The sequence below is a fragment of the Camellia sinensis genome, chromosome 6 (assembly GCF_055761805.1).
Source record: "Camellia sinensis isolate YWXY chromosome 6, ASM5576180v1, whole genome shotgun sequence".
Taxonomy (NCBI): Eukaryota; Viridiplantae; Streptophyta; class Magnoliopsida; order Ericales; family Theaceae; genus Camellia; species Camellia sinensis.
Window position 1 is genome coordinate 190,268,873 of NC_138966.1, and position 72,089 is coordinate 190,340,961.

General features: G+C 38.8%; 1 protein-coding gene, 1 long non-coding RNA gene and 1 pseudogene across 7 annotated transcripts; 2 read left to right on the forward strand and 1 right to left on the reverse strand.

Annotated features, from left to right (window-relative positions):
• Nucleotides 1–536: 536 nt before the first annotated feature.
• Nucleotides 537–3,718, forward strand: LOC145793116 (uncharacterized). Of its 2 annotated transcripts, XR_014333701.1 has the most exons (3): nucleotides 537–729; nucleotides 854–979; nucleotides 3,291–3,718. It is a non-coding gene; the product is annotated as an uncharacterized LOC145793116 (long non-coding RNA). The 2 variants fall into 2 exon arrangements; XR_014333700.1 differs by lacking the exon at nucleotides 537–729 and having other exon boundaries at nucleotides 748–979.
• A 7,476-nt stretch (nucleotides 3,719–11,194) lies between these two features.
• LOC114272747 (uncharacterized) lies at nucleotides 11,195–18,266 on the forward strand. Of its 5 annotated transcripts, none has more exons than XM_082875688.1 (11): nucleotides 11,195–11,969; nucleotides 12,366–12,516; nucleotides 12,748–12,965; nucleotides 13,236–13,288; nucleotides 13,373–13,428; nucleotides 14,586–14,738; nucleotides 14,973–15,190; nucleotides 15,461–15,513; nucleotides 15,598–15,671; nucleotides 16,811–17,768; nucleotides 17,931–18,266. In XM_082875688.1, exons 2-11 carry the CDS (start codon nucleotides 12,422–12,424, stop codon nucleotides 18,168–18,170), a joined length of 2,118 nt encoding a protein of 705 aa, XP_082731814.1. In that variant the 5' UTR covers nucleotides 11,195–11,969; nucleotides 12,366–12,421; the 3' UTR covers nucleotides 18,171–18,266. The 5 variants fall into 5 exon arrangements, with proteins under 5 accessions (XP_082731814.1, XP_082731813.1, XP_082731817.1 ...); XM_082875687.1 differs by having other exon boundaries at nucleotides 11,260–12,153; XM_082875691.1 differs by having other exon boundaries at nucleotides 11,329–12,210; nucleotides 15,598–15,653.
• A 99-nt stretch (nucleotides 18,267–18,365) lies between these two features.
• Nucleotides 18,366–20,862, reverse strand: LOC145793929 (putative protein phosphatase 2C-like protein 44; annotated as a pseudogene).
• Between the last annotated feature and the right edge of the window lie 51,227 nt (nucleotides 20,863–72,089).

Consider the following 72,089-nt stretch of genomic DNA (forward strand, 5'->3'; position numbering starts at 1 on the left):
CTATTAGAAATAGCGTTTAATAATTTAAAACTGCTATTCCGAACAGCGTTTTATTAATTAAACTCGCGATTCACAATAGCACCTTAACTATTCATCAAATTTTAGCCTCCAAACAGTTAAAGCGCTATTTGTAATAGCGCTTTAACTTAGTTTAGGAATTCCGTCAAAAGTAGGTCTAATTTGGAAAATAGGAGGTAAAAGAGGCTTAGTTTGGGAAAAGTCTCGGTTCTCCCTCCCCCTTCTATGTAATAATGATAATAATAATAATAATAATAATAGACAAGAGATAGTAATTAAGAACTCATTTGAAAATTGACATTTTAGTTTTTTTTTTTATTAAAATATAAGATTAAAAAATACTATATTTGGAAAGAATCTTTCTATAAAAGAAAGTGAAAAAAAAAATGAAAGGAAAAAATATTTTTAACTTTTTAATAAGTTAAAATATTCTTAATTTTTAATATTTTTTAAAACTTTTTAATTAATATAACCCTTTCCAAACCAACCTTAAAAAGGGCAAAACACTATTAAAATAAATAAACAAATAAAAAACCAATAAAAAAGTACACTGCAATAACAACCATTTTCCCCTAAACCTCCCTAAAACCCTCTTCTTCCTCTCTCTGCTCCCACCACAGTCACGACTGTCACAAAGAGAGAGAGAGAGAGAGAGAATGGCAGTCTCTCGCCTCCTTCAAGCAAAATCAGGACTTCATTTGCAAAGAGTAGGTAAACCCCAATCTCACACAAAACAATCATTTGTTTCCGCACCACACCCAAATGTTGGTGTTGTTTTTGAAAAATCACCTCTTTTCGTGTTTCGAATTACAGTGGGTTTTGATTCTATTTGTAGGACTTGTCAGCCCAACAAGGTGGTTTTGCTCCACCTCTTCCAATAATGGCGATGCCCAGAAGTCATCGCAGTCCAAGAAACCGCCAAGGAACAGAAGACTCTCGCTGTTGAATCATTCGTGAAGGAGTGAGTTTCTTTTCAAAACCCTTGACTATAATCTCTATTGAATTTAGTTAGGGTTGTGTTTTTATCAATTGCTTCAAGTTTAAGGTTGTGTTTGGATCTTGGATTTGTGCAAGAATATAAGATTCAAACACAGCCTAAATGATAAGAAAATTGAATTTGCTAAAAAATAAGTAGTGGGTATTTTAATTTGAATCCATATAAAGGAATTTGTCATTTCTCTATTGATCACTTCTTGTAATATGCTCTTAAATACCTTGAATATATATATATATATATTTGTTTTTTGAAAAATGCGTTTTGTTTTCCAGGATCCAACTTAGATATATGTTTGACATGTATGTATATATTTTGTTAGCTCTACAAAGTGATGCAATCTTATCTGGAAGTAGGATTGTTTTGGCGCATGGAACGTGAACTAAAACTCGGTACCCATTATACTCTATGATATGGGCGGGGTTATGTTGACCACATAGTTAATTTAATACATTTTGAGGTACTTTTATTTCTTTCTAAAATTGACTATTAATTAGACAGTTATTGAAATACTTGAGTTATCTATTTACATTTAGAATTTTCTTTCTTATATTAGAATAAATCATGTAAAAATGGACAACTAAGTCTATTTCAGTGCTTTGTCCCTTTTGCAATCTACTCCTCCAAAACCATACATTGGCTTTTAGATTAATATGTTAGAATTATTTATTTTACCTCTTAAAATGTATAAAATTGGGAGAAGAAATAGGAAAAAAAAATTGGATTACAAATGTAGCATATTAGAATGGAATACCATTTTCTAAAAATGTGTATGATGCAGGTATTTCTGTATTTTAGGGCTAGACTGCAAGGAAAAAGTGGTGGCCTGGAAGATTTCAACTCTAGTTTCCTGTTATTGCAAGGGGGCCATTATGTATATATTTAATGAACTCTACAGATGAGAAGAAACTTTCTTAAAGTTGTCGCATAGAAACCATAATGGATACCAACTCCTGCAAAATAGGCAGTTTCTAAACAAGTAACAGGTTGGATTGTAGCTTAAGAATAGACTCATAACCAACAAAAAGTAAAAATCTTAAAAAATAGGAAACTCTCACCAAACTAGAATCTAAAGAACATAGAAACCTTAACTAAGAAGGATTTAAATATATATATATATATATATATAATGAAATAAATAACCCCAATTTGTAAGAACACTGGAATGCCACTATACAATAACTAATTACTTGTGTTTGGGATGGGATTTTGTCTTATTGTCACTCGCACATCAATGCATCTAAAACTCAAATCACTGTATAATTGTGGTTTTCAATTGCTCTGCTATTATGATCTAATTGGTTTGATTTAGTCAACATGGTTACTTCCATAGAGGAGCATTGTCAGTCAAAATATTGGATTCCTTGAGAAATGCCCCCAACACTTGTTGGATGAGTCCATTATAAGCATTTTTACACTTTTTCTTAAAAATATGGTTATTCCTTATTATGTGAAGACTTAATTGTGAAGTTGCTTAATGCTTTCCTTCCTCCTCTGCTCCCTCAATTCAACCCAACATAAAGAACAAAAACCACCTTCCATTCCCTAGGAATACTTCCTCTACCCCTCCCACTTTTCCACCTCTCCAATTTTATTTTATTTTTCTTGGTACAAGATACAGAATTAAACACTTGGCTGACACAACATCATGGCCATTTCTAATGATCTTGAAAATGAATGGAGACACAATGCAATATACACAATTTAAGCCAAGGTAAATATTTTTTTTTTATAAAGTTGATATAAGGTTAATGTCACTATGAATAAAACAAAATAAGTATGATATTTGTATCTCAACATTCTTGGCTTGTTCATGTCCTTTTTTACATTTTTCATTTTCTTGTTTTCACATTTTTTCCCCCTTTGGTAAGCTTTTTTTGTTTTATGTTCGTATCTATGTATCTTTGTTGTGTTGTGTGTCCATGCCTCATTTTATGTCTATGCTACCAAGCTTTAGTGATCTTTCACTTTGCAATTGATTAGAATTTAGCATAATTTTCCCATTTGCAAACTTTCACGAGAGGCACCATGAATGCCTCTTCTCTTGATATCTCAGCATTCAGCTGGTTCAACTGTTTAAAAGGTCAGTTGAGGTGTTTGTATACAAGTATTGACTATCTGCATGTCTGTGTGCTCTTGTGGGTGAGAAAAAGTGCCCAGATGGGTGTTTGCAACATTTCTCATAGTCTCATAGTTGCAACTGGAGTCATATCTGAAACCAATTGTTTTTAAGTATATGCTCTCTGAACCCTTTATATTGTACTTTTTGAATTTACAGATATATGGAAACACATCCAGGGACCTTCCCTAAAGCAACACAAGTCCAGAACAAAGTGGGAGGATCATGGTACACACTGAAAGACGTTCTCTCCAACCTAAAGGAAAAGATGTTGGGAAATCCTCAACTTCAGAATCATGCTACCAATGATGCATCAGATTCTACAGTTGATGCAACAGTTTTGGAGGTTATTACAACTCATAATAGTAAAAATCTTAGTGAATTTGAGTTTTATTTCATCAAAGATTGAATCTTTTGTCCATTTTTCGTCAAGCGATCTGAGAGTTGTTGTCAGTTGATTTTTGAGATTTGATGTTGTGTTCTATGTCGTAGTACTCTTTGTAATTCAGTTTTGTTTTCTTCTGTTTTAGATTTTGTCTTGAATATGATCTAGGACGATTGGAATCAATGCTTGTTCAGTTAGTACACTTTTGATAGTACCTTGGATTTTTGTATTTTAGGTGTATGCTATGCTTTTATGTTCATTTCACCTATCCACTGTGCCAAAGGTGTGGTTTTGCATCATTCAGTTAGATTCTTTCCATTGATTTTTCGAGAATACATGATAAATTTGTTTGCCAAAATTTTATAGATAAAGCTTGTCGAGCAATGAAGCGTTATAGATTATTTGGAGGATGCAGATCCTAGGAACATGGTTTTGCCTCTAAATTAATTATATTTAACTTGGTGAATTGAAGTTGAAGTGAATTAGTTACAGAACAGTTTGTTTTTTAGTACTTTTGCAGATAAGAATTTTGGCAATGATTGGACTTTTATAATGGAAATAAATAGAAAAGGAAAACATTTTGGTCTAAGAAGCACGAATTCAAACACGGGACACATACACGACACAATACAAACACATGAACACAATAATTTTTAAAAATAAAATAAAAGTAGGACACTAGTCGACATTCGTAATTTTCGTAAAAATAGGATTAGACACTGCTAGGGTACATATGAACGTATTAACTAACTACATTTTTATTTTATTCTTTTACTTTACTTACAAATGCATTTAAATCTATCTTTAAAAATTGGGAAATTATTTTCTACATTGTACATATTGGAAAAAGGTATGAACCAAAAGTCATAGTGTCTATTTTAGAAAGTTTTATTCATAAACAAATTGGATGTTTTGGACTTTAGAATTCCTAAAATAAAAAAAATAAAAAAAAAGGGAGTAGGGATTTATTAAAAAAACATGTCCAAGCCGAGGATGCTTTAGAACATAAAAGGATTGACGGGATTGAACAAACAATTCCCCAATTTAGCGACTAGTGCATATCATGCAGTTGTTTGGCTGGAACTATTTACCCATAAAAATATTTATCTTGTCTATCATGTCTTCTTTCTTTTTTCTTTTTCTTCTTTTTTTTTTCTTTTTTTCCAGTTTTTTTTTTTTTTTTTTTGTGCTAGATAAAAAAATTATTATACTAATGGATTATGAGCTTTTATTATTTGAATCAATTACTTGAAAAATTTATTAATTACTGCCAGCATTTTATGAGCTTTGAATTTCTGATATAAATTTAATCCGGCCATTTTCTTCTTTTTTTTAGACATATGTATCACTAATACCTGCTAATTTTTTACCGTAATCTTGTCTAACTTGTGAAATCCTTTCAAATTCAATAAAAAATTTACTAAAAAAAAATTGCCCCATTACATGTCAAATCTTATCAATTTCAAATAGTATAAAAGCTTTATTATTAGGAAAAATTACACAAAATAGTGAAAAAAAAAGTAAGAAAAATATTTACCATTTAGTGGGATGCTTTCTAAAATTACACAACAAATAATAAAGATGAAAATACTTACAAGGACGTGAAATTTAGAGTTACATTTACCATTTTATCCTCACCACTCGCACTACTTTTGCCTCATGCACGTGTTTTTATGCGTATGTGTTTCTCTCTTTCTCTACCTCGCACACACTTCACTCAACACACAATTGTATACCTACATCTCTCTCTACATTTTTTTTTTACTTTTTATTTTATTTTGATAAAACATATGTAGTTTTTTAAAATGTTAATCCAATTTTTATAGAATTAATACTATTAAAAAGATATCGGTGATACCTTTAAAACTAGACTTATATTAAATATATTTAATTAAAAAATTAAAATAAAATAATCGCTTTGTTTGGTTATGTTTTCAAAATATTTTTTTTAAAATAAAATTAATTTAACAAAAATAGTATTTAAAATTCTCAAAATTTTCTTTCATTCTTAATAGATGAATGAACCACATAATGAAAATTTCAAAGCATTCATTCTTTTTATATTATTTTTCTATTTATACAAAAGTAATTTTTAAAATTTTTAAAAATGATTTTTTTATAATGTCTACTTTTACCAAATTAAATTTTAGTAGTTTTTTTAGACAACTGACAACTAAACAGATACCTTTATTGTTTCCTTTTCACCAAAAAGGCAAAGACAATGGTTAATCCAATGGTTAAAATTTTGTGTACTTCAACCAGAGGTCATAGGGTTCTCCCTTCACCTTCCATGTATTAATAATAATAATAATAATAATAATAATAATAATAGTTTGAGAAGTGTTAAATTAGTATATTTTTTGACTTTTTATAAAAAAAAATATAAAATATGGGTTGGGTTTGAAGTAATGTAGTAGAGAGGTGATGCGACTTCAATAAGATGATTGTGACCTAAATAGGATAATATGCTAAAATAGTATGTGCTATTTTAGCACATGCCAAACAACCATTTAAGAACTCATTTGAAAATTGACATTTTGGTAAATTTTTTTATTAAAATCTAAGATTAAAAAAATAATATACTTGGAAAGAATCTTTCTATAAAAGAAAATGAAAAAAAAAAAAGAAAGAAGTAAAATGAAAGGAAAAAATCTTTGGCTGTATTTGGTTGTGCTCTCCAAATGTATTTCCACCCTCATATTTGCTCTCCAAAATGTGGCTATTCAATGTGATTATTTTACCTTTGACATAAGATGTTAGATTATTCTCTCCAACTTCTCCCTCAGTTGGTCTCAAGTGAACATAAAATAAATACACAAGACGTGAATATACTTTTTGTAGTAAATTGATTAAATTTAGTCATCCCATCGTCTCAAGTTTGTTCACCAACAGAGGATCATATTGACAAGGGAGATTTACCCTTTTTCGCGATAACAATTGGTCGGTTGTTCAAAAGCTTGTTCATGATTGTAAGTGAGAAAATCAACAGTTGGATAAGCCTGTTGTTGCTGTTGTTGGCGTAGTGGAGGGTTAGTGGTTTTGCCATGTTCTGGTCTTGTTCTTTTTGTTCTGGGCATGACTTCTGAAGGTAAGCAAAATGTATGGAAGGTTTCGGTTGCTGCTGTGAGGAAATGGTGTGCAAAAGGTCAGAAACAGGATAGCCAAATGAAGTCTCAGGTTGAGCAAAAAAAAAAATTTGTGAAAAGGTGGAGCCGATTGATCGGTCGGAAGACCCCCAGTTGATCAGTTCTTTGATGGATTCGGCTCCTGCTACTATTGTGAACCTCTACTGCTGTTGTGAAACTCTGAACTTAATCAAAGCTCTTCATCTCTTCTTGTTTTACATGGAAACTAATGTAAATATATTGATTGAATTTGTGAAATTAATTGTAGAATGTGGTGGACTGAATTTGGATTCGGGTGTTGTTATGAAGCTCTGTACAAAAAGAAAGCTCTTCCTCTCTTCTTGTTTTACACGATCAAGATTTGTAAATATATAGACTGAATTTTTGAAATTTATTGAGGTAGGTGGTGAACTGAATTTGTGAAAGTAATTGAGGTAGCTGGTGGAGGAGCTGGTTATATGTTTCAAGTTAGTGGTGGTTGTATTGACACTATTCAACGATGAAGATAAATGAAGATGGTGAAGAAGTTGCTGAAGGCATTGAAGTAATGAAAGTTGTTGGGTGTTTTGAAGTCAGGCTATGAGGCTATTATAGTCTCAATTTCACAACGTTCCAAAGAGCTTTACGCATCATTTTTTGTTTTTTTTTTTTTTTTTATCAGAAACTGAGGTTTGGCAGAAAGGGCCATGAGTGTGCAGGACAGGTTTGCAGGTACATAAGGTTTGGTTAAGAGTGTTCACGGGTTTGGTTCAGTCATCAGGTGAGGCACAATAATATAAACGATGAAGGTACATAGGGTTCACTGGTTTCCCATGAAGGTACATAGGTTTTCGGTTTCCCACACAATTGATGAAATTTAACAAATGAAAAAATTCCAATAATATTGAATTATGTGTGATAAATTGTGTAGATACGAATGAAATGATATTTTAATTTTTGTTTGACTATCAATGTATATAATACTTTCTAATTTTGTGGCCATTTGTTTGAAAAATAATAATATAATAACTAGCAAATGATTTGTGATAGTAATTATTAAAAATATAAAAATATTTTAACTAAAAAATATTGAAAAAAATATAATTCGAATCAAATATACAATCATGAGTTCGGTATCATCAGTAATTGAATATTTATTATGACCTTCAAATTATTTTGTTTATAAAATTTTGAATAAAAAAAATTTTAATTGAAATTTTTTATTAATAATCAATTTTTTGAATTGAATTTTAAAAAGAGTTTGGTTATGACTGTTATTTTTTTGTTAATCATTAATTTTTTTCAATTGAATTTTAAAAAGAGTTTGGTTAAGAGTGTTCCTTTTTGTTAACAATTAATTTTTTGAATTGAATTTTAAAAAGAGTTTGGTTATGACTGTTGATTAGAGATTTTAATAGAGTTTTTTTCACACCCCGACTTTTATTATCCAAATCCATTACCAAATCCTTTATAACAATTCCATCTAGTTGAGAATAACTAGAATAAATAATAACATTCTCTCACGATAACAATGATGATATAAATAAGACATGATACAATGCCCATAGGCTTACATTGAATAACCACAAATAAAATAAAGGGATTTACTCTTATACAATACATGGCACTCGGCCTACAAATAAAGGGCCCTGTGACCAACAGTTAAGAGACTTCAAATCATACACGATTCCTCCAGCCTTGTACCTGAAAAAGGTCATCAACACGTGAGATGAGCAATAAGCCCAATAGAGATCCCGAAGATCCTAACCAATCACAACATATAGATAAAAATGATCATGAATGCATCAGGACATACCGTATAAGTAGTGTGACATTTATTATACAAAATGTACTCATATAACTGTGTTTTTCTTGAAATGTTTCTCTTGACACAAGTCAATATAAAATGATTTCTTTTCTTTCTCATTCCCATCATTACTTCCAAAAGAAAATGTTTTAAAAACCTTATCTTTTTTGTAATAAAACTTCTCATTTCAACACAAAAAATCTCACTTAAACAACCATTCTCGAAATTCAACTCTGCATGCAAATCATAATCAATATCCAACCTCTCTACACACCATAAACATTCATGTCCCAACATATAAATACACTAGCGTATGCCCGTGCCTAAAGGTACGGTGTAGATAATATTAAGATTATAATATAATTGTAATTACAACACTATTTAAATTTAAAATTAAAATGTAATTATAAAAATATATTTAATAGAGAAATACAGTCTCAAAACTAAGTCACTCTCTCACTTTGTTTTTCTATTTCTCTCTTTAAATTGAAAAACAACCAACACCAATGAGAGGATGTCAAAACACTGTACAGAGAGAGTGAGGGAGAGAGAGCCGATGTCAAAACACCCACCCAAACCATTAAGATCTCAGTGTATAAGCTAAAGAGAAATACAATTTCAAAACTGACTCACTTTCTCACTCTGTTTTTCTATCGCTCTTCAAATTGAAGAACATCCAAGACCAATGAGAGGGTGTCAAAACACTGTATAGAGAGAGTGCCGATGTCAAAACACCCAAACCATTAAGATCTGTGCATCAGATCAGCTAAAGAGAAATAGTAAACTAAAAGGAAAGATGTTTTCGAAAATGGTAATAGTGGTTTTTTGCAGCAGTGATATAAAATATCCAGTGCAAGAGGAATCACTGAATTCTTGAAAACAACTCCAAAAAGACAGTCTAATTTTAATTCAAACTTGCTGGATTTATAATAGCGAGAGATTCATGCCATACTTCACATTTGACTATGAATTAGAATTTCTAATTGTTCTAACTTAGCAAGGTTGTTTAGGAGTTTGCTAAACTATTGAAAGGGAAAGAAAGTTTTTCATGCCATAGTCAGGACAATAAAGTTACAATACTGACTCTTTACTTTCTCAAATTTGACTCTATACAGTATGTACCAGAGTAAGACCAAGGATTGGGCCAGTAGATGAGGTGCTCCCTTGCCAGAGGTGATGGTTGGGTTCGAGTCTTACCTGTTGTGTGATGCAACTTCCTAGGATAATATTTACATTATGTAATGGTTATTATAGCATTTTCTGTCAAATTTTTAACAAAAATTATTTTTAAGATTCAATTAAAAAAAAACTTAAAATCTAAAAAATTAAATAAAAAGATGATTAAACATAAATGAGTATAGTATAATTTATCAAAATATTTTTTTGTTGTTTACTATTTAATTGGCAAAAATGGATGGTCATAATTCAATGGTCAAAAAAGGTTCCTTCCTCATTTATCCGATATCCTTCTATGTATTTTTTTCCACAATCCGTGTTCAATTTCCATGATCCATACTTCCCATACCAATTCCATTGAAAATTGGATCACCCATTGTTTTCAAAATAATATCATTATGGTGTAACTTACATTTTATTAATTTTAAATCAATTTCCATGATCCATACTTCCCATACCAATTCCATATTGTTTTCAAAATAATAACATCATTATTGTGTGACTTACATTTTATTAATTTTAAATTTATATTGTACACTAAAATTTTGAAATATTTTCCAGGTTAAAAATTTTGGATTTATACCATTTCCATTACCAAAAAATTATTACTAATTTAGAAGAGAATTATTCTTGAAAACAATATTCTGCACCAATTTGGCAAGCAGTAAGGTTGCCTTATCCAATATTTTTTTAAGGGTTAATTTTTTGTTGATTTTTTTGTTGGTGAATTTTTTTTTTAAATTATATAAAATATTTTTACATTTTAAAACATGACTACCAACCTAATAGTTTTTAAGAATATTGAAGTTAAACCTCCTTTATAAAACTTGGCAAAACAAAAAAAATTTCTTTATAAAAGTTTGTTAATATTTTATAAAAAGAGAATGAAGTATTGACATGTAACATTTACATAAAAAACCAAAATTCAAAATTTACACTTTTCTTTCCTCATTTTTGATAAATAACTTGGTTATAAAGACAAATGAACCCCAAAAACATACTTGAATAAAAATGAATATACCATCAAATTACATATTTTTATACTATTTTTCAAAAGAAAAACTTATTGTTTATTTTTTTGGTTATCAATCATAAGTTATTGATATCCGATTAATATGATTTTTAGTAGGCATAAAGTACACAATAAACCCTACAACATGAACAGTTTAAATTATAAAAATAAATTCATAACACACCACAAAATGAGGCACAACAGTCAGCGACCCCAATTCCTATTCGAAATTAACATTTGCATATCATAAATCAAAATGAAATGAAGATGCCATGTTCTAAGGTGAATCCGGATCCTCGGTCGCGCTCCTCTGCCGCCGTCCCTGTCGCCCTCCAAAACGACGTCGTTTTGGAGTTTTTTTTTTTTTTTTTTCACTTCGGTCTGTGTTTGGTTAAAACAGTGGCCCTAATAGCCCTAATTTCCTTTTTTGGATAAGTTTGTTTTTTTTTTTCTTTTTTTTTTTTTGCCTTGTTTTTTTTTTTTTTTCCCTTATATGGAAATTTAGGGCCATTAGGGCCACTAAATTTCGAGCAACGAAATAGCACCGTTTGAAGAAAACCAGAGGCCTCTTCTTCTTCTGCAGAACAGAAACCAGAGGGGAGGGGAGGGGAGGGGAAGAAGAGAGAGAGGAAGGGAGAAGAAGAAGGGTGGTGGGAGGGGAGCCGACGTGTATTTTTTTTTTTTCTTTTCTTCTTCTTCTTTCTCTTCAGTCTATGCTGAGGACTTTTCTTCTTCTTCTTTCGAACTCTCTCTCTCCTCTCCCACTACGCTCCACCTCCTCCACCCTCGCCATCACTTCCTCTACCGTCTGCGTCATCGTCGCCGGCCAACCCACCCAAACAATTCAATGCTACAAAAACTCCCACACCCTTCCCATCTCCCCCAACATCTTTTTTTTCAATTAAAAAAAAAAAAACAAAGACCGAAATTATTCTGGGTTTGAAATTATTCTGGGTTTGATGATGATGATGAAATTTGATTTTAGTTCTTGGGTTTGAAATTTTGGGTGGGTAAAAAAAAAGATGAAGCAGAGAAATTATTCTGGGTTTGATGATGATGATTATTCTGGGTTTGATGATGATGATTATTCTGATGATGAAATTAGTTCTTGGGTTTGTGGGTAAAAAAAAGATGAAGCAGAGAGGTTTCCTTGTGGGATATTGAAGAATAACAGTAGAGTTGTTTGTTGGGGAGAGAGTGAAATTGGAGATGAGATTCAGAGGGAGTTTGGTAATCTTACCATGTGGGGTGTCTCATGCTTGTGGATTGACACAGACTGGGATTTTGATCTTCAAAGGAAGCAATTCAAGTGGACAGCTTGATGTTCCTTCTCATTTACCATTCGAATTTGAAGGTATTGCAATGGGTTCAAATCATAGCTGTGCAATTCAGAGCAAAAATGGGTTGGTTCTGTGTTGGAGAGGAGGGTCAAGAGAAAGAAGAAGACGAAAAAAAAAAAAAAAAAAAAAAAAACCTCCAAACGACGTCGTTTTGGAGGGGACAGGCGAGTGCGACAGAAGATCCGGATTCGTTTTAAGGTTGTGAGACTGTGAGAATATATTTTGTATATATGGCATTGTATATATTAGGAATAGGTAAGAATAAGGCAAGGTTGTGGTGTAAGTAAACAGGAAACTTTGTATTTCCTTTTTCAATCATAGATTTAGGTATGTCCCATGGGTAACAATATTTGATAACATTTTGAGGAGCCCTGTACTCATTCATTGTACTTATTTTGCATATTAATCAGAGTCCAACTTTTGAAAGTCCTAGAGGCGGAAAAGTGTACTGCAGAAAGAACAAGGCATGGCCTTTGCACATGTAGTAGCTGCTGTTTTTTACATTGATCACATGGCGCCACTGGTGTTATTTGCTGAATGCCTTGGAGCCTCGCGTTTAATGTAAGCAGCAATTCCTTGTTTGCAGATGTTGATTGCCATCCCCCACCTCCTCACCTTTCTTACTGATTTTCTTCTTCTTTTTTCTTTTTTAATTCACGTTTGTGCTCATGCAGCCCACTTCGATATTGCATTGAATGGAGCTTTTTATTCCCTCATTTCCACAATTGTCACACCAGTTTTTCTTTGTAGATACCATTTTTTTGTATGATGTTAGATTTGCCCATGCTACAGGGATGCATGCTCGTGGTTCATAGATCTGTGGAAGGGAAAGCATGAGACTGGACAGTGGCTTGAAATTGAAGCAGCAGAAGCAATGTCCAACAGATCAGACTTCTCTGCCATGAATGCATCAGGCATTATGCTTTCTAGCATGGCCAACAAACAGAATGAATCACATGGTGACTTGGCTTCAGAGGACAATGGAAAAGCAGCCATTGATGCAAGTGCAGGTATGTACACCAAGTCATAAATGAGTGGTCCTACCAACAAAAGATGTTATCCTTTCTTTCTTCTGATCATATCACAGATTTCACTGGACTCCCCCTATTCCATTTACACCGTTCCTTCAAATTTCACACCGGTTTGGTAGATTTCAGGGCTTTAAAGGATTAAGCGATGAACATGAAGCTTGTACTCTGCTGCAGTAGATGCTGAATATATTAATTTTTAAATTTAATTTATTTTTTATGGTATTGAGTTACATTCAAAATTCTGGGCAGGCGACAAAACCGTGACTGATGCTAATGAGGAAAGAGCAATTGTTCTTTACAAGGTAACTCCACATCAAATCAAGTATTGTCTTCAAATGTTGGACTTATCATATATGCAATCATAATATGGTTTCTTGTACTGGCAGCCTGATTCGCATCCACCTGAGGCAAATGGTTCCATCGCACAGGAAGGAAATTCAAAGTATATTCTAGTGCTACAATGGGTGATAAAATTATCTGTGAAATTTCTTTTGTTACTCAAGGGTTTAAACATTAGGGTGGTTGTAATTTTTCTCTAATAATTCTAAATTGATTTTCATTGATATAGATGGTTATAATATACTTTGCCGGGTGCACTGATAAGTACGAACTAAATCTGGACATAACCAATGTCAAATGGTATCCAATAAGCACAATTTAATATAAATTGGAATGTCAAAATATTACGGCAAGGTTCCCATAATTATGCTTGTATTGCATCATTGGGCACCCATATACACAGAATAGATTCCTGCAGCCTCTATCTTTAAATTTGTCTCAAGTTTTCCTAATGTCACAAAACTGCTTTGGATTCAATACCATTTCATTTCTGCTTGACATGTAAAGTATACTTGTATTACTATCTTTTAGTTTGAATGCTGAAGAGGTAAATGCAACTCAATGATCTTTTTGTCCACAAGAAGGAACGTGGAAACTTTGATTACAGTGGTATGGGTGAAATGTGTCTTCAAGTGTGTTTCACAAAATCTCATTTGCTGCTGCACAGTTGTTGTGTTCAAGTGGCTAGATTCTGGAGTTTTGTTTTATTTATTTATTGTTTTTTTATGCCTGTCTGTTTCCAAGTGCAATCGCTGTGTGTGTCCCCATGGATATGGCGCCTAAGCTATTTGCCTGAATGCAGTGTAGTTACTAGAATATCTCTATGGATGATTCTATTCCATGTCACTTATTTGCTCTAGCCTAAGTATTGTCTTTGATAGTGGTTCAGTACCTTACACCTACCTATATAGTGGTGGGCCAGCCTAATGACATAAGTTGTATAAATATACACGCACACACACAAAAGTCTCATTATTGTGTGGGGAAACCTGATAATTCATTGATATTGGTTCTGCATTATTTGCTTTCTCATTCATACTCATATAAATTTGTGAATTGTCCAGATGTTTCTTTCTCAAGAATGAACCAATTTTATTTGAAATAAACATTTGCATATCACAAATCAAAATGAAATGAAGATGCCATGTTTTAAGGTTGTGAGACATGTTGTCATCTGCTTGTATGTCCAATGGGTAACAATATTTGAAAACATTTTGAGGAGCCCTGTACTCATTGTACTTATTTTGCATATTTAATCAGAGTCCAACTTTTGAAAGTCCTAGAGACACGGAAAAGTGTACTGCAGAAAGAACAAGGCATGGCCTTTGCACGTGCAGTAGCTGCTGGTTTTGACATTGATCACATGGCACCACTGGTGTCATTTGCTGAATGCTTTGGAGCCTCGCGTTTAATGTAAGCAGCAATTCCTTGATTGCAGATGTTGATTGCCATCCCCCACCTCCTCAACCCCTTTCTTACCGATTTTCTTCTTCTTTTTTCTTTTTTAATTCATGTTTGTGCTCATAGGGCCCACTTCGATATTGCATTGAATGGAGCTTTTTATTCCCTCTTTTCCACAATTGTCACACCAGTTTTTCTTTGTAGATACCATTTTTTTGTATGATGTTAGATTTGCCCATGCTACAGGGATGCATGCTCGAGGTTCGTAGATCTGTGGAAGGGAAAGCATGAGACTGGACAGTGGCTTGAAATTGAAGCAGCAGAAGCAATGTCCAACAGATCAGACTTCTCTGCCATGAATGCATCAGGCATTATGCTTTCTAGCATGGCCAACAAACAGAATGAATCACATGGTGACTTGGCTTCAGAGGACAATGGAAAAGCAGCCATTGATGCAAGTGCAGGTATGTACACCAAGTCATGAATGAGTGGTCTTACCAACAAAAGATGTTATCCTTTCTTTCTTCTGATCATATCACAGATTTCACTGGACTCCCCCTATTCCATTTACACCGTTCCTTCAAATTTCACACCGGTTTGGTAGATTTTAGGGCTTTAAAAGATTAAGCGATGAACATGAAGTTTGTACTCTGCTGCAGTAGATGCTGAATATATTAATTTTTAAATTTAATTTATTTTTTATGGTATTGAGTTACATTCAAAATTCTGGGCAGGCGACAAAACCGTGACTGATGCTAATGAGGAAAGAGCAATTGTTCTTTACAAGGTAACTCCACATCAAATCAAGTATTGTCTTCAAATGTTGGACTTATCATATATGCAATCATAATATGGTTTCTTGTACTGGCAGCCTGATTTGCATCCACCTGAGGCAAATGGTTCCATCGCACAGGAAGGAAATTCAAAGTATATTCTAGTGCTACGGTGGGTGATAAAATTATCTGTGAAATTTCTTTTGTTACTCAAGGGTTTAAACATTAGGGTGGTTGTAATTTTTCTCTAATAATTCTAAATTGATTTTCATTGATATAGATGGTTATAATATACTTTGCCGGGTGCACTGATAAGTACGAACTAAATCTGGACATAACCAATGTCAAATGGTATCCAATAAGCACAATTTAATATAAATTGGAATGTCAAAATAGCACGGCAAGGTTCCCATAATTATGCTTGTATTGCATCATTGGGCACCCATATACACAGAATAGATTCATGCAGCCTCTATCTTTAAATTTGTCTCAAGTTTTCCTAATGTCACAAAACTGCTTTGGATTCAATACCATTTCATTTCTGCTTGACATGTAAAGTATACTTGTATTACTATCTTTTAGTTTGAATGCTGAAGAGGTAAATGCAACTCAATGATCTTTTTGTCCACAAGAAGGAACGTGAAAACTTTGATTACAGTGGTATGGGTGAAATGTGTCTTCAAGTGTGTTTCACAAAATCTCATTTGCTGCTGCACAGTTGTTGTGTTCAAGTGGCTAGATTCTGGAGTTTTGTTTTATTTATTTATTGTTTTTTTATGCCTGTCTGTTTCCAAGTGCAATCGCTGTGTGTGTCCCCATGGATATGGCGCCTAAGCTATTTGCCTGAATGCAGTGTAGTTACTAGAATATCTCTATGGATGATTCTATTCCATGTCACTTATTTGCTCTAGCCTAAGTATTGTCTTTGATAGTGGTTCAGTACCTTACACCTACCTATATAGTGGTGGGCCAGCCTAATGACATAAGTTGTATAAATATACACGCTCACACACAAAAGTCTCATTATTGTGTGGGGAAACCTGATAATTCATTGATATTGGTTCTGCATTATTTGCTTTCTCATTCATACTCATATAAATTTGTGAAATGTCCAGATGTTTCTTTCTCAAGAATGAACCAATTTTATTCGAAATAAACATTTGCATATCATAAATCAAAATGAAATGAAGATGCCATGTTTTAAGGTTGTGAGACATGTTGTCATCTGCTTGTATGTCTAATGGGTAACAATATTTGAAAACATTTTGAGGAGCCCTGTACTCATTGTACTTATTTTGCATATTTAATCAGAGTCCAACTTTTGAAAGTCCTAGAGAGACGGAGAAGTGTACTGCAGAAAGAACAAGGCATGGCCTTTGCACGTGCAGTAGCTGCTGGTTTTGACATTGATCACATGGCACCACTGGTGTCATTTGCTGTTGTTGGGAGAGATTCAACTGAAGGACAAGACGGGAGGATTACTGAATTCCATAAAGCTAGTGGAAACGTGGCTCGGATGTTGAGGGCATCAAATGATGAAGGTTTAATTTCTAGAGGAGAGGGTCATTATGGTGATGGTATAGGATCAACTGATGACCAAATGGATATACAATTTACAGAAACAAATGGAAGAAAGGTTTTGTATAGGAACAATGCAAATGATGATTTTATGATTGTTGGACGAGAAAACCAATCACATTTTTTGAGTTCATCAGATCCGCTGGTTGTAAATGGATTCACGCGTGCCACCAATAATTTGGATGGGAGTTCACCACAAGATATGATTGATGAATCCTTCATAGTTCCATTCCAGTCAATGTCACTAGATCATGTTGGAACTAACGTTAGAACTGCTATTGACATGGATTCTGAGCTTCCTTCAACAATGCAGAGGTCAGAATATAGTTCTAATAGGACTGGAAACCAAATTAACTATGAGCCAGATGATTTGAGCTTCATGCCTGAATGCGGGACAGAAAAAATGACTACTGGATATGACCCTGCTTTGGACTATGAAATGCAGGCTCATGTTGAAGATGCTGCTTCACTGGATAACAGAAATAAGGAAGTTGAAGTAGATGTCAAGCAAGGGTCCAAGAAGTCAGACAAGGATCGGAAGTCAAAAGTTGAAGATGCTTTAGATAAGAAGACTGTGGGACCAATAAGAAAAGGGAAAACTTCAAAAATGCGTCCTTTGGAAGATGCACGAGCTCGTGCTGAAAAACTAAGAGCTTTCAAAGCTGATATCCAGAAAAAGAAGAAAAACAAGGTACGTTGCTTATTATACTTCAACACTCTACAACACAGTGAGAAGATGCCCTTTGGCTTTAGCTTCATGTTCTTATAGTTACAGTGCAATTTTTCTTTTGCCAGCTTAGCATGTTTGTCATTCCAATGGACTTCTTATATCTTCAAGTTGTTTCTTTTACAGGAAGAGGAATATCGCAAGCGACTGGAAACTTTGAAGATGGAGAGGGAAAAGAGAATTGCAGCAAGAACTGCTCAGTTGGCATCCTCACAGAAAACCCGAAAACAATTGCCAACAAAACTTGCGCTAAGCTCTGTCAAAGGAACAAACGACGACCAACACAAACCAGTAATTGATAAGACAGTTTTTATTGTACATTCAAATCCACTTTTCCTTTGCCAAAATTGTTTTATACTGCATTGAATCTTGTCTCATAGTTAACTAAGCATGTGAAACTATGAACTCTTGTAGTTATATTTAAGTAGCAAACAAAAATCAGACATTGAAATGGTTAGTGTACAGAGCATCTAAGAGTACATCACTAGATGTCTATCAGAAACCTAAACACGCGCTAATTTCTGCTAATTTCTTATGTAATTATTTGGTATTTTGAGAATTTCATGGTGATCGTATGGCAGCATGGATCTTCTAGAGTGATCATACAACACATCACTTTATGATAAAAAATTACTCTGGAGGATCCATACTTCGATGGCATGCCCACCCAATAACAAAGACTATTAAACTCCATGATCCAAAAAAAATAACGCCTGTGGATAATTTCTGCTTTTTTGCACTTCCAATCACTTTTATCCTAACCAAACTCATGTTTTTATCAAATACAGGCTTGAAGAAACTTATGCTTGCTGCTCCGAAATTATTGAATGATATATATATAACAGGATTGGTTATGTTGTTAAAATTTTGCATTTAAGGTGTTTTTTGGGGTGTACATAGAAAAATTCACCATAATTCTGAGACTCCATTAATCAAATCTTCTGATTCTCCAACCCATGTAAATAGTGTGTGTGTACACTCACATGTATGTATAGATTTTGAGAGAGAGAGAGAGTTACCTTGAGCTTGAGATGAAGACCCTTAAACCACATGATTATGCTGAAACTTGAGATATATATGTTTCACCAAATGAATAAATATGGTATTTGAGGATGATAGTAAGATTAAACATTTTGATTTTCAAATCAAAATATAGAGAGATTTTCTTGGGAAGAGATATACTCCCATATAGATCTTGGTTATATATACATTTTTGAAATGTTTTGAAGTCAATGAGGAGATTACAAACTCTGTATCAGAGTCTATTCTTTCTTCTCCAACCACAACTTCTGAGCTTTTAGATGTGCGCACTTTAGGCATGCATATGACACCTAATAAGCAGAATAAAATAAAATTCTATTTCATTCAATTTTCTTTTTCTTTTTTCTTTTTTTTTAAACGTAATATATAATTGATATAATTGGAGTGGGGGAGAGAGTTGCATGCCTGGAATGAATCTGAGAAACCAGTGTCTTTTGGTACCTTGTTGTTGCCTCCTACTGATCGGATGAGCTTCACCATCTCTGCACACAACAGCTCTGTATTCACCCATGTTGGCCATCACAAGCCTCTCCCCATTGATGACTATGGCAGATGCTGAGCCCACTTTCCATGTCTCCTCTGCTTTCTCTGCCTCCCTGATCTTCACTCTTGCGCCCAGATACGCCTTTGTCAGAGTTTCTTTGCTCTTCTTCCTCAACTTAGGCTGTCAAACATTTTTGCATATATGTGGATGAGCAATTCTACATATCCAAAATGGGATCTCATCTTATTGGACCTTTAAAAAATTAGGACCTTCTGTAACATTTTTTTTTTTTTTAATAAAAAATTTAATCTCCAAGCTTTTTCTTTAGCATATACTTGCCTCTTTGGGCTTCTATCAAACAGACGTGATTGCATGTACTTGGTGACTGCATCTCCAATTTTGGCATTGGAAACTTCAAAAAACGACAACTCAAGATCTTCAATTTGCTCTCTCTGCACCACAACTTTCAAGTGGGGCTCATCATTAGCGATCATCTACATAACCGTGTGACACTGGCACCATCCATGAAGGCCTCTTTCGAAACTCAGTCTCTCTTTTTCCATTACCTGACACATCTCCATTGAAAAATCTTCTCACTCGAAATGCCTGCCCAATTCATTAACAAAATTACCACACAAAATAGAAAGTAACAAAAGAAAATAAAAAAAATATATATCATCACATAATGAACAATGTTTTGGAGCCGTCCAATAAAAAATTAATTAACATTGTAGTGATCTGCAGTCTAGTTATATAAATTGTAAGTGGCTTCGAAAAACAATGAAGGAAACATCTAAAAAAAACAAGAAACAAGAAAAATAAACTTGGAAGAGCAAAAAACATCGAAGAATTTTCGTAAGAAAATTGGTTATTTTCGTGAGAAAAAAAAAATCCTGTATTTTTCTAAAGAACTTGAAAGCCAAGCTATCATGTCGACATGGATTGTACAAGAAATTTTGCTTCAATCACTCTCATACTTGACAAATTTAGGAAAAGTTTTGATTTTCTCTCTTTTTCTTCTGTAAATATTTGGTATTTTGAGAATTTCATGGTGATCGTATGGCAGCATGGATCTTCTAGAGTGATCATACAACAACACATGACTTTATGATGAAAAATTACTCTGGAGGATCCATACTTGATGGCATGCCCACTCAATACAAAGACTATTCAACTCCATGATCCAAAAAAATAAAAACTGTGGATAATTTTTGCTTTTTTGCACTTCCAATCACTTTTATCTTAACCAAACTCATGTTTTTATCAAATACAGGCTTGAAGAAACTCATGCTTGCTGCTCCTAAATTATTGAATAATATATATAACTGGATTGGTTATGTTGTTAAAATTTTGCTTTTAAGGTGCTTTTTGGGGTGTACCTAGAAAAATTCACCATAATTCTAAAACTCCATTAATCAAATCTTCTAATTCTCCAACCCATGTAAATAGTGTGTGTGTACACTCACATGTATATATAGATTTTGAGAGAGAGAGAGTTACCTTGAGCTTGAGATGAAGATCCTTAAACCACATGATTATGCTGAAACTTGAGATGTGTTTCACCAAATGAATATATATGGCATTTGAGGATGATAATAAGATTAAACGTTTTGATTTTCAAATCAAAATATAGAGAGATTTTCTTGGGAAGAGATATATACTCCCATATGGACCTTGGTATATATACGTTTTTGAGATTATTTTGTAGTCAATGAGGAGTTTAATGCTATTAGGAATTTTCAATGCACCTCCTATTTTTGGCCCAAAAAAAAGAAGAAGACTCTTATCTAAATTAATTGCTGCCAACATTTTATGAGTTTTGAATTTCTGATATAAATTTAATCTAGTCATTTTCTTCCTTTTGTTAGACATACATATCACCAATACCTGTTAATTTTTTATTGTAATCTTGTCTGACTTGTGAAATACTTTCAAATTCAACAAAAATTTCACTGGAAAAAAAAATAGCCACATAACATGTCAAATCTTATCAATTTCAAATATGAAAGCTTTATTATTAGGAAAATTACACAAAATAGTGAAAAAAAGAAAAAATATATTTACCATTTGGTGGGACGCTATCTAAAATTACACAACAAATGATAAGGGTGAAATTTAGAGTTACATTTACCATTTTGTCCTCACCACTCACACTACTCTCGCCTCATGCACACGTTTTTATATGTATACGTTTCTTTCTCTCTACCTTGCATACACTTCACACAACACACACTTGTATACCTACATCTCTCTCTACATTTTTTTTTTGTTTTACTTTTTATTTATTTTTTTGATAAAACATATATAGTTTTTTAAATGTTAATCCAATTTTTATAGAATTAATACTATTAAAAAGATATCGATGATAACTGTACAACTAGACTAATATTAAATATATTTAATAAAAAAATTAAAATGAAATAATCACTCTGTTTGGTTATGTTTTCAAAATATTTTTTTAAAAAAATAAAATTAATTTAACAGAAATAAACACTAGTATTTAAAATTCTCAAAATTTACTTTCATTCTTAATAGATGAATGAACCACATAATGAAAATTTCAAAGCATTCATCCTTTTTATATTATTTTCTTATTTATACAAAAGTAATTTTTAAAAATTTTAAAAATTATTTTTTATAATGTCTAGTTTTACCAAATTAAATTTTAGTAGTATTTTAGAAAACTAACAACTACACAGATATCTTGGTTGTTTCCTTTTCACCAAAAGGGCAAGACAATGGTTAATCCAATTAGGGGTGAGCATAGTTCGAATTGGATCAGGTTTGGATAAAATCATGACCAATCCGTTATCTTTGGTTGATGAAAAATTAGAATCAATCTAATCTATTTAAACCGTGGAACCAATCCGAACCAATTCATTTAAATACGGATTAGATCGGTTTAAGACCACAGATTTACATAATTAAATAACAAAAAAATATATATAACACTTTAATTTCATAAAAATATAAATATAGCACCATATTAGTTTCACAATAGCGACACGTCTTTTCATAATAGTAATATACTGTTCTAAAATTTAAATAACTATAAGAAAACTGGTTACACCATAAGTATTTAGACCATTACAAATTAATACTAAAAAGAAGAAAACAAAAGTATAATAAAAGAAAATATTATGCGAGTTTAGGTTTGGATTTTAGTTTTTTATGAAATAAGAGAAGATACTATGTAAAAGGGTGTATAATAAAAATATAGATAATTTGTATACGGTCTGGATCGGTTCCAATCCGGAACCGTGGGATTCAATCCGGAACCAATTCGTAAACTACGGATTTTTAATTTTTCAATTCGAAACCGAATGACGGATTCAAAAAATCAATCCAAATCTACTAAATTAGACTGGACTGGATTAGATTACGTTCACAAATTCTTTACTCAATCCTAAATCCAATGGGTAAAATTTTGTGTACTTCAACCGGAGGTCAAAAGGTTCTCCCGGGCCTTTTCCCAAACTAAGCCTCTGTTGCCTCATATTTCCCAAACTAGGCCTAATTTTGACAGAATTCCCAAACTAAGCTAAAGCGCTATTACAAATCGCGCTTTAACTGTTTGGAGGCCAAAATTTGATGAATAGTTAAGGTGCTATTTTGAATCGCAAGTTTAATTAATAAAACGCTGTTCGGAATAGCGATGTTAGCCTCAATTATAAAACACTATTATGAATAGCGCTTCATTTGCTATTTTTCCGACCTCAATTATAAAACGCTATTTTGAATAGCGCTTCATTTTCTGATTGGTTTAATAAAGAAAACGCTATTACAAATAGCGAGTTCACTTCTGAATAAAACGCTATTGCAAATAGCGATTTTAATTGTGAATAATGTGATTCATAAAATTTTATTGGCTTTTAAAGCCATTGTCATGTTAAATTTTTTTTTTCTTTTGTTTTTGTTTTTGTTTTGGTTTAGAAGGTGTAATTCAAAAATTTTACATAATATGAGAAAAACCTCTTTTCATATATTTATTTTACATACTATTTTTCATATATATAATTTTAAAATCATATTCATTTAGATATTATTAAGCCAATCAAGTTCATTTACAAAAGTCATGGTTTCACTGTTCACTATTGTAAGTATGGATTGAAACCACACTTTCACTGTTCATTTAAATTAGATTTAATTTTTTTTTGTAAATATTTTTTTTTCTGTTGTCATTGTTTCGGTGATAATGTAATTTATAAATTTTGTTTGGCTGTACTGAAGCCGTTCTCATATTAAATTTTTTATTTTTTCTTTTGTCTTTGTTTTGGTTTAGAAAATGTAATTCAAAAATTTTTTTGGTCTTTGCTAAAGCCGTTTTCATGTAAATTTTTGTTGTTTATTGTTTTGTGTTTTTTTGGGTTAGAAGGTGATAATGTAATTAATATTTTTTTTTTTTTTTGCTTTACTAAAGTCGTTTTTCATGTAAAATTTTTTTTTTCTTTTGTCTTTGTTTTGAGTTAGAAGGTGTTATTCAGAAATTTATTTTGGCTTTACGAAAGCTGTTTTCATTTAAATATACATATATATTAATCCTTTTGTCTTTGTTTTGGGTTAGAAGGTGAGAATGTAATTCAGAAAACCAGTTTAGTAAAACCGTTTTGTACCCGTTTTCATTAAAAAAAAATATTTTTTTGTTTCGTCTTTGTTATGGGTTAGAAGGTGATATGCATGTTCTACAGTCCGAAGCACACCCACACACTGTGCAGCTCGACGAGCAACAACGAAGGGTGAGACGCGAAGACCACCGTGGAGTAGGCCAAGAAGAAAAAGGCCACAGCGAGAGCTCCTAAAATAAATTTTGTCAACATTTTTGTAATAAATCTTAATACATAATATACAAAGTCACTAATTTACTAAATACTCATACAAGCATGAAAACAACATAACTGAAGTTGCAAATGTAATAGTTTTCAGTTACATAGGTAGTACAGACATAATTCTCCCACAAAAATACATTCTGGACACCATGAACTGAACACATATTACATACATCCTGGACATCCTGAACTGAACACACAATACATAAACATAATAGTTAGACAGACAAACACATAATTCATGACCTAATATTGCATATTAATAGCCGCAACATTTGACAGACACAATACATAAACATAAATATAAACATAAACATAACATAACAATTATACTTACTCTAACACAAACATTACATATTAATGCATGACCTAATATTGCCGAAGTGTAGACATTAACACCTAATTCGCGCTTAAATCGGCAGGTGGCTCAGAGTCTGAATAATCCGAAAGCTCAGCATCAGAGACAAGCTCAGGATCCTCCATGATACCGTTGATAGCCGCAACATTTGGTTCTGTTCTGTTCTGTTCTTCTGGGCATCCTTCTTAACTATGCATAGCTGCATATCGCGGGCTAACCTACGGCGCATTTGAGAAATCTCACGTTGTAGTCTTTCACATAGTCGATCAACATTATCAGGATCTTCCTTTTGGATCTCAATAGAACGTGCTTTTGACACATTCAGTCGATTTTCCCGACATAATCTTTCCATTTGCACGCGCTCTATAAATAGTGCAGGCCACTTCAGAAGTCTAGCATTTGCTAAACCATATCCTATTTGATTATCTGATGGATCCTCCACCAAACCACATGGATCTCGATAGTATTTGGGCATGACAAAATGTCGCTTCCCAAACCTATCATGATAAGCACAAGAGGCATCTAACAAAGGAAATGGTGTTTCATCTTCAGCATTGCCACTTCCCCTTCCCCCTCCTCGTCGTGAACTGTCACCCCTTTGCAAGTTCCTACCACCTCTGTGATTCCCACTCCCTCCCATGAACCATGTAGCCATGCTAATTTTTTAAAACAAATAAATGACAATTTCGTAGAGCGAAATGAGTTGTAAGGTTGTGTCTTCACCTTTAGCCGTTTATATAGTTGATTATGAACGGCTTTAGAAAGATGCCTCTGCATTACAATCCCACATATATGAACAAGGTATGAGTGTCACTAGACTGAAAAAACAGAGAAAAGCAAATACTGTATACGAAGTCACGTGACTTGACAACCCATCTGCATATACGGACAAAATAAAGGCATGCTGACTGTAAGGTAAATCAGTGAATTCACTGTTGCCATGTGACATTATGAATTGAGAATCCCACATATATCAATAAGAGATGAGTTGTCACAGTAATTAAAAAATCGAGAAAAACATCAACTTGACCAAAGCCTGTGCACCAAGTCACATGACTTGACAATCCATCTGCATATACGGACAAAATAAGGGCATGCTCACTGTAAGGTAAATCAGTGAATTCACTGTTGCCATGTGACTTTCTGAATTGAGAATCCCACATATATCAATAAGAGATGAGTTGTCACTGTGTATCAAATAATCGAGCAAAATATCGAGAAAACCAAAGCCTATGCACCAGGTCACATGACTTCGCAATGACAAGTCTCTCCACGATTTGACTACTCAATGTTTTAAAAAATGAAGCTTATGTAGGCAATGTTGTGTTTCACTTAGCTATGCATCATTCGTTGTTACGACCTACTATTTCTATCAACAGGAAAAGTATGACTATTTGAATTTCTATTGTCATTTGGAATTATTTTAAAATCAACTTTTGAATATTCGATTTGTAATATTTTGGGAAACATTTACAATCTCAACTTTTGAAATCAACTTTAAAAGAATGATGAATCTTGTGAGTGAAACGTGGGTTACGTAGGAGTACTTGGCCAACAATGTTTATGAATATCATGGTGCATTCAAATCTGTCCAGAAAAGTGGTCCATTCAAATCTGTCTCGAAAACTGGTATTACACAGGAATGTCGGAAGTGTTGTTCTCTTTGGGTATAAATCCGAAAATTAACAAATCAGCATCATTAGAACTGATAACAATTCTAGTTTCTATACTAAGAGAATCGTCAATTTCTTCAAAAATGTGCAGAAAACAATCTGTTTGGGTATAATTAATTCTAAATAGTGATTCATCCCAACCAAATCAAATAAAACCAATTGGGTTTTAAACTTAGTCCCCCAACTGGACCAACCACTTGGGTTTGAGCTTGTTTGTCCAGCCCCCGAAATTTAGTTTTCTGTCAACCCCCCATTCCTTACCAGAGTCATCATTTGTACTGGACTTACAAGAATTAGAAGGTGACTCTTTCTTCTTCCCTGATGGAGATTGGAATTCTTTACGTAGAGGATCCCTATTTAACGAGGCACAGTTAAGGCAAGCTTTTTACCGAGCTACCTGTTCTGTTTTATGCGTTATTGAAGGCGGTAGTTCGTTTGTCTGAACTTTATTAGTCCCCCAACTGGACCAACCACTTGGTTTTGAGCCTGTTTGTCCAGCCCCCGAAGTTTAGTTTTATGTCAACCCCCAATTCCTTACCAGAGTCATCATTTTACTGGACTTCCAGGAATTAGAATGTGACTCTTTCTTCTTTCCTGATAGATATTGAAATTATTTACGTAGAGTAAAATGCCTTTGACGAGGCCCAGTTACGGGAAGCTTTTCACCGACCTACCTCCTCTGTCTTATGTGTTATTGAAGGCGGTAGTTCGTTTCACCGAGTTTAATTTTCTGTCAACCCCCTATTCCTTACCAGAGTCATCATTTGTACTGGACTTACAAGAATTGGAAGGTGACTCTTTCTTCTTTCCTGATGGAGATTGAAATTCTTTACGTAGAGGATCCCTATTTAACGAGGCGCAGTTAAGGGAAGCTTTTCACCGAGCTACCTGTTCTGTTTTATGCGTTATTGAAGGCAGTAGTTCGTTTGTCTGAACTTTATTAGTCCCCCAACTGGACCAACCACTTGGTTTTGAGCCTGTTTGTCCAGCCCCCGAAGTTTAGTTTTATGTCAACCCCCCATTCCTTACCAGAGTCATCATTTTTATTGGACTTCCAGGAATTAGAATGCGACTCTTTCTTCTTTCCTGATAGATATTGAAATTATTTACATAGAGTAAAATGCCTTTGACGAGGCCCAGTTACGGGAAGCTTTTCACCGACCTACCTCCTTTGTTTTATGTGTTATTGAAGGCGGTAGTTCGTTTCACCGAGTTTAATTTTCTGTCAACCCCCCATTGCTTACCAGAGTCATCATTTGTATTGGACTTACAAGAATTGGAAGGTGACTCTTTCTTCTTTCCTGATGGAGATTGAAATTCTTTACGTAGAGGATCCCTATTTAATGAGGCGCAGTTAGGGGAAGCTTTTCACCGAGCTACCTGTTCTGTTTTATGTGTTTTAATTATTCACATAATTGATCCGCACATTAATCTATTCATTAATCCAGAACATTCATTAACTCATTGCAATTCAATAAAGAAAGTCATGAACTAATAACTGTAAATTACTATAAATGTAGTTATGTCATAAACTTCAGGTTCATAAAACAAATACTTGAAATAGATCCGTACGTAAGATGAACAACAACATTGCCTTACACTCCAGTAACGAACATACGACACAACGTACATACAAACATATATGAAAGATAACAGTGTTTGATTTCTTATTCCTCATCTGACATGTAGTAGTCAGAGAGATATTTTTCATTGTTGAAGACATTATTTCGCTCAATCACTGTCAAATCTCTGTTGTTTGCTTCTGCCATTTCGGTGGCTAATTGAAGCATGAAATATCGACATCTCCGCATCAACATTCTGTTGTTCTCCTTCTTAATTCTGCTAACTGCTTTTTCATAGTCACTCACATTTCGTCTAGCCATGGTCAATGAACGCCGATGAGGTACCGGTGCCCCAAAGTTACGTAGATCATTATACAATCCTTCTTGCTCCGTTACCCTGAACACCCATTCTGCTCGGATACCAGCATAATAATCCTTCAGACTCGAGTACTTTTCGCTCTTGTAGTCATAGGTAAATGGAGGTAGCAGCCACACTTTCGAATTTCTTTGCCGGCGTGAACTTTCTGCACCTCTTGAAGACATTGTTGATAAAATAAAAAATTTAATAATAATAGTAATTGTAGGTATATTACTATTGTTATGACTTCAACAAACATCATACTGGGGTATTTATAGACATCATAGTGGGGCTTAACTAGAGATGATCTGGTGACGATAATGCGTGCTAGGGCACTATGGACAAAGTTATACACGTGATAGTATTTTATGTTATTCATTTCATGTAATTTTGAGTACCCGTGACTTTGTGTACCTGTGATGTAGTCACGGACATGGTTGTCAGATAAAATCATAATTGTAGGCCAAAGAATCAGAATGCAATCCCTTCATATTCGAGCAGTGAGTTGTCAAATAAAACAAAATGCAGTGAGTTGTCACATCGCCACATGAAACTATTTTGTCATGCTTACTTTTGTAATACAGTAAGTAGTCACTTGGAATTGACGATTTCAATACGTGTAGGTGTTTTAAAAAAAAATTAATTGAAATCTGAAAATGAAACACCGACTTTAATTTTCTTTGTTTTAAAGTAATATTGTTCGTAAACAACTATGAAACAAAATGCAAGTAAATACATAACCGTCCAACTCACTTCGACCTACAAAACAATCGTTGTTTTTTTTTTCCAAAATAATAAAATGGTCACCTGATATGTAAACACGATTGGAACTTTGCAGCCTATATTTTATCTTATTTTCACTTAATGAACTTCACAGTCATCCCATTTTCATTGATATTACACAACCGTCCATCATGTTTTTTTCACCAACATAATAGCATTTTCTGCTTCTTTTCACAGTCGTTTTAATGTGACTTAGATGAATTCTGAAATGTGAAGAAAAAACAAAGCATGTAAGTTGCGCTGCAGAAAGTCACATGCATCACGTAATGTGAGGAAGCATGGCAAAGTCAGAAAGTCACATGCATTACTCCATCACTGCATAAAGTGACATGCATCACTGCATCACTGCATAAAGTCACATGCATCACCGTATCACTGCACCAAGTCAGATACATCACTGCATCACTGCACAAAGTCACATACCTACGTACTGTGCCCATTGGAATTATGCAATTCATACAAATTTTGAGGGGGTGTCAGAACAAAATAACAATAAATTAATAACCATTACAGTACACGTAAAAAGTAAAAAAATTTGCTAAAAAATAATAAATTAAGAAATACATAAAAGTAAAAAATATTGTAGAAAAAGTGGTTTGAACAATGGGTAGAAAAATATATTGTAGAAAAATATTGTAATGTGAGGAAAAAATACACTTATTTTGATCATCCCAAACAACCTCTTAATTTTCAACTTCCATTTGAAAGAAGGTAAAGTTACATTTTTACAGTAGCCAGGCTGACACCATCTGCGGCACAACAGCTGATGCTACAGGCCTTTGATTCGTTCATGACTTGACAAAAGTCGAGTCCTGCCAGCCGAATGCACTGTATAAGGTCAGTGGCATGCATGTGATCCAACAGGGAATGCTCATAAATTGGTTGAGACAAAATATTATAATAAATTAAAATATTTTAGTACTTAAAATTATAAGTATATTTCAATGCAATGTTGTAGTCAAAATTCAGGCTGTGTTCAGTTATATTTGTCAATTACATTTTTACCCAATTTTACGGCCGTGGTGTTTGTTTTGCATTTTTAAATTACAATTTCACATTTATTTTTTCAAAAAAATTTCAAGCAGAGAAATTTGACTAATTCAGACGTTTAGTCGGTTGATTAGCTTGCTTGTTTTTATTTTTCAGAAAATATTTTCCAGAAAATTCTACTTTCTTAATTTTCGTGTTTTTCTTTTATTGAATTTTTTTAATATGTTAAGCAATTTTTTTTACTTTTTAGACACACCTAACATAAATACACTTAAAAAGTAAAAAAATTCTAAACAAAATCTTTTAAAAATTCACTAAATACCAAAAATATAAAAAAAAAAAAATACAAGCATTCAGTACATTTTTTGTATTTTCATGTATTTATTAATTTCTTGAAATATTTTTTCACAAATTTGTTACTTTTTGTTTTCAAATAACAATAAATTATGCAATTCATAAAAGTCGAAGTGATAACTCCTATCAAGTTGATGCATAGTTGTTCAGGTCATCAAAGTTGACGTGACAACTCTGATGCATAGTTGTCATAGTTGTTTACAATAATTTCATACATACAGCTACCATGTGTATATATGGTATAAATATCGCATGATACCACAACAAAAGTTTTACAGCTATTTCGAGCGATATCATCATGAAATATACGGTGGTTGATCTATATTCAGCAATGGGTCGCTGTTGGGTTGCGGATGGAGATGAATTTCAATACCCATTAAATCCAAATTTGCGTTACTCATGTGGCACCGTCAATACCATGAGAGCTGAGTGGAAATTTCGCATAACTCGAGCAAACGTTCTCGTTGAGTTATGTCGTGAAGTTAATATTAAATTTCCTCGCCGGTTAGCCATGCGTATGCCAACTGACACTCCACAGTTGTTGCAAAGGGCATTGCATCGTATCCGCGACGAAGTTAATCGCATGACCCAACGTTTGCAAAGGTCCTCACTAATGAAGACCGCAAATGAGCGTGCCGAAGATGGGTTAATGGATGATGCACACAAGTATTACGCGTGGAGCATGGATGTTATGTATGAATCTGATATTGAGATGTCAAATGATGATGATAATGAATGAAATTGTTTGGATGAATGACCAAACCATTTATGTTGTAATGAATTTGTAATGCTTATCCACGACTTATCAATGATGGGAGATATTTCAATTGTTTTTAGGCTTGAAGAAACACATTTTTTAGGCATGAATAAACATATTTTTTATTTTATGTTTTTATGGGTTGTTTAAACATTTTGTTCAAACCAAACGCATTTGTAATTTATGTTTTTCTAAAAATAAACAAAAATCAGTTTTAAATTTTTTTGTAAACATAAACCAAAAACGTAAACGTTACCAAACGCTACCTAAGTAGTTTAGTTTTTATTTTATTTTATTTTATTTTCTGAATTTTTATTTCATTTTATTTCATTTTCTTTTCTTCTATTAATAAAAAATATATATGTTTTGTTTAGGTTATTTTATTCTATACTTTAGTCTCTTTTGTAATTTAGTTATTTTATAGTTTAGTTTAGTTTATTTATTTTATAGTTTAGTTAATTTAATTTAATGTCATTTTTATTCATTTATTTAATTATTTTCGTTTTTATCTTAAAAAAAAAAACAATTGGCGCTGTTAACTTAGATTGTTTAATTTTATTTTCTTTTCTTATTTATTTCATATTTGTAGTTCCACTGTGAGTTTGTAAATAAATAAATACCAATCAATTCGATGGTGTGAGGATGATGCGGTTTTGAATAATTTATGCATACATGCTATAACTGAAGAGTGTTAATATAATGGTTCCACATTTTTGGTTGTGTTGGTTGAACTATTTTGTGCAGATATGGCTTCATTATCCCGCCGAGCACCCAAACGACCTCGCAATGACAACATTGCATTAAGGGATATGCCAATCGATGCTTGGGCCACCAAACCAGTGGCATGTGATATGTCCTTTGATGTGGACTTCTTTCATCGCCATCAAACCACTGCGTGGAGTATTCAACAACTCGAAGACCGGGGCCTCCTGGGCATCTGCACTGTTACTGAGCCGGCATACCCGCGTATTGCGCGACTCTTCTATCAGCATATGTACGTCAGCGACAAGGTCCCCGGGAGCTCTTTGCTCCCTTGTTGACGGAGTGGAATTAGTGGTCACTCCAGCTTCAATTGCCGAGCTCCTCCACTGCTCCATGGGCCCTATCACTGCAGAACAGTTCCCGGTATTCACTCGGGAACTCACCATCTCGGAACTGGTGACTGAGTTTTATGAGGGGCGTCAGGAGGATGACAACCGTACGAGCATCCGACGGGCTAATTTACCACGTCGCATTCTCTTTCTCGATGTGGTCCTGAAAAAAAATGTCATTCCTATTGGCCACATGGAAGAGCAGCGAGGGGACTTCCTCCGTGCCTTACATCGATTTGACTTTGGGTTTTGGATTGACATCCGTACCTTGATCTACAATCAGATGTATCGAATCCTAAATGAAGTCAAATTACGCAATACCTGAGGCAATTCTACATGGGCCCTCCCTTTTGCCAACCTCATTACAGTGCTCATAAAAGCCCAAGAGACATACCCACTTCAGGCCAATGAGGCTCAGCTTCCGCTGCCCACATTTTATGGTAAAACCCACTGGCGCCAAACCACTGCTTGCCTGCCGCCTCTACTAGTCCTTCCTGAGAGCCCGACTAATCCTAATGATGCCCCAGTCGAGCCCACCGCCGCACCAGCGCCAGCACCACCGCCATTCCGTATGACGAGGGCGTAATATTAGGCTTTTTTGGATAATCAAGCCGCCCTTCAGCAATCTATGGTTGATCTCTAGACCGACTACCAGGCTTACCGGGATTATTCACGGGCGGCGTTTGATGGGTATCAGCAGTCAGTTTCCTCTCTGCACACTGACTTTTATGCATACCGAGATTCGAATGGGCAGCGATTTGATCAGTTTGATCAGCGGTTTGATCAGTTTGATAGGCAGTTCGATCAGCAAGGCACTAGGGTTCATGATGAGGCGTTCGAGACTCAAACACTGATGCATGCCCTATTTGAGCAGCATTTCCCACCACCACTGCCAGATCCACATAAGTGATTTATGTATATTTCATTTATTTTCTTTCTTTATTCATTTTGTTTGTTTTATTTTCTTTCCTTTCTCTTTTCTACTGTACCAGGGAAAAAAAAAATTGTTTGGGTGTCCTTGCCTCGCAGGATGTGCGCCCATGCTGTCTGGTAAGATCCTCTCTCTTATTTTACTATCTAATGTCTACTTGCTTATATTGAGGACAATGTTATATTCCAGTTGGGGGGTGAGGGTATTTGTAATAACCATTCATGTTTGTACTTGCTGCACTTGATTGCACCACTTCACTTAATGTTTACTTTGTGACAATATGGTAATGATATGAGCATATGTTAATTGTGAACATAGTGGGCTTGCATGAAAAGGGTTTATTGGGTAAATACTCACATGTGATGTTTGCACTAGGATAGTTGTTTGTGTTTGTGGTATTAGTACACTTGTCATGAGTATGCCTTAATTCACATGAACACACTATCATAGTAGTGACCTCTTTATTATAAACCCTGGTGTACATCATTGATAATGGTTGAGGTTGTAGAAAAGAATAAATGAGTAGCCAAGATTCTTGTTAAAAAAAAAAAAACTTGACTTGTTTGGGTTCGTAGCCTCTTTAACTTGAGTTATTAAGCCTGTAGGGGTGTCTTTACACCTAGTGCCCTAAAACCATTTGGTTTGGGAGTCATTGGCCCAATACTTGCTACATGGGTTAATTAGAAAGCTTAAGGGACCTAGACATTGCACAGTTAAGGAAAAATAAGGAGAATGACTAGTTCGGGTTCGTAGCCTTTTCAGCTCGAGTTATTAAGCCCGTTGGGGTGTCTCTACACCTAGTGCCCTGAAACCGTCTGGTTTGGGAGTCATTGGCCCAATACTTGTTACATGGGCTGACTAGAAAGCTTAATGGATCAGGATATTGCACAGTCTTCTTTCAAAAAAAAAAAAAAAAGAGAAGCTTGGTTGCAACAGTTTAGTTTTTCTGTATATGTTGAGTGTTATTATGAGTTACACTGGGCTATTATAGTGGACAGTTAACTTATATGGAGATTGCACTTTACACTGAGGGTACTAATGATGTGTCTACTAGCATTCACAAGTACAGGGGACTCTACTTTTGTATTAACTGAATTGTGGTTTAAGCTCAATAGATTCCTTCATACTTGTCCACTATGCCTTCAATGACTCATCATGTTTTAATATCACACTGTAGTGGCACATAAGTTGGTTGTTGTGTGGAGTAGTGTGGTTAATTGTTGTTGAGCGGATATGAATATGTTGATGTTTGTGGGTATCATTTCTGAAAACCCTCACGAGACTATACTTGTCCACTTGGGGTAACCTTGTGGTTTAAAGGCTTGTTGCATATGCTAAATGCAATCGTGATCCCTACGAAAGTAGCTGAGAGTATTTTACTTTTCTTATTTCTTTTGTTTTGCTTGAGGACTAGCAAAATATAAGTTAGGGGGTGTGATGTTGGCCGAGAGGTACCACATTGAGGCCACTTAAGTTACAGTTTTAGTCTTTCAATTTTATTTATTTGGTGGAGATGATGTGTTTCGTTCACTTGTATAGATTTGGCAGGAAATATGAAACTTCAATCAAAAGGAGCGCGAAAACAGATTCCCCGTGTGAGAAGTGAAAAATCTGAGCCAGCTAGACTACCGCACGTGCGGCCCACCACTGCACGAGTGGCCCACATGGTCGCACGAGCGACCTACCTAGGGATGCATGCACAGAATTTTTAGTCTGTTTTGCTCTGAATAAAAGACAAAAAATTGGCCAAACCTAGGGTTTGAAAATTATATACAGAATAGAGGGAGGCTAGGGTTCCAAAGGGATGCAATTCTACCAAAGCTTGAAGGACACTCCATGGGAGTTTCTTCCTCATCTTCTTCCTCGTTCCACTCCTCCATGAGTGGCTAGTCGTGTTTTCTAGGGTTTTGATGAAACCCTAGTCATGTAATGGAATTTTTCATGAGCTTTAATTGCAAATTGATTTGAATGAATGTATGGATGTTTTAGAAGTTTGTAATAGTTGTTTCGTTCATCTCTTCAAGCAGTTTACTCTCTGTGATTGTTTAATGCTTTCCATACATTAGTATTCTTTGTGTTTGTATTCAAAGTACGAGACGAGTCATGCTATGAGAGATAGGTCGTTTTGCTAACATAGTTTAGAGCAAACGACTCGTATTACTCGGGATGATTCGTGCCTGTACATTGAATGCAACAACCCGCTTGATCAATATTTCAAACTTGTAGTTGTGAAATATTGGATAGTTCAAACCGAATTGCGATTGATGGTTGATGTTAAGCCTCATTTATGTGGTTAGTGGTGAATTCTCTACCCTAGGATTTTTTCCCGAAAATTAATATCTCAAACCCTAAATTTTAATTGTCAATATAATTCTTCAATTTTATTTAATTGCTGTTTAGGTATAAAATCAATCTTATCTTTTTAATCAAAATTAATTTAGGAATTTTGCGATTGAATTAATCTAATTTCACATTTGTCCCTGTGGATCGATACCTGGACTTGCCATTATTCTGATAGAATTTGGTATAGTTTAGTGATTATTTTTGGTGTGTTCAACAACCCATCAAATTTTGGCGTCGTTGTCGGGGACTTCTGGCGAAATTAGTTAATTTAGAGTTACATTCTTATTTTAATTTTTAGTTTAGGATTTTATGCTTTTGTGTTGCTAAGTGTGTAGATGAAATTGGAGCTATCACCGAAGTGCAAGCAGAGCGCAACCGAGTTTAAAAAAAAAAATGCAGCACTAAAGTGCGTAAACAGAAGCAAATACTTGCAAGCAAAGCACCAAAGTGCTAAAAAGAAAGACGAAGCTCAATTAGAGGTTGGAGACAACGTCTACACGTCAAGCACTCGCAAGACGAGTAAAGCGTTTTCGTTAAATCGCTGTGAGTATTTCTCCCTTTAGTATTTTGCTTTCGTAACTTAGTGCACAGAGTCAGAAATTTTTGTGTGTGTGGGTAGTGTATGCACGGGCGTCGTTCTTGTCGCCCTGAATTATGGAGTTTGGACCTTGAGCTAGAAAGGACCCTTAGGGGACTTAGGGCCTTTGCCCGTGTTCCTAGGCTTGAATATTCATATTCATATTCATATATTGAGCCATTAGAGATGACAGATCTTGATGTCCCGAATGTGCCTAATCGGACCCTTAAGGATTATTTCACACCCACTGCATATACATCACCATCACGCATCCAATTACCCAACACCACTGCTGCTCATTATGAGATTAAGTCCAGCACCATACAAATGCTCCCCTCATTCCATGGACTAACTCACGATGATCCTTATAAGCATTTGAATGAATTTTTGGAAATTTGCTCGACATTGAGGATCCAGAATTTCACAAATGAGGCCTTAATGTTGTGATTGTTTCCATTCTCATTAAAGGATAAAGCCAAACACTGGCTAAATTCTTTACTTGCTAATTCAATCACAACTTGGGACCATGAAATGAAATTCATAAGTGCTAATGTGATTATGTACTTATGTGGAGTGAATTACAGTTGTCCATTGTGTTAGGGTGCAAGTGAAATAGCTTCGGCACATTTGTGAATGTGCTAATCCTTTTGTTACCTTTATTAGGATGTCAGGACGAGGTCGTGGTGGAAGGCGTGGTAGGCCTAGGAGGCAGGAGATGCCTATCCCAGATGAGATTCCGACACAGGAGGAGGGAGTTGGTCAGGGCAATGTGGCCGAACCGTTGGTCAGCAGGCCTTTGGTGCCTTAGCCCATGAAATGGCAGGAGCGTTGAGGGAATCTATGGACATTCTCAGGGCTGAGAATCAAGCCTAGACCCATGTAGCTGAAGTAGGGCCTTCTTTTCTGAAGAGGAAGTTCTTTTGGTCGAATCTAGACGAGTTTTTGGGTTACCCTAAGGAGCCACTAAAGGCTGATGAGTGGCTTGAGAAGATGACGAAGACGTTTGAGATGCTTGGCATCGAAGACGGAGGTTTGCGAGTGACCTTGGCATCCTTCCAACTGAAGGGAGACATGGGTCAGTGGTGGAAGTTCGTGTGGGGACGTATTGGATGGACTTGGGAGGCCTTTGTTGACGCCTTCCAGGAGAAGTTTTTGCCTCCCATTGTCAGGGACAAGTTGAGGGACCAGTTTTGTCAGCTCAAGTAGTTGAATACACTTGTGGCAGAGTTTGAATCCACATTCACCAGTTTGTTGAGGTTTGCACCAGAGTTGGTGGCGACCGAGGAGCATAGGTGCTTGGAAGTCGAAAAAAAATTGAGGACCAGACTCATGTTTCGAGTGGCTGAGTCCATGACTAGGGAGTATGGGCGCCTGGTGCAGGCTGCAGCCCATCTTGAGACCATTATGCATGCAGAGGAAGAGAGGATGAGGGGCTCTAAGAGGAGTCAGGATTGTTAGGGGGACAATAAGAGAAAGAGGGGTTCTAACCCTCAGCAGTCCCAGGGAGCATTTTCGAGATCTACCTTTCCAGTGCCGAGTTCGGCTTCTAGGAGAGGTGGTCAGGGAGACGTTACTTGTTTCAAATGTGGTCTATTGGGCCACAAGTCTCCAGCTTGCCCACAGAGAGGAGGAGGGCAGCATGCAACATCTTCTTCAGTTCGTTCTCAGGTCCAAAGTTAGGGTAGAGGCCAACCGCTCACTTGTTATCAGTATGGGCAGGCGGGGCACTTGAAGAGGTTTTGTCCACAGTTGGGTAGCACATCTGGTGCGTCTGGTTCAAGGCAGACACAGAGCCACCAGCCAGCACAGTTAGTTCAGGCCTCGAGGGCCAATTAAGGAGCCTCTTCAGCTCAGTCTGTACAGCAGTCTTATGCTCCAAGAGATGAGCAGGTAGATTAGACGTCTACAGGGCGCGTGTTTGTTGTTACAGCGCCGGACATTGTACCGGCTCCATTTGTAGTGAGAGGTGCCTTTCTGTTTTGCAACTCGGTTGCTAATGTGTTAATTGATATGAGTGCATCCCATTCCTTTATATCTGCTGCATTTGCATCTGTTTTGGAATTGGAGTTGGTGCAGTTAGCATCTCCTATTTGTGTTGTGTCACCTATTGGGGCTGAGATGGTTCTGAAACAGGGGTGTCGGGGCTGCGATATAGAGGTCGCTGATCGTCGGCTTCCCTTCTCTTTTGTGTTGATTGACATGTCTGGGTTTGATGTAATTTTGGGTATGGATTGGTTATCGTCATACAGGGCTGTTATAGATTGTTACTACCAGAGGGTTACTTTATGTACCTTGAGGGGAGATTGTTTTCATTTCTTAGGGGACGGGTTAGTAGAGTCTTACCACCAGTGTATGATTTGCGAGGGCGGAGTGAGCTTTGTTGTCTTCTCGCTAGCTTTATGAGTAATGAGCGTGATGAGACTTGGACTGAGTTGCCAAGAGTGGTCTGTGAGTACTCGGATGTTGTAACAAGCCCGCGGGGGGACCTCGCTACAGCTCGGACTCGACTTTCGCAGTCACGGTTCTAAATCTGAACCAAAGAGTCCAAATCCGGCAAATCGTTTTAGGAAAACTGATTTTTGAAAGAAGTGCCAAACATGGACTGCTTTGCCAGATACAGAGTCGCCACCTAAATATTTTATTTTGGGAAATTTAGGAAACCCTGACTCGGTGCCAAAAGGCCACGTGTCCGTCATCACCAAAGTTGCCTCGGCTCGGGAACTTGGGTACGATTGGGGAAGGTCACTTCGTGAGCACCCCCGCTCGCCCGGTCATAGACCGGCCTCTACTAACCATGATATCAATTTTTGAAAACATTGTGAGTTCTTATACCGGTTACTAGCCTAGGTTACTATGTGATGCGCACAGCATATAAGTATAGACCGGGTCGCCCGAATTGGAACAAAACATTTCATGTTTGCCTTTTTTGAAAGAGGTTTTGCTACCCGCAGGTAGGCTTGAAACATTTGATGATTTACTCCAATTCAGATAACCCGACCTTCACCCACAGGCATTCAGGCAGTTATATCATATAAGCACATAGCCTCATGGTAAGCATGCTATCATGGCATTCACTCACACGCATGCAAGGATGCTAAAGCATAAAACTCACCGAGTACTCCAAGCCAAAATAGAAACTATATTAGAAATCATGCATGATCCTAAGTGTACAGAAATGCCTAATGCAACACATGCAAAATGCAACTATAGCAGGCTCGGTTATTCTAAGATGGCATATGGAATGCTATAACTACCATGTATTCAATTTGGAATTGAAAGTACAATGCAGTTAGTATGATGCGCCGAGCCCGATGCATGCAATACAGATGAATGATGCAAACATGCTGTCATACTGTATGCTAATTGAAATATGCCCTAATCTAACCATCAAAAGCGGATAAATAAAAGGGAGAAAGACGTGGGGTTGGAAGACATACATCACACTCACCCACACTTATTACAGTTGTGCCCTCGCTCGGAGGGTCCAAATAAATAATACAGTCCAAATATTACAGTCCCGAAAATATTACAAGATTCTTAATTAATTAATGAATTAACTAAGAAAACAAGTAAAACTGGCGTGCAAGCCAGGGACTGCCTTGCTTCTGATGGATGATGCATGTCCGGATTGTCTTGCGCGGAAATCCACCGGAATGCCCCGATTAGCCTCTGTTTACACCTGTTCTTGAAATGCGTGCCAAGTTCCAAAAAGTTACTGATTCCTCGTTTTGCTGCAACAGAGAGCAGAAAAGGGGCATAGCAATGTATTTGCACAAATATATGCATGTCTCGATCCTCGTGCCACCAATCACGCATACCGAAGCATGATGGCCGAGGAGTCGAAATGCACAACTCAATATAGGATGAATGCACATGAAACTACAGCTAAAACCTAACTCCATCATGGGTAATCTGGAGTGTCGGTGACTGGGAAATTGAGACATATTCCGTCACTCGGAGTACGAAATGTACCTCGTTTCCCGCGCCCAGGCTAACTCCTATTCCGAGCACGATGCAATATGCATGATATGCATGAAATGCAACTAAGATGCAATCCTAACATACACAATGCTATGAAAATGAGATGCCTCGAAATGCGTGCACGCGGGCACGCAAACCGAGGCGATGATATGGGTCTCGAAATACGTGCACGCGGGCACGCAAACCGAGGCGATGATATGTGTCTCGAAATGCGTACACGCGGGCACGCAAACCGAGGCGATGATATGTGTCTCGAAATGCGTGCACGCGGGCACGCAAACCGAGGCGATGATATGTGTCTCAAAATGCGTACACGTGGGCACGCAAACCGAGGCGATGATATCTGTCTCGAAATACGTGCACGCGGGCACGCAAACCGAGGCGATGATATGTGTCTCAAAATGCGTGCACGCGGGCACGCAAACCGAGGCGATGATATGTGTCTCAAAATGCGTGCACGCGGGCACGCAAACCGAGGTGATGATATGTGTCTCAAAATGCGTGCACGTGGGCACGCAAACCGAGGCGATGATATGTGTCTCGAAATGCGTACACGCGGGCACGCAAACCGGGGCGATGATATATGTCTCGAAATGCGTGCACGCGGGCACGCAAACCGAGGCGATGATATGATGTGATGAAAATGAGATGCCTCGAAATGCGTGCACACGGGCACGCGAACCGAGGCAATGACAGAATGCTATGAAATGACATGGAAACATGATATGGACTTATACCAACATGAGTGAGCCTCAGCCACACTCATATAAGATGCCGGTTGATGAAAATGAAGTGCCTCGAAATGCGTGCACACGGGCACGCAAACCGAGGCGATGATAAAATGTGATGAAATGACATGAAAATGACAAATGGGCTTATACCAACATGAATGAGCCTCAGCCACACTCACATAGGATGCCGGCGGATAAAAATGAGGTGCCTCGAAATGCGTGCACACGGGCACGCAAACCGAGGCGATGATAAAATGCGATGAAATGATATGGCATATTTCCAGAACAAACATAGATATGGCTAAGCTTTTATGTAAGAAAACGGGCCAAAAGATGGCCAAAGAGGCAAGTGGTATATACAATGCCCAAACTAAAAAATTCCCTTCTACAACATTGAAGAGGGACCAAAAATAAGCATATTTCCAGAACTGTAAAATGGCCAAAACAGTATAAAAACATGCTAGAAATGCAATGCAAAATAAGGCTCAAAAGAGGCTATAACATGAGGTATGCAAAATATTCCACAAATGGCCAAAGACCCTTAATGAAACATGTTAAGAAGGTCAAAATAAGACTATCTCTAGGCCTGAAAATCGTCCAAAAATGGAAGCATAATGGGCTGCCAAAGCATGCAAGAAAACGGTATTTAAGGAGGACATTGAAGCAAGTGCAACATGGAGGGCTCAAACAGGGTTGAGCCCTTAATGAGACATGAAAATGAGCTCAAAATAATGATCTTTCCAGTTTTGGTCGGAGCTCAAATGTACAAGAAAGAAAGGCTAAGAAATGTTGCAAAAAATGAGCTCAAAAGAGGGAAAGTGGACTTACCCTTGAAGATCAATTCTTTTGTTGCTTCTTGGGCCAACTTTGTTGCCTCTTAGCTTCTGGAATTCCTCTCCTTGCTCTTGGAATGGAGTGGTGGTGGTAGAGCTTGGTGTTGTAGTGTAAATGGTGGTGTAGTACTTGAAGCTTTTTAGGAAAATGAGAGAGATGGAGGAGGATTTGTCTCTTGAGGCTTGAAGAACCAATTTTCTCACCTCCTAAAGGGGAGGAGAGGTTCTCTTTATATAGAGAAACCAAAGGGGCAAAGCTTCTCTTGGAAGCTTTGACCAAAAAGGCCAAGCTTCTCTTAGAAGCTTGGAGCAAAAGGGCCAAGCTTCTTGGAGAAGCTAGGCAAAAAGGGTCAAGAGGTTCAAGCTTCTTGGAGAAGCTAGCCAAAAGGGTCAAAAGGTTCAAGCTTCTTGGAGAAGCTAAACAAAAAGGTTCAAAAGGGTCAAGCTTCTTGTAGAAGTTTTAAAAAAGGGTCAAAAGGTTCAAGCTTCTTGGAGATGCTAAACAAAAAGGTCAAGCTTCTTGGAGAAGCTAAAAAAAGGGGTCAAGCTTCTTGGAGAAGCTAAAAAAAAGGTCCAAAAGGGTCAAGCTCCCTCAAGAAAAGGTCTCGGTTAGGAGAAGTGGCCGATTGATCAAAAATAGTGGCCGGCCATGAACTTTTAGGGTCCTCCCAAGTGTGTAGATCACAGATATGTGGTCGAAAGTTGGCAACACTAACTCCAAGGTGTTCAACATTAGCTCGGAAGTTAGGAAAACGGGCGCCGGGAGGCTCCGGAGGAGAGATAACTGGTTGCTGCAACAATTGCTGGCCTCCCACCCTTCAGTGACCTTCCCTGTGATAAAACAGAGGTACCTGCCAAAAATGAACGAAAACCGTTGCAAAACGAATGTTCGGGAGCCAAAACACGCAGTTCGGGATCCCAAAAATGGGCTGTTAAACACCGAAAGTGGCGTTCGGCCACGAAGTGGGTTTCTCAGCCCCCAGTGTCCCTCAACAGGGAGCAAATAAGATGTATGCCAAAAAACAGAGCAAACGGATATGGTTAGGCGGTCCCGAACCGAGGCACACGGCCTGACGGCTCCGAAAACCGGGAACCGGACTCCGAAATGGGAAAAATGGCCTACGGCCACCAAATGTAGCCTACGGACATTGAGAGATGGTCTACAGGACCTCTCCCTCCCCTCAGGAAAAGAAACAGTGAAAACCGAGTCTGGTTCGCAAACCGAGACAAGGCACAGAAAAGGGTTCGGGAGTTCGGAGGCAGGGCTCACGGCCGCAACTCCGAAACTTCTGAACGAGCACATCATGCAACATCACCAAGCGCTCAATTGGTGACATCTGAGTTTCAAGGTCGGTCAAAAATGGGGTGTCTACAGTTGCCCCTCTTTGACAGAACTCGGAAGTCACAAGTGACGGGAGTGAATGTCAAAGCCCAGAGACGACCCATTTTTGACAAGGCCGAAGACTTAGACAAACATACAAGATAAACAGAGACGTGCCCGCAGGCAGGGGGAAAAAATGCAAATGATATGCAAGAAGATTTTGAAGATTGGACTTATACGCTACGCGAAGCCGATTTGAAGAGTGGACTTATACGCTACGCGAAGCCAAGTTGAAGAGTGGACTTATACGCTACGCGAAGCCAAATTGAAGAGTGGACTTATACGCTACGCGAAGCCAAATTGAAGAGTGGACTTATACGCTACGCGAAGCCAAATTGGAGAGTGGACTTATACGCTACGCGAAGCCAAGTTGAAGAGTGGACTTATACGCTACGCGAAGCCAAGTTGAAGAGTGGACTTATACGCTACGCGAAGCCAAGTTGAAGAGTGGACTTATACGCTACGCGAAGCCAAATTGAAGAGTGGACTTATACGCTACGCGAAGCCAAATTGAAGAGTGGACTTATACGCTACGCGAAGCCAAATTGAAGAGTGGACTTATACGCTACGCGAAGCCAAGTTGAAGAGTGGACTTATACGCTACGCGAAGCCAAGTTGAAGAGTGGACTTATACGCTACGCGAAGCCAAGTTGAAGAGTGGACTTATACGCTACGCGAAGCCAAATTGAAGAGTGGACTTATACGCTACGCGAAGCCAAGTTGAAGAGTGGACTTATACGCTACGCGAAGCCAAGTTGAAGAGTGGACTTATACGCTACGCGAAGCCAAGTTGAAGAGTGGACTTATACGCTACGCGAAGCCAAATTGAAGAGTGGACTTATACGCTACGCGAAGCCAAGTTGAAGAGTGGACTTATACGCTACGCGAAGCCAAGTTGAAGAGTGGACTTATACGCTACGCGAAGCCAAGTTGAAGAGTGGACTTATACGCTACGCGAAGCCAAGTTGAAGAGTGGACTTATACGCTACGCGAAGCCAAATTGAAGAGTGGACTTATACGCTACGCGAAGCCAAGTTGAACTCATGATTATGCAAAGAGAGCTGTAATGAAGCAGTTATGCGAAATAGATGCAACATTTTAAGCGAATGCTAGGCAAGCAAGTAAACTCGAGCCAAACTACACCTCGTGCAGAAAGGATGTAAGAAAATTATGGAATTCTCACTGCGAATACAGTGTGCATGTGTGATAGATACACAGAGCGAACATGTGATTGATACACAAAAAGGTGAGCACAAAGTGTGATAGATGCACTAAGTGAACAAAGTATGATTGATATACTAAATGAATGAAGTGTGATTGATACACCAAATAAATGATCTTAAAACGGAACTTCTTTGAATGAACCGTACATACAATATTGTGCATGAAATGAGAAAGAAACTTGATAGGTACAATGCATTACAATGCATGATGCTTAAGGAAAGCAATAAATGGACAAGACAGCACTTTAGAAAGCACCTCATGAGGTGAGTGGCGGTGAACCGCTCTGCTCCGATGGGGATCTTCCCCTGTGCTCTTCGAACACTTACCTTCATCTCACAGTACAAAGGCTCTGAAATACTGACAAGGGTTCTTCACGTAGAACACTTTGGATGTTGCCTTTCTTCCTGATCATATTCACAACTTTCCCTATTCTCCAACGGGGTGACAGACTAGGTTGGTTCAGTATCCAGAATTGAGGTGCATACACGCTATCTCAACCTATGGGGCTTCCATACAGATTTCAAGCCGAGGACATGCCTCTGGGTATTTAAACCAGACTTTAGTCTCGGAAATCCCGAACCTTTACGTTCTAGGCATCAGCCATTCGAACTCTAGTTTCCACCGTCGCAGTTGGTCTCCTAGGAACTCATTGCGAACACAGCCAAGATGCCTCTGGCAGGGAATGGTACTCAGGGAGAGCACTTCAATTGCCATTCTGGCATGAAGCAGACTTGATCTTGAGCTTGAGGTAGAGGCACACTCATACTTCGGAGCTTTGGCAAGACTTAAAGAGGTATACATCACGGAATGTAGTCTCGGAACTTACTGACGTTGAAACAAACTCAGATGCTCGACATTTCCTCTTTGGCTTTTGCTTTGTAGTTTGGAACCTATATAGCTTCAAATAGGTCCTAGTTCTACTGTTCTCGCATGACCTGGGTTGAACCCTGCGGTTTTATGAAAGAATGAATCTTGTTTTGCACAGATGTGGAGAACGGTACAGCACTCGGAGCGCAAAACGATTTTATTTTAGAATTGGTAAATGAGCTTTTGACCGGGTATCGGGCCTACGACTGAACATAGCGAAAAAGACCCAACAAGGAAATAAAAGGCACACAACCTAGACACATCGAGTAACACTCGAAACGACTCAAAACAAGAAACGAGACAAACAAAGCAAAAGACATGACACACAGGCGTGCACAGGGAGCCTGTTTCACCGGGTATTATTCCCACCCTTTCTTATTTGTGATTCTCACATCACTCGGCTCTCAAGCTCGGTTTTTCTGAAAAAGCCCTCTTCTCACTTTTCCTCTCATCGCACATCTCTCTATTCTTCATTCTCTCATTTTTCATCCCTCCCCTGGGTGGTTGATGGACGAACAGCAAACTGTGGGCTCGTGTCCCTAGCATTCTGCTAGATTCTCTTTCTTCTGCTCACAACTAGTGAATTCCTCCCATGGAAAGGTTGCGCTACAACTGGGTGTGTAGCAAATCTGCAACTAACATCAGTTGATGATGCTTTGTTGGGGAGTTTGGACGTGGTAAGATCTGTCCGGATGATGGAGTGGAATATCTTGCCCCATTCTAGTTCGTGCTTCGCACTTTGCTCGATACCTCGTTGCTTGGAGGATGTGAGAGCTTTCTGCCCTTTGTTGTGCCCTTTTCTGGCAGATAGAGTGCCCTTCTTGGCAAGTATGTTGACAATGGGAAAGACAGGAAGCCTGACTCAACTGTGCCCGTAGTTCATCATTTTGACCATTTTTTTAGTTTTAGTTTTCTCCTAAAAAAAATTGACCAAAATGAGAGTTAGATTAACATGCTTGTTCAATTTTCTGATTTAAAATCATGCAAGTTAGGCTATAAGCACTGAAAATTTTCCTCTTTTGGGTCCAAGAAATGGTCCAGTTTTGAAAATGGAATACTTTTCGAGAAGATTAGTCAACCTCAGTAAAAAATTCTCAAAAACTATTTCGCAAACGGCCACTGCTGAACGAGCACGGAACCTACTCTTGAGATGCACAACCTTGGATCCATAGCAATGAAAAATTGCCCTTTGTCTGAAGGACACTGCATGGCAACGGAAAGTTGCCCCTTGTTTGAAATGACACTGCGGCGTTTTGAATGGCAACGGAAAGTTGCCCCTTGTTTGAACGGCGCCACGGCGCATTGAATGGCAATGGGAAGCTGCCTCTTGTCTGAATGGCACCACAGCGCATTGAATGGCAACGAAAAGTTGCCCCTTGTCTGAATGGCCCCGCAGCACATTGTAGTCAGTCCTCAGAGTGACGAACACAACCAAATTCTCGGATACAGAGAAAGCGAAGATGATCAAAACCATTACATGGACGCAGTCGAATTTGAAGTGTTTTACGGCTGGACTTCAGAATGAAGTTGCCTACGTATCCCATAGATGGGAATCAAGCCTTACGTAGTTCGGGGTTAAGGTACACTCGGGTATTAACCTCTCCTTTTTATGCTCTAACTTTTGCCAAGGCGCCTGTTGCAGGTTTTCGACCTTGCGAGCTTCGTTTTTCTTTCCTTTTCGATTCTTTTCATTTCTTTTCTTTTGATTTTCTTTTTTTGTTATTTTCTTTGCATTTTTCTTCACTTTTCTTTCTTTTTTTGTTTTCTTTTTTTTCTTTTACATTTTTTGCTTCTTTTCTTCTTTTTTGTATTTTTCTCTTGCTCTAACTTTTGCCTGGGTCGCCCTTCCGGGTTTTCGGCCCAGCGAGCCTCTCAAAGGGTAAAAGTGTAACAAGTCCATGCCAAATGGTTTTAGGATCTCGAAGCCATCCGTATCCAAGAGAGTGGCTGCTGTATTGATTTGCAGAAGGATCCATCTTCGGCTCTTCAAGCACATCGGACATTTTCACTCCTAGTTCGAGGGGTGTTTCTGTTCTAGCTTCGCAAGCTTCTTCTGATGAGGTCTGATCTTCCTTATCTAACTTTGGTGCCTCTTGTTCGCAGGCTGTTTCAAATCCGGCCACACAGGCCTCACATCGTAGTTGACTGTCGAACCTTCTGAATTCAAGTTCAAGGTTTGGAAGCGGAGGGGTTGAGTCTCGAGGCTGAGAGCGATCCTAAGCTGCACAATCTCAAGAGCGATTCCACACAGGTCTTCGCAGGACCGCTCAAAACATTTTTTTTTTTGAAAGTTTTTTAAGGAAGCGACAAATCGCTCGCGCTGAAAATAGTGTGAAACCAGTCTGGATCAAGCCAGGGTCCTTCTCAGTACTCACGCTAACAAGCATGATTTCATTCATTAAGGGCTTAGCACGCCTCTCTTTCTCTCAAATGATCAAAGTTTTGCAAATCCCGAGGAATTCCTTCCTCTTCGTTTTCACCGCAGTGTTCAAAAAAAAAGTTTTGAAAAACTTAGGTCGATACAATGATTTTGGGGTGCAGAAGAGTAGGCGAAAAGTACTGCCATTTCATTCAAACTTTCTGGCACAACTGGCGCAAGGCAGAAGCAAACACAAGAGTGAAAATCACTGCTGTTTCATTCAAATCTTTTGGTACCATTGGCTCCCCGGCAGAAACAGACTCAAAAGAAAACAAAAGGACAAACACAAAACAAAATATTGATATCCGAAGTAACACTCCCGGAATCGCCCGACTCTAACAAAACAGGACTGACTCGATACAACAAGACAGACACTTAATCAAAAAGACCGACTCAAAACAAAGAGACAGACTCAAAACAAAACAACAAGGCTGACCCAATACCTAAGTCAGAATGTACAAAAAACTGGTATTTGCAAATTGCTCAGAACAGTGCATGCCATTCCCACACCTGGAGTTAACTGGGTGCCGCCCGCAGGTGGTTCAACCTCTGATCAGATCACATTATCCCCCCACAAATTCACTGATCAAGTGCCGATAGACTTTGCTAAGCTCGGCGGGAGGATGACCCCATTGTCAAATAGATCCTGTACGTCATGGCGAAGACGGAAGCAGTCGTCGGTAGTATGGCCAGTTTGTTGATGGTACGCGCAGTATTGGGTAGTATCATGTGTAGCCGGAAGAGGGTTCGGGAGAGGCTGAGGCTCAAGGGGTTTGAGATGGCCTTGTCCAACAAGGATTTGGAGAGCTTTGGACAAAGGCATATAGAGGGCATGGAAGACCCTCCGACCTCGGGGTTGGTACTTCTGGGTTTGTGGATTTTTGCTGGACGCACCAAGAAAGGGATTGGCAGGTGCTGGCCTGGTTCGCTGATCTCTTTCGAGTGGAGGACTAGAGCTAACAGGATTGCCTCTGGTATAACGACCCTTCTCCCGGTTTTCCCTTTGATTCAGACTGCTCCCAACTTGAGTAGCGAAAGTGTCATCCACAGCTTTTGCAACAACTGTGAGGACTTGCTCTTTGTCCAGTCCCTTGGCTTTCAAAGCCTCAACAGCCAACAGAAGATGTTCATGGGGATCCATGTTCGTCCCTATCTTGTTCTTTCCACACGCATTTACCTCGCCAAGGGATTGGCATTCCTCAAGTACCGCCCGTCCCAAGACTGGGGAGCCTTTTGACACGAACTCCCTGGTATGAGATGTGGTTGATGACGGAGCCAATGTCCCGGAGGCCAAATCTGTCACAGTTTTTTGAAGATCTTTTATCATTCCCATCAACTCAGAAGTAGTGGGTTCTCGGGCTTGAGATGATTGGGGTTCAGGTGCACCCATCATGCATAAGTCCATACTTTCTGGAATAAACACCTCAGGTTTGGGTAGATGGGCCAGGGTGATGTATATGCTGGGGTCATAGGTGGATGGCAGTATATGGATGAGATTGAGGTAGGCAGGAGATGTTTGGTCATGGGGTCTGAAGGTGGATACGAAACAGATGCCTCAGATGGGCGTTGCGTTTCAGCACTGGTCTTATTCTGCATTGCAGTTCCCTGATTTAACGCTGCTATCATGGCCACAAATTCTTCCGAACCTTGTGCCATCACGGGTCTGCTGATGATGTGATTGGTGACTGTCGGATCAGATGAACAAATGAACCCTATCTGGCCCTCTTTTGCCTTACCTCAGCGAAGGAACACTGATTTGCCTTTGAACTGAATTTCCGACCTGACAAAGTGTATCAACACGGATCCAATGTACCCGGGGGATATCGGAGCCTTCTGAAGCTATAGTTCCAGGATTACCCTAGCAAAAGAGAAAACGTGCAGCATCTCAGCCTGATTTCACCTGAACAGATATGAACATAGTTGAATGAGTGTGCTCTCTACTGAATTCTGCCCAAAATTCTGCCGGTGAATCGATACCCTCAGGCAAAACTGATTCCCAGATACTGATTGATGCCCGCAGGCCTGATGCCCAAACTCATACACTGATACATGCATTCTTGTAGAGACGCACTCTAAAGCACATAACAGATAAGTGAGAGCCAAAACACCCCTATGTTGGGGTAGGGTTTCCCTGTCCTATTTTGTCAGGAGCTAGGGTTTCACTATGCACGCAGTGGTTTCAAACAACCTATAAACGGGCAAGCAACCTGTCCTAATTTGGAATAGTCACTATGGATCCGAATATGCACTAGGTCGAATGGTCAAAGAGGGTGCCCCGGTAAAACCGGGGTTTGTGTTCCCATACTGGCAGAGCCCACAACCGGTCAGCCTTATGGTCATGCCTTGACAAGACAAGCCTCCGGCAAACCGTTCAGGAATAGCAGATGGCAAACACGGTGTCCTAGGCGCACCAATGCAAATGCAATGCAAAGAAACACACAAGTGTAGTCAAAAACAGATATCATGAGTTCGAGTCAAGCTCTCTAAATCCCCAGCAGAGTCGCCAGAAACTGTAACAAGCCCGCGGGGGGACCTCGCTACAGCTCGGACTCGACTTTCGCAGTCACGGTTCTAAATCTGAACCAAAGAGTCCAAATCCGGCAAATCGTTTTAGGAAAACTGATTTTTGAAAGAAGTGCCAAACATGGACTGCTTTGCCAGATACAGAGTCGCCACCTAAATATTTTATTTTGGGAAATTTAGGAAACCCTGACTCGGTGCCAAAATGCCACGTGTCCGTCATCACCAAAGTTGCCTCGGCTCGGGAACTTGGGTACGATTGGGGAAGGTCACTTCATGAGCACCCCCGCTCGCCCGGTCATAGACCGGCCTCTACTAACCATGATATCAATTTTTGAAAACATTGTGAGTTCTTATACCGGTTACTAGCCTAGGTTACTATGTGATGCGCACAGCATATAAGTATAGACCGGGTCGCCCGAATTGGAACAAAACATTTCATGTTTGCCTTTTTTGAAAGAGGTTTTGCTACCCGCAGGTAGGCTTGAAACATTTGATGATTTACTCCAATTCAGATAACCCGACCTTCACCCACAGGCATTCAGGCAGTTATATCATATAAGCACATAGCCTCATGGTAAGCATGCTATCATGGCATTCACTCACACGCATGCAAGGATGCTAAAGCATAAAACTCACCGAGTACTCCAAGCCAAAATAGAAACTATATTAGAAATCATGCATGATCCTAAGTGTACAGAAATGCCTAATGCAACACATGCAAAATGCAACTATAGCAGGCTCGGTTATTCTAAGATGGCATATGGAATGCTATAACTACCATGTATTCAATTTGGAATTGAAAGTACAATGCAGTTAGTATGATGCGCCGAGCCCGATGCATGCAATACAGATGAATGATGCAAACATGCTGTCATACTGTATGCTAATTGAAATATGCCCTAATCTAACCATCAAAAGCGGATAAATAAAAGGGAGAAAGACGTGGGGTTGGAAGACATACATCACACTCACCCACACTTATTACAGTTGTGCCCTCGCTCGGAGGGTCCAAATAAATAATACAGTCCAAATATTACAGTCCCGAAAATATTACAAGATTCTTAATTAATTAATAAATTAACTAAGAAAACAAGTAAAACTGGCGTGAAAGCCAGGGACTGCCTTGCTTCTGATGGATGATGCATGTCCGGATTGTCTTGCGCGGAAATCCACCGGAATGCCCCGATTAGCCTCTGTTTACACCTGTTCTTGAAATGCGTGCCAAGTTCCAAAAAGTTGCTGATTCCTCGTTTTGCTGCAACAGAGAGCAGAAAAGGGGCATAGCAATGTATTTGCACAAATATATGCATGTCTCGATCCTCGTGCCACCAATCACGCATACCGAGGCATGATGGCTGAGGAGTCGAAATGCACAACTCAATATAGGATGAATGCACATGAAACTACAGCTAAAACCTAACTCCATCATGGGTAATCTGGAGTGTCGGTGACTGGGGAATTGAGACACATTCCGTCACTCGGAGTACGAAATGTACCTCGTTTCCCGCGCCCGGGCTAACTCCTATTCCGAGCACGATGCAATATGCATGATATGCATGAAATGCAACTAAGATGCAATCCTAACATACACAATGCTATGAAAATGAGATGCCTCGAAATGCGTGCACGTGGGCACGCAAATCGAGGCGATGATATGTGTCTCGAAATGCGTGCACGCGGGCACGCAAACTGAGGCGATGATATGTGTCTCAAAATGCGTGCACGCGGGCACGCAAACCGAGGCGATGATATGTGTCTCGAAATGCGTACACGCGGGCACGCAAACCGAGGCGATGATATATGTCTCGAAATGCGTGCACGCGGGCACGCAAACTGAGGCGATGATATGATGTGATGAAAATGAGATGCCTCGAAATGCGTGCACACGGGCACGCGAACCGAGGCAATGACAGAATGCTATGAAATGACATGGAAACATGATATGGACTTATACCAACATGAGTGAGCCTCAGCCACACTCATATAAGATGCCGGTTGATGAAAATGAAGTGCCTCGAAATGCGTGCACACGGGCACGCAAACCGAGGCGATGATAAAATGTGATGAAATGACATGAAAATGACAAATGGGCTTATACCAACATGAATGAGCCTCAGCCACACTCACATAGGATGCCGGCGGATAAAAATGAGGTGCCTCGAAATGCGTGCACACGGGCACGCAAACCGAGGCGATGATAAAATGCGATGAAATGACATGAAAATGACAAATGGGCTTATACCAACATGAATGAGCCTCAGCCACACTCACATAGGATGCCGGCAGATAAAAATGAGGTGCCTCGAAATGCGTGCACACGGGCACGCAAACCGAGGCAATGATAAAATGTGATGAAACATGGCAAAAATGATATGCAAGCATGCTAATGGAATTTCAGCAACAAAATATGGGGGAAAACAGTCCCGAAATGAAGCGAAATGACATGAAATGCAAGGAAATGGTCTCGAAATACGAATTTAGGCACCCGAAATGGCCTATAGCTATGCAATGCGTGCACAATATGGACATGGAATGTAAAGACAGAAGCAAGGCAGCCCCAAAATTAGCATTTTACTAGTTTATAGCATGGCCAAACAGTGGACAAAAACAGGGCAAAACAAGCATGCAAAAATGGGGAATAAACATGAGATTAAGAAGTAACTCATAGCTACTGTCCTCGAACAGGTTCGGGCCCTTCTACAATATTGAAGAGGGGCCAAAAATATGCACATTTACAGAACTGTAAAATCCTCAAAAACAAACATAGATATGGCTAAGCTTTTATGTAAGAAAACGGGCCAAAAGATGGCCAAAGAGGCAAGTGGTATATACAATGCCCAAACTAAAAAATTCCCTTCTACAACATTGAAGAGGGACCAAAAATAAGCATATTTCCAGAACTGTAAAATGGCCAAAACAGTATAAAAACATGCTAGAAATGCAATGCAAAATAAGGCTCAAAAGAGGCTATAACATGAGGTATGCAAAATATTCCACAAATGGCCAAAGACCCTTAATGAAACATGTTAAGAAGGTCAAAATAAGACTATCTCTAGGCCTGAAAATCGTCCAAAAATGGAAGCATAATGGGCTGCCAAAGCATGCAAGAAAACGGTATTTAAGGAGGACATTGAAGCAAGTGCAACATGGAGGGCTCAAACAGGGTTGAGCCCTTAATGAGACATGAAAATGAGCTCAAAATAATGATCTTTCCAGTTTTGGTCGGAGCTCAAATGTACAAGAAAGAAAGGCTAAGAAATGTTGCAAAAAATGAGCTCAAAAGAGGGAAAGTGGACTTACCCTTGAAGATCAATTCTTTTGTTGCTTCTTGGGCCAACTTTGTTGCCTCTTAGCTTCTGGAATTCCTCTCCTTGCTCTTGGAATGGAGTGGTGGTGGTAGAGCTTAGTGTTGTAGTGTAAATGGTGGTGTAGTACTTGAAGCTTTTTAGGAAAATGAGAGAGATGGAGGAGGATTTGTCTCTTGAGGCTTGAAGAACCAATTTTCTCACCTCCTAAAGGGGAGGAGAGGTTCTCTTTATATAGAGAAACCAAAGGGGCAAAGCTTCTCTTGGAAGCTTTGACCAAAAGGGCCAAGCTTCTTGGAGAAGCTAGGCAAAAAGGGTCAAGAGATTCAAGCTTCTTGGAGAAGCTAGCCAAAAGGGTCAAAAGGTTCAAGCTTCTTGGAGAAGCTAAACAAAAAGGTTCAAAAGGGTCAACCTTCTTGGAGAAGTTTTAAAAAAGGGTCAAAAGGTTCAAGCTTCTTGGAGATGCTAAACAAAAAGGTCAAGCTTCTTGGAGAAGCTAAAAAAAGGGGTCAAGCTTCTTGGAGAAGCTAAAAAAAAGGTCCAAAAGGGTCAAGCTCCCTCAAGAAAAGGTCTCGGTTAGGAGAAGTGGCCGATTGATCAAAAATAGTGGCCGGCCATGAACTTTTAGGGTCCTCCCAAGTGTGTAGATCACAGATATGTGGTCGAAAGTTGGCAACACTAACTCCAAGGTGTTCAACATTAGCCCGGAAGTTGGGAAAACGGGCACCGGGAGGCTCCGGAGGAGAGAAAACTGGTTACTGCAACAATTGCTGGCCTCCCACCCTTCAGTGACCTTCCCTGTGATAAAACAGAGGTACCTGCCAAAAATGAACGAAAACCGTTGCAAAACGAATGTTCGGGAGCCAAAACACGCAGTTCGGGATCCCAAAAATGGGCTGTTAAACACCGAAAGTGGCGTTCGGCCACGAAGTGGGTTTCTCAGCGCCCAGTGTCCCTCAACAGGGAGCAAATAAGATGTATGCCAAAAAACAGAGCAAACGGATATGGTTAGGCGGTCCCGAACCGAGGCACACGGCCTGACGGCTCCGAAAACCGGGAACCGGACTCCGAAATGGGAAAAATGGCCTACGGCCACCAAATGTAGCCTACGGACATTGAGAGATGGTCTACAGGACCTCTCCCTCCCCTCAGGAAAAGAAACAGAGAAAACCGAGTCTGGTTCGCAAACCGAGACAAGGCACAGAAAAGGGTTCGGGAGTTCGGAGGCAGGGCTCACGGCCGCAACTCCGAAACTTCTGAACGAGCACATCATGCAACATCACCAAGCGCTCAATTGGTGACGTCTGAGTCTCAAGGTCGGTCAAAAATGGGGTGTCTACAGATGTTTTTTCCGAGGATCTTGTTAGTTTACCACCTCATCGAGAGATCGAGTTCTCTATTGACTTAGTGCCTGGCACGACACCGGTTTCCATGGCACCGTATCATTTTTCCCTAGCAGAATTAAGTGACTTAAAGATTCAACTCCAGGAGTTGCTAGATAAGGTCTTTATTCGCCCTAGTACTTCGCCTTGGGGAGCACCGGCCCTCTTTGCTAAAAAGAAAGATGGGGCTTTGAGACTTGCATTGACTATCGAAAGTTGAACTGGGTTACGGTTAAGAACAAGTACCCTATGCCTCATATAGATGATCTGTTTGATCAGTTGAAAGGAGCCCGTTGTTTCTCTAAGATAGATTTGAGATCGGGTTACCATCAGTTGAGGGTTAAGGAGGAGGATATCCCGAAGACGGCATTCCGTAAGCAGTATGGCCATTATGAGTTTCGGGCAATACCCTTCGGGCTTACTAATGCACCTGCTATGTTCATGGACTTGATGAACCAGATCTTCTGGGAGTTCTTAGATCGCTTTGTAGTCGTCTTTGTGGATGACATTCTGATTTATTCACCTTTTGAGGAGGAGCATGAGGAACACTTACGAGTGGTGCTGGAGTTACTTAGAGCCCATAAGCCGTATGCTAAGTTTGGGAAGTGTGACTTCTGGCTAAAAAAGGTTAAATTCTTGGGCCACGTAGTATCCGGGGAAGGGTGACTGTAGATTCATCCAAAATTGAGGCAATGCAAGATTGGACATAGCCTAAGAATACCTTTGAGATCTGTAGTTTTCTGGGTTTAGTCGGTTATTACCGTCGGTTTGTAAAGGATTTCTCCAGGCTAGCTTCGCCTTTGTCTAGATTAACACGGAAAGGGGTCAAATTTGTGTGGAGTGAGACTTGTGAAAAGTCGTTCCAGGAGCTTAAAGTTAGACTTACCACTGCTTCATTCTTTATTATTCCGAAGAGGGATTTGGGTTATGTAGTGTATTGTGATGCCTCATGAGAAGGTTTGGGTTGTGTATTGATGCAAGAAGGGAAAATAGTAGCCTATGGCTCATGACAGTTGAAAACACATGAGAGGAACTACCCTACTCATGACCTAGAGTTAGCAGCTGTGATATTTGCCTTGAAGATTTGGAGGCACTATCTTTATGGTGAGAGATTCGAGGTGTTCTCGGATCATAAGAGTCTGAAGTATCTGTTTACACAGAAAGACTTGAATCTGAGGTAGAGAAGGTGGATAGAGTTCATAGAAGACTATGACTTCGAGTTGCATTATCATCTGGGAAAGGCCAATGTTGTGGCCGATACGCTAAGTAGGAAGTCCATTAGTGATGTAGCTTGTATTGCCATTTGGGAATGAGAGATGTTGGGTGCTCTTGGTGAGTTTGAATTGCATCTGGGCGGGTCTGTCGAATCTGTAGCCTTGTTCTCTGTGGTTGCTCAACCTACGCTTGTGAATCGAGTATTGGAAGCGCAGAAGGGTGATGTTGAGGTAGAATCCCTTCGGGAGAAGATCTCTAGTGGGAAGGTAGAGAAGGGTTTGACTGTGTATCCCGACTTGAGTATGAGATACCGTGACCGCTTGTTTGTACCGGAGTCTTGCAGAGAGGAAGTACTCTGAGAGTTTCTTCATTCACGCCTTGTGATGCATCCGGGAGGCACAAAGATGTATCATGATCTGAGTCGCCAGTTTTGGTAGAGAGGTATGAAGAAAGATGTGGCGGTGTTTGTATCGAAATGCCTTACTTGTCAGCAAGTGAAAGCCTAGCATTAGAGGCTAGCGAGTTTGTTGCAACCCTTGCCTATAGCTGAGTAGAAGTGGGAGCATGTCACGATGGAATTTGTCGTGGGTCTTCTGAGGACTCAACGGGGTAGTGATGCCATTTGGGTGGTAGTTAACCGGTTGACTAAGTCGGCACATTTTATCCCTATGTGCGTGAGAGATTCGGTAGATTATCTTGCCGACTTGTATATTCGGGACATAGTGAGGTTGCACGGGGTCCTAGTGTCGATTGTCTCATATAGAGATCCGCGTTTCACTGCCCGGTTATGGCAGAGTTTGCAGAGTGCCTTGGGCACTAGGTTGACTTTTAGCACGGCTTACCATTCTCAAACTGACGGGCAGTCCGAGCACACTATTAAGATCCTTGAGGATATGCTACAAGGTTGTGTCCTTGACTTTAAGGGGTGGTGGGAGAGACACCTACCATTAGTGGAGTTTGCTTACAACAACAGTTTCCAATCGAGTATTGGTATGGCACCGTTTGAGACCTTGTATGGCCGACCGTGTAGATCTCCAGTGTGTTGGGCTGAGGTGGGTGATGCACCTTTGTTGGGCCCGAAGTTGGTGCGAGAAATGATGAAGAAAGTAGCATTTATTCGTAAGAGGTTGGTTACGGCCTAGAGTCGCCAAAAGTGTTATGCCGACCATAGGAGGAGGCCTTTGTTGTTCGAGGTGGGTGATCACGTCTTTTTGAAAATATCACCTAGACGGGGTTTGATGAGGTTTGGGAAGAGTGGGATGTTGTCCCCTCGGTTTATTGGCCCTTTTGAGATCCTTGAGCGGATTGGGGAGGTTGCTTACCATTTGGCGTTGCCACCGCAATTGTTCAGAGTGCATGACGTGTTTCATGTTAGTATGCTTCGGAAATATGAGCCGGACCCATCACATGTATTGGATTGGACCGATTTAGAAGTAGATGAGGATGCTTCGTATAAGGAGAGACCGATGAGGGTCTTGGATAGACGGGACCAAGTCTTGTGAGGCAAGACAATTCCCTTAGTCAAGGTATTGTGGAAACATCATGGAGTTGAGGAAGCAACTTGGGAGCGTGAATTGGGAGTCTGAGAGAAATATCCAAACTTGTTTGCTAATGTATGACTTTGTATTGAGATAATAATTGTTGCTAAAGAAAAGTATGAACATTGTATATGTTTAAATTATGACAACATTGTATATGTTATGGACATCTTGGAAACATGAGTTTATTGTAAACATTGCATATGTTTGGGAATATGGAATATCACGTGTATTGTGTTACCTAGGGAGCATTGTATATGCCATGTACACTTCTCGAAAATTTGAATTTTTATTAAACATTGTTAATGTTTTGGAAATTATGAATTTCATTTCAATATGGGGCTCGTGTATCGAGTCGGTGGGAATGAATGGCCGGAGGATGGGTCATGGTATTGGATTTTGTAAGAATAACATGGTTGGCAATGACCAAACGTAGATTTTGAGCTTAATTTGTCAAGGGTGAAATTCTTTAAGGGGGGAAGGTTATAGTGATCCCGGATTTTAACTCGGCTCTTATGGTATTTTGAACTCGGGTCTTGTGGTTTAATGTTGTTGTTTATGCCTTTTTCCTCCTCTTACTTTTTGAATTTGAGTTTTGGAATGTCTTGGGCGTGTTTAGAACAAGTTGGTTGCTAATTGGTCTAGAACCTTTTTGTCCAGAATTTTGGTTTTCCGCTCGAGCGGGTCCTTTTGCGCTCGAGCGGGGTTTACACTCCTTCAGTACCTTGTGCGTCTGCAAACATACTGCAGAAGTGTTTTTTACGCTCGAGTGGAGTTTATTACGCTCGAGCAGGTCTGAGCTCGAGCGTCCCCTTTGGCGCTCGAGCGGTTGTCTGAAATCTGTAAAATACTGGACGAGTGTATTCTACGCTTGAGCGGGTAGTGCTTTGTTGTTGTGTCTTGGTGCTCAAGTTGCCTTTATTGCGCTCGAGCAGGTCGAATGTTTGTGTTTGATGCTTGAGCATCGAACTCTCTGCTCGAGCGGACTGCGCATATATCAAATCGCTAAAGTGACTTTTTAAATCACTTTTTCTGTCATTTGTCTCTCTCAAACCTTCCAAAACCCTAAGTTGAGAGTCTCTCACTCCAAAATACCCTCTCTCTCTTCATTTTAGCCTAGATCAAGTGATCTTTACACCCTTGGGTCTTTATTAAAAAGCTTGAGCTCTTCAAGATCTCCATTTCCATCCGAGTAGAAGTTTATCTCGTTATCTTTGGAGTTTATCTCTTGCTTAGCTTGTCTTCTCTTCTTGAGGTAGGGATAATCTACTCATTTTTATGAGCTTTAACATAAGCATTGATCATGTTGTATAACTGGTTGGTTTGGGTAAAGTTAGGGTTTGAGTTTGAGATTATGAAAGAGGGGTTTTCTTATGTGGGCTCCTAATGGGTATGTAAGACCTTGAATATGGGTTAAGTGTATATACTGGGTGAGATTTGGCCTTGGGTGCACTATTTGAGGAAAGGGGGAAAAAATGCCCTAATTGAATTAAGGGAATTATTGGTGTATTTATGAAATTGATTTGGAAATATGAAATTGGTTTGAAAATCATGAAATTTGAGGAAATTGTGATTAAATGGTGTAGTTGGATTGATGAATCACTCACCTATAGAAAATGTGATAAATCATCTGTTGAGAAATTTATTTATCTGTTTGGGCTATCGGTGGAGGATAACCAAGATTGTTGTAGAAACTGCATGATGATTAGATAAATTGAAACTAATCAATTGGATTATGTCATTGAATATGACGGTTGGATTGTGATTGAATTGGTCATTGTGTATGACAACGTGTTTAAATACATTGTATATGTAGCTTATTTGGGAGGAGATAGGGGATGTACTCTATTGTTTGGGAGGAGATAAGGGATGGACTCCATGGATAATTAAGTTGGTCGGAGTATTCAGGGTGAAAGTCCTGAAAGCTTATTTACATTTGGGTGCCGGTTCCTTCGGACGTAATTCTGTAAAATGACAAGTTATTAGAAGTGTTGAATGATGTCTATGATGTTTGTTATTGAAGTATTGTTATATGAGTTGCAGTCTCATTTTAAACTATTTAATTAATATTGAGCTATGTCAATGAATTGATTTAGATAAGTAATGGGAAGTGGATTAATCATAATGCAAGCATTGACTAATTATGGAGAGGAAATGATGTACTTGTGTTCCATGTGTTAAACATTTATCGGATGCTAATGTTTTAGTTAATTCTCATTTAATGTTTAGCATATCTCTACTGGGCATTGGCTCACCCCACTTGGGACACCATTTCCAGGTACAGGTGACATGCCGCCTCCAAGATCATAGTTTGGGAGGTTTAGAGGCTGAGGGCTTCTTTTGTTGTTACACCTTTGGGTGTATGTAATTCAAGCCAAGGGCTTTATATGTAAAGGAGTTAGGACTTTTCTTTTATTATATCCAAGTTATACTTGGAAAGGTGTAAGCCCGTAGGGCATTTATTTTGTTTGTTAACATATAACATCTTTTGTAAGGAACATTCTAATGAATGTAAATATAATGTTTCTTTTATTATTTATGGATCTTGTGGATGATTGTTTTTAACCATATTTTGAGGGTGTTACAACACCCAGGGACAGAATAATTAAATACATAAAGGCAACAACAATTATGAATATTGTCCGTTCCAAATCTCATCTTTAAACCTTGCATAGTTCGTACATTATGGATTTTACAACCAAATCTCAAAATAGTCAATCTCTCTTGGGAAATACACCCCTTACCACCATTCACAACCTTACCACCATTCACAACCCTACCTTGTCGAGGCCAGGCCTCTTTTAAAATACACACAAGGGTATACGAGCCAAGGTTCAAGACTAACTCCACACATAATCACCTGAATTGAACAATTTCACAATCATAAAAGGCCACATATATTCCATTCATAACGTTTAGCATCAACACCTCTCACTGAGATACACCCTCATGTTCCAATACAAAACTCAACATATGCACATCAAGTAGCATGAAATCACATAACCACATAACAAATAACAAGTTGCCACTACGAAGATGGTTAGTCGTTCTAGAAATCCTTTTAGACCTCTAAGTAGAAATCACGTTGATTAGGCGCATTTCCAATAAGATTTCTAAGAAAATTTCTGGACCCGACACAACATCCTCGAGGCTCAACCCCATGCCCACATAAACATATAATATCTTAGCACATAAGCACGTTATCACATAGAATGCAAACGTCGCTCACAATCCCGAGGTAAACCCAACTGTGGTCAAAACCGCTTCCCATGAGCCAAGGTATTCAAACCCGGTTCGCCTTGATACCATGTTGTAACGCCCCGTATTTTATTACTTGGAAAACCTTACCAATATTCATTTATTAAGTCCATTTACAAATAATATTTCATCCTTGGATGAAATGATGAATAATTAAATATACATATTCTCTCTCGTTATACAACAATGACATTAAATGTACATATTCCCTCCCGGAGTGTCCAAGGTGAAAGTCCCAAATTCGGAGCGCCTTTCGTGAAAATCACGATTGGCCATCAAAAGCCTCCGAATTCGGAGCGCCCTTCGTGGAAATCACGATTAGCCTATACACAAAAGCCTCCGAATTTGGAGCGCCCTTAGTGGAAAACATGATTGGGCTGATTAAGCCTTTGAAGTCGGAGCGGCCTTCGTGAATAACACGATTCGCCAACATATGGAAATCACATATGACCAACATCAAAAGCATCCGAATTCAGAGCGGCCATTGTGAATAACCTGTTTGGGCCGAATAATCCTCCAAATTCGGAGCTCCTTTGATGGATATGATTGACAAGCGTAAACACAATCGAAGTAATAGATGCAATTTAATCTACAAGCATTGATCGAAATAACATAGTCATTTAGAATAAAATGTTTTATTCAAGTGGATCAATTAGAGTACATGATTCACATTAAAAAAAAAATTTAGAGTACATGATTTAAGGAACAATATTCATAAAAGTTATTCAGCTCCGTCCTCATTGTCAGTCTTCTCGGCCTTGAAGGCCTCAAATGGAAAAGTATAACTCTGATACAAGGGTGAAGCCGGATCAACTCCCACGGCTTGGAGAGCCTTGATCCATCCATGCTTAAATCCGCGATTTTCGTATCGACAGACTTCCTCGGCTAGTTTTTCCTTTGTCTTCTCTATTCCATTTTTTCGCCCGTCATAGACTCCTTTTTCATAGGAACTGGCCTTCGCAGATTCTAATATGACCAGACTCACCGTTTCTCGGTCGGCAATCGTGTGATGCAAAACTCGGCGGTCTACTCTCTCCGCGACAATCGGATTCACTTTATTCGCAGAGCAAGTCTCAGTGGCATTTGCCCTCTTCAGCTCATTTTTGGCCTTCTCCATGCAGGTTTGCAAGCTCTGAATATGAGCATCCCTTTGCTCTATCTCTCTTTGAGCAGCACGAAGACGCATGCCAATTTCATAGGAGGTATACAAACCCTTTACTGCTCCATGGACGCCCTCGCGAAAAACTTCATAATCAGCCCGCCCGACCATGGACTGTTGAACTTCTGGCAGAAAAATCTGTCCAGCGAACTCGACTGCTACAGTTGGGTCGCGAACAATCGAATCCGCTTCCGTCATCGGTTTGTTCTCCACAAAAACTGAGAAACTTAATGGGCGCGGTGTCGCATTGGTTTCTCCTCTCGAGCGTGGTAGAGGGGAGTTACCACGTTGCTGTTTTTCCTTTCTGGGTGACCTACTCCGACGACGTGGGGATTGGCATTTCTCATGCTCCCTCGACGTCCTACTCCCCGTGCGCGTAGTCTTACTACCTTGATTTATCTCTGCGTCCAGTTCTGCCAGCGTCCTACCTTTCCCTCTGCTATTGAAGAATAGTCTTTTGGCCATCCACAGTCATCCACATTGCTTTTTTTCTCTCCCAATTTGTTGGATTTGAACGCAACAATGGAACCTCCGCCCACGTAGCCCCCACCCCATTTATTCATTACGGGTGCAGTACTCCTGAGGCTATCTCATCAAAGCTAAATTTCAAAACCTTAAATTCCAAACCTTATATTCGGTGTTCCAGTTCATTCATTAGCTGGGGCAAGGGCAGATTCATTAATATAATCGGCTAAATAGATTCATTAATCTAATCGGCCAAATGTCGAGGCCTTGCGCCGATAAGTTCATATGCCCCAGCCACTCCATGAACCACCGGTATTCGGTGTTTCAGTTCATTCATTAGCTGGGGCAAGGGCAGATTCATTAATCTAATCGGCTAAATAGATTCATTAATCTAATCGGCCAAATGTCGAGGCCTTGCGCCGATAAGTTCATGTGCCCCAGCCACTCCATGAACCGTCGGTATTCGGCATTCCAGTTCATTCATTAGCTGGGGCAAGGGCAGGTGTAGATTCATTAATCTAATCGGCTAAATAGATTCACTAATCTAATTGGCCAAATGTCTATGCCTTGCACCGATAAGTTCATGTGCCCCAGCCACTCCATGAACCACCAGTATTCGGTGTTCCAGTTCATTCATTAGCTGGGGCAAGGGCAGATTCATTAATCTAATCGGCCAAATGTCAAGGCTTTGCGCCAATTTACTCATTATTTTATCGAATGTCTAATTTATTCATGATCTCATATCTTACCAAATTGTTAATGGCCGATTCATTAATTTATTCGGCTAAATTGCATAGGATGTTTAATTTGATCTTACATCCTACTAGATTGTTAACTGTCGATTCGTTAACTTATGCGGCTAAATAGCAAAGACATTTTGATCGGATGTTTAATTTACTCATATGCAGCAGACAAAAGCGTAGAAAATTTTTATTAATAAATTGAAAGCAGATAGTATATGTAGTAGACAGAAAAGCATAGGAAATTTTCATTAATACAGCTAGTAGTCATTTTACACATAAAAATTACCTTACATTTAACTTCCAATCGATGTAAAGAAATGAAAATCTACTAACAAAAACATACAAAAACTATGCATCTAAGATGCCTAAAAAAAATCAAAATATCACCCTAATCAATCTTCAGGGTCAAACTCTAGCGGCTCAACGTCCACCTGCTTGTATGGAATCGGTTGCGCCAATGTCACATTAGCGGCAGTGAGGGCTTTGAGCCAGCTGTGTTTGAAGCCTCAATTCTCAAACTTGGGCACTTCCTTCACGTAGTTCTCCAAGGCGGTGTCCTTTCCAGCTTCGAACGCTTTGGAAATCTCGGTGTTGGCTATTTCCTTTGCCTTCTTTGACTCTTCCAAATTGGCTTCCAGCTTGGCAATCACCTCATTGGCTAACTTGAGCGCATCTTCCCTCGCGTTTGGCCTCTCTTCGGCGGCCAGCCTTAGTAGGTCAGAATTCTTTGCCTTTTTGGCCTCGGTGTCGGCTCTCGCATGTTCCTCCTCCGTTTTCGCTGCCTCAGAATCGACTCTTTAAGAGGCTTCCACAACCTTGCTCTTTTCATTTTCAATTTCGACTTTCAGCAAGCCGTTTTGTTCAATGGTGTTATATTGACGGTGGCTGATTTCGGCTATCCTGCCCACCGTCTGCAAAACAAGGAATTAGAGTTATAAAAATTAAAATATATATATATATATATATATATTTAGGCGAAAGCCTGCAGATAAGGCTCAAGTAATGTACTAACAAGACTGATTAAGCAGCTAATGCAATTGACAGTAAATCAGGCTTTGCCCGGAAAGTGGCTCTGTCGATCGGCAGGGAAATTGAGGTGGCCATGCTCAAGGCCACGACCGGATTTTTCAAGGCCGACGCATCGGAAGCAATCGGTACATTCCTTATCTTTGGTTGAATAGTGAACAGAACAACCAAGTTTGACTCCTCAATGCGCGGCTGTTTATCGGTTTGGTCCTCCTCAGAGACAACTTCGCGCTCGGCGGGGCGCTTTTCCCCCCTTTGCTCGGCCTCCTGATCCCCCTGTTCTACTTGTTCCGTCTTGGCCGTTTCAGTCTGAGCCATTTCATCCACAATAACAGGCAGAGAAGACTTAGTGACAACAACAGGTGGAGTTTCAGATTGGATGGTCTCGGCTCTCCTTTGGGCGGCCATCCTTTCGGCATTTTTCCTCATGGCCAGCTGCGTGAGCGACTCACCAGCCATGTTCTCAGGATACGCGCTGGGAAGGTCCACTAAGTCTGTAAAAATGTCTTCAAAGGAGACGTCTCCTCGGCCTGAAGTGGATGGAAGGTTGGATGGATTGAGGCCGGCTTCTTCAAAGGCCAAGTTTAGAGCCTCGTCTACTTCATCTTCCGACTGGTTCGGCTCCTCGATGACTTCTTCGGCTACTTGTTCCTCCACCTGCTTCAAATCGGTGGCTTCCAAACCAATCTACCTTAGGTTTTTGAAGTTGGGGAAGATAAGGCCCGTAAGTTGCTCTTTGCTCCTCAGAATCGAAATGTTGTTTGCTGTTGAAAATGTTGAGTAAGTCGGCTCGTATCTTAGAAGAATGTGGGCCGCCCTCCATTGTTTCTAAAGGTTTGGACGGCCAAAGAACTGGAGTGTGACTTTAATTTTCGCAAGTATGTCGTTGTCGGTGGAAACCAAAACTTTCTTCAAATCGTTGCTTGCACAAATAAAACGATAAGTAAATAGAAGGAAAGCCAGGTAAATATATAGCAAAAAAAAAAACACATAAAGAACTATACGGCCACCTGGTTCGCCTTTTCGTCTAGGCACGGGATCTAGGCGATCTTCACCCTCGCCAAATTCCCAGTTGCCTCGGACAATGACCATTACATCGTCAACACGCTTGCCAGAGCTGGCAAGCATACTCACCAAGTGATGGTCGGTGTCCTTGGCCATGAGAAAATAGCGCCCCTGCTGGCTAGAAGATTTGGCCAAGGCATAACAATGCCGAATAGCAGGTATACCAAGATTGATCCTAAGGCGTCGGTTCAACTCTATAATCCCCATTATGATTCGAAAAAATTTTACATTAGGCTGGGAATGGATTAGACCCCAGTGGTGAAGGACGACCCTTAAAAATGGGTGAAGAGGGAAACGAACTCCACCCTTAGCAATTGATAGGAGAGGAAAGATGATTGTACTTTCATCAGTCCTCTCCATATCAATGGTGCTGTTTGTCACAAGTGATAGATGGACATCGTCGGGGATGAAAAAATGGCATTGAAAACCAGAAATTTGATCCGCAGAAAGGATGTCTTTCAAATGTTTTGCCATCCTAGCCAGTCTAAGGAGAATAAAAAACTAAAAACAAACAAGGATATGGGATTTGAAATGAAGGAGAAGAGAACTTACAAGAAGTAGAGGAGACAATGAGAAACGGGAGGAAGTTGCAGAGGTCGTGAAATGGAAGAGGTATACTGAAAGGCAGACTAGAAGCTTTGAGTATTCAAAAAACATATATTCGAAGGGACAACATAGTTTCAAATCGCATTAAATGAAGGAAGCGTATGAAGGGGTGGGAAGATGTAATGATGCCTAAAAAGTGTGTGTGTTCTGACATATGCGTTGAAATAAGGTTAACCGCCGTTTTTTCTTTGACTTTCCATGTTCGAAACCATACACGCCGTTCAAAACCAAACATGCTGACTAACTAGTGTTAATAGGATGTTTGGGGGGTAATTGTGGGACCCGGATAATGTTGATGTACATGCAAGAAAGCCGAATACAGGTCTGAGGATAATCAGGATAAATATTGTATTCGGCTCCGTCCTGGACGATGTCAAAGCCGAATAGATTAATCGGCCGTAGAATCAGTTGAACAAAATGCGAATAAATAAACGTGCAATGGATCAAGAGTGGGCCCGACCCTGGGACCCAAAAGAAAATATAAATAGAGGAACATAAGCCAAAGAAAGGAATGTGAGAACAGACCAAAGAAACTTAAGTTACAAGCAAACTAGAGACATATACTAACTTGTCCGTCGGAGTGCTAATTCCGGCACCCCTGACTGGAGTGTTAATCCCTTTTTCAGGTGGCCATCAGAGGATCAGGAACGTTTATTAGGATACCAGAGTATTTCCAAACCTACTTCCCCACAGATACAAATGAATAGGGTGTTAGTGGACAATGGGGCAGTAGTGAACCAGCTTCTGAAGTCCTCCATGAAAAAATTGGGAAAAAGAAACCCCAGATTAATCCCAACCACCACAACCATTGCTGGTTTCACTGGGGATAAGCACATGGCTCAGGGTATTCTGCCCATCAACTTGAGTGTGGGAACCAGAGATTGCATGACAATATTCTTTGTTATAGACAGTAATGCCAAGTATAATGCTTTGCTTGGTAAGGATTGGATCCATACCAACAAATGTGTGCCTTCTTCTCTACGTTAGAAAATAATGATAGCCCTAAGCAATGGAGAGACAGAGGAGATCAATGCAGACCCTCAACCCTTTATCACTTATGTTGATTTTACAGAGGCCAAGTTATACACTGAAGGAGTGGCACCACTCAGTGTACTGAGGAAGCCTGATAGAACAACTAAAGTGACGGCTAATGAGGAAGTAGCACACCTGAAGCACTTAGTGCAGAAGAGTGCTAATGAAGAGTTCGTCACCAAAGATGACAATGATGCCAGGTTGTAGACAAGAAGATAAGAACCAAGAAGCTAGACCCTTGGCCTTAGTCAAGTTTTCAGCATTGGACATAAAGTCAATAGTCCAGAAGGTTTAGGAACAAGAGAAGAAAGCCATGGTGGTTGGTTGTAATCAGGAGCAACAAAAGGCCAGGACTTTGTGCATTGGACATTGATACAAAAGTCCAGGAAATACAGGAAGAAGAAGCCTTATAGACAGATTTTGTCTATGAGGAAGAAATCAAAGATTTTGAACCAGAGCAGGTGGGAGCAGAACAAAATGAAGAAGTTGCTTTGAAGGAAGAAGAAGTCAAAGGAGAAGCATTAGTAAGTGCTCAAGTACAAGACCCCTTGGAAGAAGTCAATTTAAGAGGAGGTTCTGTATAGCAACCCACTTATATCAGTGTTTGGTTAAGTCCTATTGACAGGAACTAGTTATTAGTAGTCCTAAAGCAATATAAGGATTGTTTTGCGTGGTCTTATAATGAACTGCCTGGATTGGATAGGTCATTAGTGGAACATAGGCTCCCTATGAAGCGTAACTTCAAGCCATACAAGCAGAAACCAAGACGGATGAGCCCTGACGTGGTTCAGAAAGTGAAGGAGGAGATTCTCAGGCTCCTTAAAGTAGGCTTCATTAGAACAACCAAGTATGTCGAATGGTTGTTTAACATTGTGCATGTGGTTAAAAAGAATGGCAAGATGAGGGTATGCATCGATTTTAGAAATCTGAATTTGGAAACTCTAAAAGATAAATACCCCATGCCTATAGTTGATCTATTGGTGGATAGTTTATCAAGGCACAGGATTTTGTCTATGATGGATGGGTATTCTGGTTACAACCAGATCTACATTGCAAAAGAGAATGTCCACAAGATAGTATTTAGGTGTCCTGGGAATATTGGCACCTTCGAATGGGTGAAAATGCCATTTAGTCTAAAGAATGTTGGGGCAACATATTAGAGGACAATGAATACTATCTTTCATGATCTTATTGGAGGATACATAGAATGTTACATTGATGATATTGTTGTAAAGTCTCAGACTATGGAGGAACACTTGGTTCACTTGGTAGCAACTTTCGAAAGAATGAGAAAGTTCAAGTTGAAGCTTAATCCTCTTAAATGTGCTTTTGGTGTATCAGTTAGAAACTTCTTGGGATATGTAGTGCACAAGAAGGAATACAGATTGATTAGAACAAAGCCAAAGCCATCATTGAGGCCAAATCTCTATCAAGTAAGAAATAATTACAAAAGTTCCTTGATTAGGTTAATTTTCTTCGAAGATTTATTTCTAACACTGCAGGAAAGACTAAAGTATTTTCTTCTTTGCTAAAGTCAAAAAATGAAGAAGAGTTTGTGTTGACAGTAGAGCATCAAGCTGCTTTAGCCTACTTGGCCAACCCTCCAGTGTTGATGCCACCAAGGAGAGACAAGCCCTTGAAGTTATACATTGCTGCAACAGAAGATTCATTGGGAGTTTTCCTAACTCAGGACAATGAAGAAGACAAGGAGCAAGCAGTTTATTACCATAGTACATTTTTAAATTCTTGTGAATGTAAATACTCAGCTGTAGAAAAGCTGTGTCTTGCATTGTACTTTGCGGCAATGAAATTAAGATATTATCTTTTGCCTACTGCTATCTTGGTAATTGCAACCACAGACTTGGTTAAGTACATGTTGTCTAGACCTATGTTGAAAGGAAGAATTGGCAAATGGATATTAGCTCTATCAGAGTTTTATCTAGAATATGTCCCTCAAAAAGCAGTAAAATGTCAAGTTTTGGCTAACTTCTTGATAGATCATCCATGTCAAATAGAAAGCCAAAAGATAATAAACCTTGGTATGGTCAATGTTGAGCCATGAAAAATGTGGTTCGATGGATTAAAACCCAGTGGTTTGGTTGGAATTGGTGTTATAATTAAATCACCACAGGGGGTAGAAACCACACATGGTTTCAGAGTGGATGAAACTACTTGTTCCAATAAACAAGCTGAATATGAAGCTTTAATAATGAGACTTGAGATACTTATTGGATTACAAGCTCATGCAGTTAATAAATTTGGAGATTCCCAATTGGTAATCAACCAAGTAAAAGAAATCTTCAAATGTCAAAGTGCAAGCATGTTACCATATTATGTTGTTGCACTGCATTTGCTTTCTCAATTTTAGATAGCCAATGTGACTTATATCCTAAGATTCATGAACCATGAGGCCAATGATGTAGCTCAAAAGGCCTCGAATTTTAGAAAAAAGGGAACACCCAAGTGGACATAAGTCAAGAAACATATCAGAAGTTAATACTACCTTTGGCTAAAAAGGGTATCATAGTAGAAGTTAACCAGAATAACTTAGAAGAGCATGATTAGAGACATCCAATCATTCAATATTTAACTGGCCCATCTTCGAAGGCCAACAGGAAAATTAAATTACAGTCGATGCAATATATAGTGTATAACAATGCTTTTTACAAAAGGGGAGTAGATGGGTTGCTGTTAGAATGTTTAGGGCTAAAAGACGCATTGACTGCTATGGTTAAGGTGCATGAAGGCATTTGTGGTGCCCATCAGCCTGGTGTCAAGATGAGATGGTTGCTTCGAAGGCACTTCTACTATTGGCCAGCTATCCTAAAGGATTACATAGAGTATGCAAAAGGATGTCAAGCATGCCAAAAGCATGGCATGATAAGACATGTGCCAGTAATTGATTTGCATGCAGTTGTGAAGCCTTGGCCATTCAGAGGATGGGCAATGGATGTGATAGAGAAAATACATCCTTCCTCTTCGAAGCGACATTGTTTCATTCTAGTGGCTACAGACTACTTCACTAAATGGGTAGAAACTAAGCCTTATAAGGCAGTAGATCAGATTGAAGTTATTGGATTTATTAAGGAATTGATCCATAGGTTTGGCATACCACATACCATAACTGTAGACAATGGGACTGTATTTTATGGAAAGATGGTAAAATCTTTTGATGCAGAGTTTGGAATTAGCCTTGTTAATTCCATCCCTTATTATGCACAAGCAAATGGTCAGGCTGAGTCATCTAACAAATCTTTGAAAAAAGGAATACAAAGAGTTGTGGAAGATAATCCTAGGGATTGGCATAACTTATTGTTAGATGTGTTATGGGCCTATAGAATTTCTCCAAGGTCAAGTATAGGGATCACTCCTTATGTCTTAGTATATGGACATGATGCAAAGTTGCCTGTGGAAATTAATATTAAATCCTTGAGGGTAAGGTACCAGGACTAGTTAACTTCTAAGCAGTACCATCAAAGCACGTTCTTGGAATTAGAAAATGTGGATGAAGCTAGAATCTCAACATTAAATAGTATTCCTTTCCAAAAGAAGAAGGCAACCAAAAACTATAATAAGAAAGTCAGGCACATTAGCTTTGATGAAGGTGATTTGGTATGGAAAAAAATACTTCCAATAGGAATTAAAAGCCATAAGTTTGGCAAATGGTCACCTAATTGGGAAGGACCATACCAAATTCATAGTCTTGCTTAGGGGAGCATACTATCTGAGAAATCTGAATGGATATGTGCATCCCAAGAAAATCAATGGCAGGTATTTGAAGTTTTACTATCCAACTGTGTGGGAAACACAATAAGTATGAGAAATGCAATAGTAAAAATAAATAAAAGGGCATGAAGCACTCAAATAGAAAATAAAGATTTCATTTCATAAAGAATTGAGTACACGCAACCACAAATTGGACCAAAAATCAGTACAATGTTTTCAGTTGTTCCCTTAGAATTGATTCTCTACCCCTAAGGGATGGGAACAACTAGATGGCTGTAGCCATGTCTTGTCTTTTGTTAGCTAGCCCCTGGTTAGTAATTTGCAACTTCTTGGCATTTTGATCCAAGGCTAGGTTGACTGCTGCTAACTTTTCTTCCAGTTGAGCTTTTTTCTCTAACAGTTGGGATCGAAACTGGGAGGCATAGGAGTGTTGTCCCTTTAATTCAAACACCTGCCTAAGATAGGTGGCTTGAAAAGGCCAGATTGGATTGCTCAAAGGCCTGGCAATATTTAAGGAAACCATTCTTGATGATAGGCCTCTGTAAAGCTTCAAATAGAATCCTCAAAAATGTTTGCAGTAAATCCAAGCAAGTGCCCATGTCCACTCGAGTTAAGGAAGCTTTAGTAGTAGTGGAGGAGCTCTTAATAATCTCTAGCAAAGAATCAGCAAGGATCAATGGCTCAGCCTCACTGCTTGGTACCCGAGCTAGTGAAGAGATGCCAAACAAACTGGCCAGCTGAGTGTAGCTTGACTTTTTCGTGCCCCCTTTCGGAAGTTCAATATAAGTCCTACAGTATTGGACTTCCACGGTTCTGAATCTGATTCCACAAGTGCAATGTGAAATAGATAATCACCAAAGAGTCCAAATCTAGCAAATCTTTTGGAAAATCGATTTTGAATCAAATTGCCAAAAATGGACTGCCTAGCTAGATATAGAGTCGCTACCTAAATATTTTTAAAAAATTTAGGAAACCCATGACCTGTGCTAAAGGCCACATGTCCGTCATGGCCGGCACATGGCCATCAACTACCATTCACGGCCGGTAGTCTCTCGCTCTGACCTACTATCCTTTTTTGTGCTGAACAGTGCTACAAACATGTGTTTTGTTCTGCTTTTAGTCTATTTTAGAGTCTTGTTTTGAGTCCTTTTGGGCTTTAGCAAGTTTGTTGAGTTCTATTCGTTTTGCTTTGCTTATCGAGTTGTATTTGTGTTGTTTCTGCTTATCAAGTTGTCGTTGTTTTGTTTATTGAGTTGTTGTCATTTTGTTTATCGAGTTGTATATTGTTTTCAGTTGCTGGTCGGTTTATTACCTGATTAAGAATGTTGTGTCAATGCGAATGTTCAGTTTTCATTATCAAATTCAATCTCATTTCCATGCTAAGTGGTGCTCACGATGTAAAATATAACACTTTTTCAAAGAAAAAAACCAGTTTTCATTCTGATCATGGTTATTTTTACAAAAGGGCAGTACAAGTTTTTGAAGCAAATAAAACCTTTTTGAAGTTAATAAAACCTTTTTGAAGTTATACAATATGCTAAAACTATAAAGAAAAGGAAACTAAGAAAAAACACAAAAAATCAGGGCTGGTCACCTCAGGCTCGAGAAGCCCTCTTCGCCCTCTTCTTCGGAGAAGAGGACTATGGGGCACTGTCTCCATCGATACCACTGTCTGACT

What these genes read in the sequence shown, in the direction of transcription:
- LOC114272747 (XM_082875688.1), top strand. Translation starts at nt 12,422, where the DNA reads ATGGCCTTTGCACATGTAGTAGCTGCTGTTTTTTACATTGATCACATG. An exon ending in GAGCAATTGTTCTTTACAAG is followed by an intron (nt 13,289 to 13,372) that starts GTAACTCCACAT and finishes TTGTACTGGCAG; the next exon opens with CCTGATTCGCATCCACCTGA. An exon ending in AGCCATTGATGCAAGTGCAG is followed by an intron (nt 15,191 to 15,460) that starts GTATGTACACCA and finishes AATTCTGGGCAG; the next exon opens with GCGACAAAACCGTGACTGAT.